The following is a 65,281-nucleotide window of genomic DNA, read 5'->3' as shown; positions in this document are numbered from 1 at the left end:
TCTTTCTTTTATTTTACTTATTATTTATTTAGTCTGTTCCCATGGCATGGTGGCATGCTGGAGTCCCCAGGCCAGGGATCAAACCCATGACACAGCAGTAGCAACTGCCAGATCCTTAACCTGCTGAGCCACCAGGGAACTCCCTTTTCTATTTCTTTAAGTCTCTATATGAGCTTATAGAAGTGTAGAGGTTCACTAAGCTTAATGTGATAATCACTTCATGATGTGTATAAATCAAATCATTATACTGTACACCTTAAACTTATACAGTGCTATTTGCCAATTATATCTCAACAAAACAGAGGAAAAAATATTTAAAAGTGAAATGCCAGGGAGTTCCTGTCGTGGCTCAGCGAATCCGACTAGGAACCATGAGGTTGTCGGCCTTGCTTAGTGGGTTAAGGATCTGGCGTTGCCGTGAGCTGTGGTGTACTTTGCAGACGCGGCTCAGATCCCTCGTTGCTGTGGCTCTGGCGTAGGCTGATGGCTACAGCTCTGATTCGAACCCTAGCCTGGGAACCTCCATATGCCGCGGGAGCAGCCCAAAAAATGGCAAAAAGACCAAAAAAAAAAAAAAAGAAAAGAAAAGAAATGCCAGGATATCTATTAAAAGACTTCAGTTTAAAACAGTGAAACATGTTGGCCTAGCAGTTAAGGACTTGGCATTGTCACTGCTCTGGCTCAGATGATGGCTGTGGCTCCTTGGGTTTGATCCCTGGCCCAGGAATTTCTGTCTGCCATGGGTGCAACAACAACAACAAAAAAAAAAAGTGAAACATATGACAAAATACTAAAATAATTATTAAATCTAGGTAATAGGTATATGGCATTTATTACACTATTCTCTCTATTCTGCACATTTATAATTTTCATATAAGTATAAAAAGTATTTTTAGTATCTAGCACTTGTGAGGGTTTGAAGAAACAGACCATCCCATACATATTGTCAGTTGGAGTATAAATTGGTATAACCTTCTTAGCAGGCAATTTAGAACATATAAATTTGATTTTTAAATATACACACCCTTTGACAGTAATTCTATTGTTAAGAAGCTATTAATGACTGAAGACACAAGTGTAAAGGAGATATTGTAAGGATGATTATAGCATTATTTATAATATAAATTTGAGATAATAGGGAAATGGTTAAATATATTTTGACAAATATTACATATTATTTATGTCAAAGAATACCATATTATTGTTAAAAAGAACAGTGTGGGTGCATATTTACTGGATTGGTTTGCTGAAGCTGCCATAAGAAAGTAACACAGATTGGATGGGAGGCTTAAACAACAGAGACCTATTTTCTCACAGTTCTGGAGGCTAGAAATCTGAAACCAAGTGTCAGCAGGGTTGGTTTCCTCTAAGGGCCCTCTCCTTGGCTTGTAAATGGCCGTCTTCTCCTGTACCTTCCCATGATCATCCCTCTGCACCATCTGTATCCACATTCCCTCTTCTTTCAAGGACACCAGGCACACTGGAGTAGGAGCCACTGTCATGGCTTTTTTTAAACTTAATTATTTCTTTAAAACCCTATCCAAATCTGGTCATATTCTTAGGTGCTGGAAACTAGAACTTCAACATAATGAAATTTTGAGGATACAACTCAGTCCATAACATTTACTGACATAGAAAGATGCTCATGTTTTGTTTTGTTTTGTTTTTTAAATCTATTTACCCTGTGTTTATAATTGTTTAGGTTGGGGAAAAAAAATCAAGGAGCAGACACATTCAGTATAATCTCCCTTTTTTTTTCAAAGTTAAAAAACAATAAAAACAAAACCTCTAATACATGTTTATATGCAGTTTGGGGTGTATTGAAAACATTCTGGAAGGATAGATACCCAGCTGTTAATAATGGTTCCCTGGGAATAAAACTAGAGTTAGGAATAGAAGGGACAGATTTCCACTCTTTGTAAAATTTTTTTTTAACAAATATGGGTTACATTTGTAATTGGAAATTTTTAGTTTAAAAAATACAGCTACAGGAGTTCTCTTGTGGCACAGTGGGTTAAGGACTCAGCATTGTCACTGTAGTGTCTTGGGTCACTGCTGTGGCCCTGGGTTGATCCCTGGACTGGGAATTCCACAAGCTGCAGGCGAGGCCAAAAAATAGTAATAATAATATAGCTACAGTATAGACTCCCCTCCCTCCAAAGGAAAATATATTCTTCATTGAAATAAAGTGTCCTTATTGAAATGGGGGTTAGGGGCTGGTATTTAATCTCAGGTAGATTAACAAAGACACGAAAATGAAAAGAAAACTAAAACTGAGGCAAACTACAAATAACATAAAAGAGAATGAAAAAGTATTGTTCTGATATTGACTTTGATAATTATGTAAATACAGGATTAAATCTGTCTTTGCAACACTTGAGGATTTCATTAAACTAGTAGAATCAAAAGTAGAGTTCACCTTTCATCCAAATTTGCAGCAAGTAATAGCAAAAACTATGCTGGTGAAAAGAAAAAAAGAAAAGAAAAGAAAGAAGGAAAAGAAATATTTCAAAATTAAATACATAAATAAAGAGAAAATTAAGAGATAAGAGTTATGGTCATCTACATAAAGAAGAGTTAAATTTATTGAGTCCTATGTGCCTGGTACTGAGCAAAGGGCTCTACGTTGTGCAGACCACAGAATCAGCCTGCAAATCCTTCTGGTGTTTGTGTTTGAAACAAGGCTGAGCCCTGAGAGAACCCTGTGCAGCTAGCAACAAAGACCTTGGTTAGAAACCTCAAGGAGGGGAGTTCCCATTGTGGCGCAACAGAAACAAATCTGACTGGGAACCATGAGGTTGCGGGTTTGATCCCTGGCCTCGCTCAGTAGGTTGGGGATCCAGCTTTGCCATGAGCTGTGGTGTAGGTCACAGACGCAGCTCAGACCTGGCATTGCTGTGGCTCTGGCGTATGCTAGCAGCTACAGCTCTGATTAGACCCCTAGCCTGGGAACCTCCATATGCCATAGGTGCGGCCCTAAAGGGACAGAAGGAAAAAAAAAAAGAAACCTCAAGGAAAGGAGACTTTCAGTCTCCTAGTCTGGCAAGACTCCCTAAGCTGTTGGTGAGATGGGGAGAGGTGGCAAGAATGAGCTCTTTGGTGCTTCTGGGCAAGACCACAAGCCCTGATAAGGAGCTCTAAACAAGACCAGGATGCAGCAGAAGGTGCATTTACCAGGGCCCAGCTGTGTACAATTTGTCCTAACTTCCCCTGATTCCTTGATCTCAAGAAGTGGGAAGGGAGAGACCCTGGATGACCAAGACGGTCTGTGTCTGCCAGCTCAGAAGAATGAGGAGCTTGAGGGCTTTTTAAGGTTAATTTCCCTAAGGTCACAAAACTAGAAAGTACCAAAACTAGAATTCGAATTTGGGTCTCCCTGGCATTGAAGCCCTTGATAGCAATTACTATATCCTGCCTGGGATAGGTTTTGCCATCTCCCTACCACCTGCACCCAATCCCTATTCCCAAATCTTGCTAATTTAAGCACATGCCCTATTCCAGAAAGCCACCATTGAGCATCCCCTGTCCCCAGGTTTAGTTGGCCCTCTTTGGGCCTCCCAAAATCTCCTGACCGCATCCCATCACAGACTGTACTGTATTTTAGTGATCTCTCTATGTGATTATTCTTCTTCACTAAACTGAACTTTTGAGAGCAGGAATTAAGTATCTCTAGTGCCTGACACATAGTAGGTGATTTGTTTCTACAACAGAAGAATATCACTTATATTCAATTGTCTCCTCACTAAACAATACATCTGGGAGTTACCTTTTGACTCAGCAGGTTAAGGATCTGGCACTGTCACTCCTGTGGCTCTGGTTACAGCTATGGCATGGGTTCATCCCTAGCATGGGAACTTCTGCATGCTTCAGGCCTACCAAAAAAAGAGAATACCTCTGGTTTTATGCACAACTAAATCACTGAAGCCTACCACAGTGCTTGACACAAATTAGGTTTTCAATAAATATTTTTGAATGAATGATGACTCTGAGTCACATTCCAAGAAAAAGCTTCTTCACATTCTTTTCCTTATAATGACTTAGTGTTTTAAATTATTTCTACCCTTTGACATTTTAAAATTTGTCATCACTTTACCATTTTCATCCTCACACTCACATGAAACACGATTTCCAATATTCAAAAGTGTGAGATTTTCATTGTGTTCTATTTATCCTCCTGTCACAAACTGTGAGCATTCCTATCAACCTCTTCCACTTTAGCAGAACGTCATTAATCAGGGGGAGGTACTTAGAGATGAAGGGAACAGTTAGCCTCCAATCGACAAGCTTGCTCTTCTCTGGGGTTATTGCAAAGTCACACGTTCCTGGGTGTGACCTTCTCAGGACATAATCTCCTCAAGGGGTGAATTGATTAGACTATGACTATGACCTATTAAATTAAAGGTGTGGCATAATGAAAGAGTTAAAATAGTATTTTCTATGCAAGGTTGTGATCTTTTTTAAAATATATGATATAGGCTCTCCTAAGAGAAACAGGAAAACACGTCCCAAATTACCTTCCTAGCAGTTAGCCTGGATTGACAGTCCCACTGAACAAAGGAAGGAACCAAACGCTCCTTGAGACCTATGTTTGCAGCCCGAGCCGGTTCCCCTCCTATGGGCGGGGCACCCGGAGCCTCCGGGACCCAGGGGGAGGGGGCGGGGTGGGGAGGGGGCGGATCCAGGTCTCAAGGGGCGGGGCCACGGCGGGCGAGAGGCAGGCTGGGAAGCGGCGCCATATTGGCGTCGGCCGCGCTGTATTGTCATAAATAGAGCCGGTTTTGTGGTGTCTTCACTACTCGGTTGGATGCCTCGGCCGTAGTAAGTGAGAGAGTAAGAGAGCGAGAAAGCGAGCTGCAAACGAGCGGAGGAAAGTGGACAGGAGGAGAAGGGAAGAGCAAGAACAGGACTCCAGAGCTAAAGGCACTCGCCGGTGAGGGGGACGCAGGAAGCGATGAAAGAGATGTCTGCGTAAGTGTTTGGGGGGCGGCGGTTGGGGGAGAGGCAGAACGGAGTGGGCAGGGATGGTCGGCCCGGGACCCAGCTTTCGTTTCCTGCCCCCGCGTTCTGGCCGGAGCACTGCAGGGTGGTCTCCTTCCCTGCACCCGGCCGGTCGACAAGGGCACCTCCCTACACACTGGGCGCTCACCTGGCACCCTTGCACAGACTCGGGGACTCCAGGAGACCCCCATCTGCGCCTGGCTGCCCCACCTCTGAGGACGCCCCCAAATGAGGTTGCGGCGGGAGAGAGGCTCGTGTGTCCGTAGGGAGAAATTGTCGGTCACAGTCCTGCCCCCAGCACTGTCTGAGCCGGTTTCTGCTCCAGTCTGCATTGGCGCAAATACCATCCCCCTACCTCCTCCTCCTCCCTCTTCATGACCTGCGGTCTCCAGGTCTTCAAGAGTGAATGACCTATCCCAGCCCATGGGTTTCTCTTTAATAAAGGTTGTGCTCTTTTCACCCTCCCCTGGCCTCCCCACCTATCCACCGTGCATCTGCGGGTCTCTTCCTTCTGCTCATACTTGGGTAAGTCAGAAACGGTGTCCTCCTGGCAGGATTTTAAGCTTTTGACATTTTGGTTTATTAGGAAATAATTTGAACATACAGAAAAATGCAAGGAATAGCATAAGCAGCATTTGTGTAGCCACCATCCATCTCTCCCCAAACATAACGTGCTCTGTGTGTGTGTGTGTGTGTGTGTGTGTGTGTGTACCACATCTTTATTTAAAAGAAACCAAGCATAATGAGTATATCTGAAGGATTCTCCTACCCCCTCCTCCTTTGGTCCCATTCACCCCCTCCCCCAGAGTTCCCCACAGTTTTGAATTTTATGCTCATTGCTGCATTTTTTTTTTTTTTTGCTATTGCTACATATGTATGTTCCAAATTGGCATTGTTTTACTTGTTTTTAAGCTTCATATAACTAGTATCACACTTGTCATTCTGCAGCTTCTATAGTGAAACATAGTATCTTTGAGATTTGTCCATGATAATGTTTTCAGCTCTAATTAATTCATATTAACTACTGTATTGTATTCCATTGTAGGGATACACCCTAATTTAGTCCTTTTCCTGTTGGTGATTGTCTTATTTCTAAGTTTTTAATGTTAACTGTGGTAGTGAACATTCTTGTACATGCCTTTTGGTACACTTGAACTAGAATTTCTCCAAGGTGTTTACCTATAAGTTAAAATGATGAGTTGAGGGAAATGTAGGCTTCTGTTGCTTGCTTTTGTTTTCCTGACTAGGTGAGGGATGTTCAGAACCATGGAATTGGAATTTTAGTGCTAGTAGGCCCCTTGATGATCAACTTTCTCAGCATAGAGATAAGAAAGTGGGACCCAAGATTCATAGTTGTATCCATCTAAATGAAAACAATTAACTAGAGTCACAGACTGTGGGGGCTGATTCAAGCAAAGGATGTTAATGTAGGCTTCTCAGGAACAAACATAGTTGTGATTTCTTTTTAAAAGCTAGAATATTTCACAAGGACCTTCTAAATGGGATGCTTTTGTTTCTTTCCTGAGAGGGGGAAAAACAAATGTTTTAGAGTTTTCTTTCAAGTGGCTGACTACTTTTCAGAGATTGAATGTAGATGGTGCTTAAGTCTGCAGGGTGTAGTGAAGGTGGCCCTGGCCCAGCTCCCATTCAGGCTCTTTGCATTTGAGCTGAGTGGTATTGGCACAGTTGTCCTGATGCCAACACAGGCTGCTTTTGGCTTGAAAGACATCCTAACCATGAGAGCTTGAGGCAGTATGAATAGCCCTTCATCAACATAAACACAAAATACTCTTTTTTCCTAAGGTGGGGGGGAAGCACAACTGTTTATGCTAAGTAAACTTTTAAGGTATTTAAATTAGTGGATTGAGAAATTTAATGTATCAATATACGATGCTTTAATTTTTTTCTGCTGTTTCATTTTTCTTCAACAGAAACACCGTGCTGGACAGCCAGCGTCAACAAAAGCATTATGGGATCACCTCTCCAATCAGCTTGGCATGTCCTAAAGAAATTGATCATATTTACACACAGAAATTAATTGATGCCATGAAACCATTTGGAGTGTTTGAAGATGAGGAAGAGTTGAACCACAGGTATGTCATTTAAAAATGTGAAATATTTTACATTAAATTATTTAATTGTTAATTCTATAAACATATATCAAGTACCAATACAAAGGGATACAAAAATGACAAAATGAGAGAAAAAAAGGTGGCCACTTCTGGAACTTATATTTTAGTTGGAAGTTAGAGGAGACTAACAATTAGCCAAATAAAATAAATGCTACATATAACAAGTGCTGCTGGGAAAAATGAAGCTGGGAGTCGAGGTTGTCAGGGAAGGCTTCTTTGGCATTTGAAGAAAATTTTGAAGGTGAGGAAAGAGCTCTATGAATTTGAGGAAAGAGTATTCTAGGCAGAATGCTTGAAGTGGGAGTGTAGCTGATACAGTTAAGAAATACATAGCAGAGTAGCCTGGGTGAGTGAAGCAGAGTGAATAAGAAGAGAAATGTGGGCTTAAAGAAAATGAGGTAGGAAGGAACTTGGAGGGAAAGGTCACTTAGGACCTTGAAAGCCATTATAAAGGTTTTAGCTTTTACTGAGATGGGAAGCAGTTAGTGTTTTGAACAGAAGATTGGCATGATTGACTCATGTTTAACACAGTCATTCTGGCTGTATTGTTGAGAATAGTATGAAGAGAGGTCAAAGCAGAAGCAGGGAAACTAGTTAGGAGGCTATTATAATAACCCAAGGAAGAAATGGTGGTGGCCAGAACTAGGGAGATTGGCAGTGAAGGTAATAAGAAGTAGTAGAATTCTGGACATTTTAATGGTAGGGTTGTTTAATGATTGTGGAATGTGAAGGGGGGAGTGGAACGGGTCAAGGATGATGCCAAGATTTTTGGTCTTAGCATCTAGAAGGATGAAATTCCATTACCTGGGGAAGGCTGAGGGAGAAGCAAGTTTGGACAAATCAGGAATTCAGTTTTTCATGTATTATCTTTAAGATACCTAAATTTTTTTTTTTTTTTTTTTTGGTAAACTGGATTTGGTTATGCTGTTAGTTGCAAGTTTGTTTTAATATCAAATTGCTTTTATTAAGTAAATTTTATAAACACTAGTCAATATATAATGTACTCATTTTTATTATCCAAACACAACTGTCGATGAAAGAATGCTAACCTCTATTATTACCACACTGAATTGATTTTATTCCATAGTAAGGCCAAGAAAGTTGACAGTTCAGTTGGCCTCTGCAGCCTTGTTGAAGGTAATTTTGATTTTTTTTTATTAGGCTTTTTGAATTTTGAAAATAGCTCAAAGAACAAAATACTATCATCACGTTTATCGTCTCTTTGGAACTCTTAGGAACCTAAGAATGCCAAAGAGATGTGCCATGTATCAACAGATGTGATAGCATTAGCACGTGTGTAATATGCTTTTACTCTAGCACCAACACAAAGGTACTGCCTATATGTTTAATTACTTTTTAAAATACTGTTTGTTTTTGGTGTTCTTTGTTTGTTTTAGTCTAAAGCATGTTATTTTTTATTATAGGCTGGTTGTTCTTGGTAAACTGAACAATTTAGTAAAAGAATGGATTTCTGAGGTCAGTGAGAGTAAGGTAAGGCTAAACTAAATTGAATTCATAGTTTCATTATGTCTTGGTCATTAGTCCTGGTAATAAGATACAGGATGAAGGAGTCGAGACTAATCAGAATACATTAAAACATGACTCTTTAATATACTTGGAAATGAAATGATCTAGATAGTTGAGGCCTAAATAAATGAAGATTTACTCCACAGATAGCCAGTGTCTGACTACATGTCCACATAAATGTCTTGCTTGACTCACAAATGTCTTGCTTGGTAGTGGACCAGAATTTAAATACCTGAGATTTTACTTAAAAAGCTAGATTGCAGACTTCTTGTGAAATACCTGGTCTGGCAGCACTGGGCCTTGTCTTTGTGCAAGGCAGGAAGAGGCTTGAATGGAATTGGGCTCCTCCCCTCTAGGGCCTCATGGTCCCCATCATTCCTTGCTCTCTTTGACACAGCAGCTGTCATTTATCAATCAGTGTCTTGTGTTTCTTACGTGTATACTTTCCTCACTTGCATACCTGCGTAGCCCCTGAGACATACGAGTTTGCATGCCCTAATTTGTAATTATTCAACTTTTCCCTCCTCTGGTAGCTTACCTATTTTTCTTCTAAAATCGACTTCATTTTTCTTATACTTTGAATATAATTTAATTTTCATTTGTCTGGGAATCATCACTATGAATAGTATTTTGTTAGCTGTAATAAAATGTCTTTTAGGACATGGTCAACTGAGTAATACTATTTGCCCCTTCGGTAAGTGGTTCAAACTGTGGTATTTAAAAATTTTTTTTAATAGTTTGCCATCTCTTCCTTAACAGCAATCAGCTGAAAGTTAATGTCTGTAAAATCGTTTTCTTCCCAGTAATATGCATCAGTTTAGAAATTAGATAAACACCTGTTAGAATTCTTTCTTTTACAGCTTTTATTAGTTCTTCTGTACCTATGATACATGTATACAGTTGGTTCTTTTAAACATTGGGCTCTAAATAAGGTTATGAGGGACAGTGCTAAGTCTGTAGTCATTGAGTTTAAATAAATGGTCTTTATGGGGTTTACTTTGGCTGCCAAGCGGCTGTCTGGATCATTTCTGAGCTCATAGCAGGGTTTCAATAGTGGAGGTTTTCAGTTAGGTTGAATTCTGAGCAGGTGAGATGCTAGTCATGCATAATTTAAAAAAAAAAAAAAGTTTGTACTTGTTTCTTTGCTACCAGATGTTTAACTCCTTAAGAAAAAGCCCTGTCTTATTCACCTGTACAACTGTAGAACAGAGCTCAGGCATTAAATAAATGTTGGGGAACCTGTTGTCCCTTTCTATAATCAGCTGGTAGTTGCTTTGAGTATGGAAACCAGATACACAACTTGGCTAGAATTATTCTAAAATCAGAGTAACAGGCTCTAAGACTTCTCACCACCTTTCTTTGTGAGGTTTTTGCTTGTATCCCTATTCTAGGATGCGTCAAGAGAAGTCAAGGTTTACTGTTCACAAAAGAGACTAGATTACTTTATTGAGAGATGCGCCTGATTTACTTTGTGGGTTTTTTTTTTTTGCAGCTAAAAGAACAATCCAGTAGAATCTATGTTAAAGGGGTGTTTTTTTGGGGGGTGTGGTTTTTGGAGTTAGGGGGGTTTTTGTTTATTTTAATTATTTAGATTGCTTTTTTCTTATTCACATTAGTGCTTTAATCTGCAGAAACAAGAAATTGGTTTCCATTTAATTTCTAGGCATAAAACCACTGTTAAAAATTGGAGACTTTACCACTGTTTGGCTTTTTTTATTTTAAGCAAAGGAAATAAAATAATTTTTAAATTGGTTTTAACAACTTCCTTCCTTTGCATACAAAGTGACTGGCCATTTTCTATATCATTATAATTTCCTTTCATTTATGCGTATTTTAGTTTGAAAAATGTCTGAAGGATTTGAGTTAGATCAGAGATCATTCATTTTAATATTCTACATGCAATTGGAAGATTTAAACTTTTTTTTTTTTTTTGCTTATACCTGGGGCATGCAGAAGTTCCTGGGACAAGGGTTTGAACCCGAACCACAGCACTGACAACACCAAATTATTAACCACTGACTGCCAGGGTATACCATGGAACATTTAAACTTTAGTCTAGAACTCCAAATCATTTTAGTTAAATGCTATAGTTTGTGGTGAAAATATTTTACTCTGTGTTTCGATTTATCACTTTCTCATAAATCATGCAGGAATCATGCTTTTCAAAGTAGGAAGGTAAACAAAAAGGAGTTTCTCTATTCTTTTGATTCATGTTAGTCATCAACAATTTTACTAACTTTTCTAGTTTTAAAATTATTTGTGGTATTCTTGAAACATTCGTATTTGTTAAACAGAGGAAGTAACAGAATATCCTGTTATGCAGATATTTTTATTCAAATTAATTTATTTAAATTAATTAGCAGATATTATGGGACTAACAATAGGGAAGAAAAAAGTCAATAAATGTAGCATAAAAGAGGTTAGAGATAATAGTAGAGGAGCAAAGAAGGATAAAAAGTTTGTTTTAAGGGGGCTGGATGATCAAAGGAGGCTTCATGAGGGAGTAGAAGTTGAAGTGAACTTTGAAAAATAGGTGGTATTGAGATACCCAGAGAGGATGGCAAGCATTTGAGGCGGGGAAAATGGCAAATGCAATGGAGAGGATACTGTTATGTCACATATTGGCAGTTGGAGCTTCAGAAGGGAAGATCAGGAGACAGGCAAGAAAGATCCATAAGTACATACTATGAGAATCCTTAGGATCTAAGGCTCAGTAGTCAGAGAAGAATGCACTTGCAAGTTTGGAGCAGAAGAGTTAGGCAATAGAGTAATTTAAGAATATCAGTGAGTGATAATAATTTTAAAAAATAAAAGAGGAAAAAAAGGAATATCAGCGAGTGAATTTGTACAAAGTAGAGTAAGAAAATAAAGACTGAGGGCAAGGGGGTAGCTTATGAAACTATTTAATAGCCCAGAATGGTGGCGGGTGGGAGAAAGTGACAATGTGAGGGATATAAACTAAGAATTGGTAAGCCAGAGAAAATAATGACTTACAGATATGGGCAGTAAGGAAAATGAGGAACAGAAATAGAGAAATACGGAGGGATAACTGGTTTATCATAGGGAGGATTTTTTTGCTAGGTTTCAGGGACGGATATTGATGTGGATCAGAAAGTCTGAGTGAAAATACCTGATGTGCAGTTAGAATTGGCTCTAGAGAGAGGTTAGAAGTAGCTTTGTAATTCTGGTAAATTAAAAAGATAAGATCACGTCAAGAATGACCCCACTTTCTTGTAAAAATATTATAGAGCTAGAATTGAGATAAGCATATCTGTCACAAAAACTGAAGGAGAGATGGTATTAGTCAAGGGTATGATAACTGTAGAGAGCTGAAAATACATTAACTTAATAAATAAACACACTACTATATATAAAATAGTTGACCAACGAGGACCTACTGTATAGCACAGGGAACTATACTCAATATTCTGTAATAATCTATAAGGAGAAAGAATCTGAATATACCGAGCTGTACATCTGAAACTAATATGACACTCTAAATCAACTATACTCCAAAACAGACAAACAGAAATTTTGGTAGTTAAGAGTTCCTTGGTGACTGTTAAGAGTGACGGCACCAAAGACAGGCAGTTGGAGGGGACAGGTAGGGTCAAGTGATAAATGTTTTGTTAAGATAGAGATGAATGCATGTATACTGGACACAAATTTGTTTTTCCTTTGGGAATACCTTCATTCAAGCTGCAATCAGAAAAGTTCTGAAGTACTTTCACAAATCTCTGCTCATCAGAGTTGACAAATGCAATATATATCAGTAGCATTTAGGCAATTTTTTTTTATTGAGGTATAGTTTATTTACAAGATTATAAGTTTCAAGTGTATAACATAGTAGTTCATAATTTTTTTTAGTAGTTCATAATTTTTAAAGGTTATATTCTACTTATAGTTATAAAATATTGGCTATATTTCTTATGCTGTACAGTATATCCTTGTAGCTTATTTATACATAGTAGTTTATATCTCGTAATCCTCTACCCCTTTTGTACCCCTCCCCTCTTCCATCTCCCCGTTAGTTTGTTCTCTCTCTGATTCTGTTTCTTTTTTGCTATATTCACCAGTTTTACTTTTTAGATTCCACATGCAAGTGATACCATACAGTATTTGTCTTTGTCCATCTTATTTCGCTAAGCCTATTACCCTTGAAGTCCATCCATGTTGTTGCAAATGGTAAAATTCCATTCTTTTTATTTTATATATATATAAAATAAAAGGTGTGTATGTGGTATACACACCACATCTTTATCCATTTATCTGTTGATGGACACTTAGGTGCTTCCATATCGTGGCTATTGTAAATATGCTGCTGTGAACATTAGGTGCATATATCTTCAAATTCATGTTTTTTTCCTCAGATATGTCCCTGGAAGTGGAATTGCTGGATCATTTGATAGTTATACTTTTAGTTTTTTTTAGCAATCTTCACACCGTTTTCTACAGTAGTTGTACCAATATATACATGCCCACCAATAGTGGACAAAGATTCCCTTTTCTCCACATCCTCGCCAACATTTGTTACAGCATTTAGGCAATTTTAATGCTAAATAATTTGAACAGTTAAATGCCTTTTTAAATTGGTTTATTTTATTTTAGAATCTCCCACCTTCTGTTGTGGCTACTGTTGGTGGAAAAATTTTCACTTTTGGCTCCTATAGGCTTGGAGTACACACCAAAGGTAACTTATTTTCTATGTTTTACCTGAGAAGAACTTTCAGTAACAAACTTATTTGCTATTCATAATTAGGAAATACAGAAGAGGAGTTCCTGTTGTGGGTCAGTGGTAGTGAACCCAACTAGTATCCACAAGGATACAGGTTTGATCCCTGGCCTCACTCAGTGAATTAAGGATCCAGCGTTGCTGTGACCTATACTGTGGTGTAGGTTGCAGACACATCTCAGATCCTGCGTGGCCGTGGCTGTGACATAGGCCAGTGGCTATGGCATAGGCCGGCAGCTGCAGCTCCAGTTCAGCCCCTAGCCTGGGAAGCTCCATATGCCATGGATGCAGCCCTAAAAGGCAAAAAAAGAAAGAAAAGAAAATAGAGAAGAAAAAATGGCTCAGTGGTTAATGAACCCGACTAGTATCCATGAGGACGTGGGTTCAATCCCTGGCCTTACTCAGTGGGTTAAGGATCTGGCGTTGCCATTAGTTGTGGTGTGGTGTACGTTGCAGATGTGGCTTGGATCTGAGGTGGCTGTAGCTCTAGTTTGACCCCAGCCTGGGAGCTTCCATATGCCCTGGATATGGCCCTAAAAAGCAAAAAAAAAAAGGAAAGAAAGAAAATAGAGAAGAAAAAATTCCTATTATCTCATTACTCAGAGCTATTCAGTATTAACGTTTTTCTATACTCAACATACTTTCTTCTATACATATGTTTGTGTATACAAAAAATATAGTATATACCTAATAAGCTCTTCTTGATAAGAAATACTTGGATTTGCAGGGGCTGACATAGATGCACTTTGTGTAGCTCCGAGACATGTGGAGAGATCTGATTTTTTTCAGTCTTTTTTTGAAAAATTGAAACATCAAGATGGCATTAGAAACTTAAGAGTAAGTATCCTCTGTATCTAATTCATTAATAACTGTAAAAGCTAGGACTTATGATGGTTGGCATATTTCTTAAGTTCCTGTATCTTATTAAAATAACAGATAATGATTAAAAACATGAGCTTTTTAATTATGCAGACCTGGGTTGAATCTAGCATCTACCACATATTAACTCAGGATTTCAGTCTCTGAGTCTGTTCCTTTAGCTATCAAATGGAGAGGTAGTGATAACTTTCTCATAAGGTTTTTTGGAGGATTGATGAGATAATTGATATACATCATTTACTATAATATCTGGTAAATGGTCGATGCCTATCAAATGGTGGCTGCTATTATGTATAAAGTTCAATTAGTAATTCTTTATATGTGTATATCTAGCCATTCATTCAGCAAATAAAATTTCAGCATCAGTGATTGATGAGATACTAGCCTTGGTCTCATAAATAAGTAGTGAATAAGATATAGTTTATGGAGGAAGGGATTGGGTGTACTAAACAAACAGGTAGTTTTAATGCAATCTCATATAAGGTGAAGTTCAGAGGATATGAATTATTTGGGTATCTAGAAATGGAGAAGGAGGTTAAGAATTTGTTAGGTTGAGGAATTAAGGAAGGCTCGGAGAAACATTACTAAATCCAGACTGTATTGGGGTTTTCTTGTTTGTTTTATTTTGTGGGGTTTTTTTGTTTTGTTTTTTTGATTACTCATGAGATCTGATATTTTAATTTCTAACACTAGGCCTCTCTGAAAATAATCAGTTTTCAGGAGTTGCTGTTGTGGCTCAGCAGGTTACGAACCCAACCATAATTTATGTGAGGATTTAGGTTTGATCCCAGGCCTCTTTCAGTGGGTTAAGAATCCAGCTTTGCCACAAGCTGTGGTGTAGGTGTAGGTCACAGATGCTCCTCAATCGGGTGTTGCCATGGCTGTGGCATAGGCAGGTAGCGGCAGCTCCAATTCGACCCGCAGCCTGGGAACTTGCATATGCCAGAGGTGTGGCTGTAAAAAGGAAAAAAATAAGAAAGAAAATAATCAGCTTTCAGTTTAAGCTTAACAAATAGCAAGTTCCCAGATGATAGCAGTTCTACCTGAATATTTTTAGGACGATAATAAGTTAGATAGCTACTGTCATGGATATTTTGTGTATCTTAAATAACGCAGTCGCAAAATAGAAGTACTCGCTTTCCTAGAATGAGAAACCAAGAAATTTTCACGTTTTCTATTGGGTTAAAATACAGATTGGGAGGAAAAACTATTCACATTATTGGCATTTGGGAAGTATAGAGAAAGGATTACACCCTATTTATTATAATTGTTTTCTTCTTTTGTAGGCTGTAGAAGATGCCTTTGTGCCTGTTATAAAATTTGAATTTGATGGAATTGAAGTAAGTCTTAAATATTTTTCTGACTTTTCAATTAAAGTATTTAACCCATATGGATTTTTTGTATTTTTTTGGTTCGTTTTTGTGTTTTTTAAAAATTAGGCTTACATAGGCATGTATTTTAAGGAATCAAATACTCTAGTCATGGTGAGTCCTTCCTCACCATGGAAAATGAACTAGCCTCCATCCATACCCCCAACATTTTTATATACATCCTTCTCATTCCCGTGATATCCTAAAATAATCATATTACAGTTTCAGTTGGAGCAGTATTCAGGGTTTATGTTATTGTGATCTCACAAATAATGTTCAGAATTGAGCACGGTATGTGCTGGGTTACTAGTCTTTGCTGTGTGGCTTTTGTTTTCTTGGGAGTTAAATGTTTTGTGTTTTATTTGCTTGATTTTTGTGCTTATGACTTAATTCAAACTCAGTCTCTCCTAGTTGTCTCAATCTCCATTAAATAGATTTAGATTTCTCGGGTATTCTGTCATTATCCTCTTGAAATACTGTCTCACTGATTCTTCTCATCTGTTCTAATCCACATTGATTATTCTCCAAGACTAATATACAGCTGTCATTCTGATAGTTTTCTTCACTCATCCTGGGATTTCCTTCTGCTTCTCTAGAGTTTTCTTCTTTCTTGGCTTATTCTCATTTTAGTGATGCTCATCTACCAGCTTCTTGAAAAAGAGCACATACTCTTGAGATCTTGCATGTTTAAAAACACCTTTATTCTGTTCTCACACCAAATTGATAGTTTGGGTGAGTATGGAGTTCTAGATGAGAAATTATGTTTCTCAGAATTTTGAAAGCCTTGTTTCATTGCCTTCTAGCCTCTGTACTCTGTTGAGGAGTGTGATGCCAGTTTGATTCATCATCTTTTGTATGTGACCTTGTCTTTGGCCACTTGTGTGATTTCCCCCCTGTCCCCCCCCACCCTGGCAAATCTTCATAGTTGTAAAATTCATGGTAGTATACTTTGTTGTGATATGTGTCTTTTCAACCAAATACGCCAAGACACTCAGTAGTTCTTTCAACTTGGAAACGCCTATCCTTCAGTTCTTGGAAATTGTATTAAATTCTATTGTGTTTCCTACCTTTGTTTTCTCACTGCTTTCTGGAACTTCCAACATTTGTATGTTGGAACCCCAGCACTGCCTCTCTTTTTTTTAACCTCTTCCCTCTCACTTATAACCACATTTTCATACATTGTTCTCCTTTTGGGGGTTTTCTTATCATCTTCTAAACTTTATCTTGTTTTCTATTTCTGCTGTCGTATTTTTAATTTCTCAGAATACTTTTTTATTCTCATAGTGTTCCTTTTTACTTATGAATTTATTTACAACCTGTCCTTACTTAGATCTGCTGAGTCTGTTACCATTTGCCCATTTGCTTTCCAGCTTTCATAATTTTTGCTGTCTCCTTTTATTCTCTGACTTAGTAGGTTATGCCTTTAAAAACAAAATTAAAAAAACAAAATTAAATTTTGCTGATGTTTCAGTGGGGTTTCAAGAGGGAATGAATGTAAACGTGTTGGATCTGCCATCTTTATCTAGAAATTCACGCACAAGGGTTTTGCTAAAATTAAAATGCTTTCCCTTAATTTAAAAATTACTCTCCTCAAACTTTGCAGTGATTTTCCAGTGTGACATTGCCTGCATAGGCCTTGGAAGTTTTATAGAACTTCCCAGACTAATAATTAGACCTTTATGTACATTTTTGAGGTGGGAAGAGGGGAGAATGGACTAGAAGGAGAAACAGTAATATTTTTCTCTTTTTTTTCTTCTTTCCAAAGATTGATCTAGTTTTTGCAAGACTGGCAATACAAACCATATCAGATAATTTAGATTTAAGAGATGACTCTCGACTGAGAAGCCTTGATATAAGGTGTATTCGCAGCCTAAATGGTAAGCTTCTTAAAAGAAATCTCAGATATCTGCTTGAAAACAAAAACAAATAGAGATCTTTTTGCATAACTATGAGTATATTTTTTAAGGATTAGACTCAGTTAAAAATGGCATACTTTTCTTTATACAAATAATCTGATCACATTTAAGCATCTCAAAAAACCACAAATTTATTTAAAATGTTTATGTTTATAGTAGTGTTTCTCAAACTTAGTGGTCTCAGAACGCCTTTACATGCTAGACATTTTTTGAGAAGCTCCAGGATTATCTGTTTATGTTATATTTATCTATGTTTATCATAATAGAAATATAAATTGAGGAATTGAAGCATTTATTAGTTCATTTTAAAACAATAATAAGCCCATTATAAGTGAATGTAAATACATTTTTCTATAAGAATGTAAATACATTTTTATGGCTTTTTTGTACTTTTTTAACTAATATTTGACTTAACACAGCAGAGAGATGTAAGTGACTATAAATACATTTTTATGTAAGAATGGCTTTTGCATTTTTGTAACTAATATTTGACTTAATAGAACACAGCTAGATTGTTAATCTGCTTTTACAGTCAATCTCTTGTTAAATTTTGTTTTGAAGCATAGGAAGAAAATCTGGCCTCTTAAAGATATGTAATTGGAAAAGGGAGGCATATTTTAATAGCTCCTTCAGATAATTGTGGATATTCATTGATACTCCACCAAAACAGGACCAGTGACATTTTTTTCTTTTCAAACAACTTTACTGAGGTATAATTATATAAGATCCATCCTTTTTATTATTTTTGTTTTTCTCATTTTTTAAAGTTTTATTGAAGTGTGATTGATTTACAATGTAAAATCCATCCTTTTAAGGTGTACAGTTCAGTAGTCTTAGTAGATTCAAAGAGTTGTGCGCCACAGTCCAGTTTTAGAACATTTTCATCATTCTCAAAAGATCCTTCATACCCATTTGCAGTCTTTCGTTTTCCAACCCCCAATCCCAGGCAACCACTAATCTACTTTCTATCTCTATAGATTTGCTTTCTCTGGGCATTGTATATAAATGGCATCATAGTGGGCTTTTGAGCCTGGCTTCTTTCATTTAGCATATTATTTTTGAGGTTTATCCATGTTTGTAGCATATATCTGTAGTTTTTTCCCTTTTGGTTAAATAAAAGTGATCTTTTAAAGTATTAACTAGGTTATCAAATCTAAAATCATATTTAACTTTTTTGTACTCTGTTACATTAAAAATCTGTTGATCTGTCTTTTTTTTTTTTTTTTTTCTGTCTTTTGTCCTTTTAAGGCCGCACCCATGGCATATGGAGGTTCCCAGGCTAGGGGGGGTCTATTTGGAGCTGTAGCTGCTGGACTACACCATAGCCATAGCAATGCCAGATCTGAGCCATGTCTACAACCTATACCACAGCTCTCGGCAACGCCAGATCCTTAACCCACTGAGCAAGGCCAGAGATCAAACCCGCAACCTCTTGGTTCCTAGTCGGATTCGTTTCCACTGTGCCATTGTGGGAACTCCAGACCTGTCTTGTTTTTGAATGAATCTTTTACCCATGCCTGACTTTATACTATCATGCTTTAGTCATTTGGAAAATACTTACTCACAAAGTTATTTAGATCTTTTCAATATTAACACATTTCATTATAAAATAACTTTTTTAAATCACATTCATTAATATCACCACCAATCTCATCAGAAGAGTCTTGATAAGAAGTACCTTTGTGGTGCAGCAGATTAAGGATTCAGCAGTGCCACACCTGTGGCACAGGTCACAACTGCGTCTCAGGTTCAGTCCCTAGTCTAGGAACTTCCATTTGCCACAGGTGCAGCCAAAAATAAATAGATGGATGGATAGATGAAAGGAAGAAAGAATAGATAGATGAATAAATAAGCCAATCAGTTTTTTATTTTTATTTTTTAAATTTTTTTATTTTTTGGTCTTTTTAGGGCCACATCTGTGGCATATGGAAGTTCCCAGGCTAGGGGTCAAATTAGAGCTGTAGCTGCCAGCCTACACCACAGCCACAGCAAAGCCAGATTGTAGCTGTGTTGCTACAAACTACACCACAGCTCACAGCAATAATGGATCCTTAACCCACTGAGGGAGGCCAGGGATCGAACCTACATCATCTGCATGGTTACTAGTCAGATTTGTTTCCTCTGAACCATGACAGTAAGTCCAAGCCAACCAAGTTTTTAAAAAGAAAAGTCTTAATAAACAAGGTCCTGGAGTTCCTGTCGTGGCACAGCGGAAATGAATCCAACTAGGAACCATTAGGTTGCGGGTTCAATCCCTGGCCTTACTCAGTGGGTTCAGGATCCGGCATTGCCGTGAGCTGTGGTATAGGTTGCGGACTCGGCTCGGATCCCGTGTTGCTGTGGCTCTGGCATAGGCTGGTGGCTACAGCTCCGATTCGACCTGTAGCCTGGGAACCTCCATATGCCTCGGGAGTGGCCCTAGAAAAGGCAAAAAGACAAAAAAAAAGAGAAAGAAAAAAAAGAAAAAAGAAAATGCTATTAAAAAAGAATGTGTTTTATATGTATGACTGAGCCACTTTTCTGTACAGCAGAAATTGGCACAACATTGTAAATCAACTATAATAAAAAATAAAATGAAAGAAAAAAGAAGAGTCTTTAAGTCTTGGGAAGCCAACAAGTTTACAGTAGCAGATGATAGTTGTCCAAAATTCTGATTTTTACTTGAAAGCTCAAATTTTATCATTGGTAACAAATTTGGTCATTTTTTTCCCCTAGAAGTGAGGGGCTCACTTTGTTCATTTTTTAGGAAATGTCTGCTAAATACCCAAGTATGAATAATTAGAGTTGCCTGTCAATCCTTCTTTCAAGTAAAACTGGTGTACCTTGGAAAAAGCAGATAGTTGAGCTTACCTTGAACACATTGAAACATCACAAATGTTCCTTTGCTGTTTTCTAACTGCAAACTTGTGGTAAAGATAATATTGCTTACTAATACAGTTTGTTGCCAGGCTTTGATTCACTGCTAAGCTACCACGGTTTTACCCACTACTGGTTTGGCATCATGAGTGCCAAGGTTAACACAGCGAAACAGGCAAAGCATTACTTTTTTTTTTTTGCATTACTATTATTATAGAATTACTATTGTTTTAGAAGTAGATTTCTGTAATCGATTTATAGAAATTTTAACTAATAGATTCAGTTAAACTATTTTTAACTAAATAGATTCCCAAAGTCCACTGATAGCACTTTGAGAACCACTGGTTTATAGTGTTTTATTTACCTTAATTGTGTTTTGCCGTACTTGCAGAGTACAACGGTAAATCACTGTTTGTGGATAAGGTTGGCACTAAAGCAATAACAGTTTTATAACTTGGAAGCATTTGATTTAACAGTAAAGCTAAAAGTGGAAAAAAGCTAAAAAGATATTCAGACTCATCTCTTATTTTAATATTGGCTGTATTACCCATGCATGTGCTGTTTATTCTTTATAAGCAAAGTAATTTCTCATATGCAAGTGCTAAATTTAAAGTACATAGAGAAATTAAACCTCACATTTTAATGTCTTTGGTCTTTTTAGCATTTAAGAGTTGATGTTAGAAGGATTTTTTTGCATGATGAATATGAATGCTTTGTTTTTCAGGGTGTAGAGTTACTGATGAAATTTTGCATTTAGTGCCAAATAAAGAAACTTTCAGACTCACCCTAAGAGCAGTCAAACTTTGGGCAAAACGTAAGTATCCCAAGTCTTTCAGTTTGCATTTGCATTATAAAACTATAATCTTCGGTTGCTAAGAGAGCACTTATGGAAACTCCTGGACCTGTTGATACTGTGGGGGATCGAGGTCCATTAAGTTTTAGAAAAGCTGTTTCTTTTTCAGGGGCAGTGCTTATGGTGCTCTGCTGTGTGACTCTCCCTTCTTTTCTCATGGATGAAAACTAAAAGCCCCTGGCTGAGCATCTTAGGTTTTAGCCAGAGAGTCAGAATGAGTTAGAACTTGAAGAGTAAAACCCTTGCTCCTCTTCGAGATCTCTATAGCAGGATTGTCTTACCTTTGTCTCCCTGTCACCAGCAAAGAGTCTGAATGTTCAAGAAATTTACTGAATGAAGAACCTAAAGTGATGGTTTTAACCTTTTTGTTTTTCATCTTATAACACTCTTCTAATAAAGCCTTGAACTGTACTAGTTTATAGGATGTGGTTCATAAAAGACCCAGTCCTGAGCTGGCACAGCACATTTTGTATTATTTGTAACACATTGAAGTGTTGCACTTTTGGTACTAGGTTTTACATAGTCTAAAAGAGTGCTTTCCAATAAAACTTTCTGTAGTGATGGAAGTATTTCATATCTGTGCTGTCCAACACAGCAACCATGTGGTTATTGAGCACTTAAAATGTGTACCTGAGGAACAGAATTTTTTAATTTTAATTACTTTAAATTTAAAATTAAATAATATCTAAGAAGTGAAAACATAGGTCCTCCCAAAAACTTGTACACAGTTGTTTATAGCATTATTAATAATGGTCAAAGAGTGGAAACAGCCACAAAATATGGCGTATTCATAACATGGAATATTATTTGGAAGTGAAAGGAATGAAGTATCAATATGTGTTGATAGCATATGTGAGTGTTGGAACTATTGTGTGAAGTAAAAGAAGCCAGTCTGCATATTGTATAATTCCATTTATTTGAAATGTTCAGAATAGGCAAATCTGTAGAGATAGAAAGTAGATTATTGATTGCCTAGGTCCAGAAGGACTGGTGGAAGATTGTAATTATGTGATGGTTTAAGTTTTCTTTTTGGGGTGATGAAAATGCTCAGAGTTGATTTCAGTAATGATTGTACAACTCTGAATAGACTAAAACTCATTGAATTTTATATTTTAAACAGCTGAATTTTATGGTATGTGAATGTTAGCTCAATAAAGCTGTTAGCAAAAAAATATATAGCCACATGTGACTTGTGGCTACCATATAGGACAGGACACATCCAAAAAGACCTTAAGTGGGAGTTCCCATTGTGGCTCAACAGTAAAGAATCCAACTAATATCCATGAGGATGAGGGTTTGACCCTTGACCTTGATTGGTGGGTTAAGGATCCTGTGTTGCCCTGAGCTGTGGTGTAGCTCCAATTCAACCCCTAGCCTGGGGATTTCCATATGCCACAGCTGTGGCCCTAAAAAAAAAAAAAAGACTGAAAAAATAATAGTAAGACCTTAAGCAAGTAGAATTTGTCCTTGCGCTCCATTGTATAATCAGGATAAAGTAATTTGCAGTAAAGGGATGTCATGAACAATTTGGTTTTCCTTACAGATTAAATTAAATACCATGTCTTGTCAATTCTTAGATGCATGTTTTTCGTATTTAACGTATCTGAAATGATATTTTGTATTTTTTTCTCTTGCTTTGTGGGATACAAAATAATTTGTGTAATAACTGAGGGCATCTTAGTTTTGATGAAATATGGTAATACTTTTTTATGGATTGTTCTAAGAAACAGTCATATAAGAAATGGCTGGAGTTCCCTTTGCGGCCCATGGATCCTGACTAGGATCCATGAGGATGCGGGTTTAATCCCTGGCCTTGCTCAGTGGGTTAAGGATCTGGCATTGCCATGAGCTGTGGTGTAGGTCGCAGACAACGGCTTGGATCCTACATTGCTTAGCTGTGGCATAGGCTGGCAGCTATAGCTCCAATTTGACCCCTAGTCTGGGAACTTCCATATGCCATGGATGCAGCCCTAAAAAGCAAAAAAAAAAAAAAGAAAAGAAATGAGTAATACCAGGAGTTCCCTGGTGGCTCAGTAGGTTAAGGATCTGACATTGTCACTCTTGTGGCACAAGTTCAGTCTCTGGCCTGGGAATTTCTGTATGCCACTCCTGAAGGAATAAAAGAGAAAAGAGAAAAATGAGTAACATTAATATTGTATTTTACGGAGACGTATACAAATTTTTGCATAATAATGAAGTTAGTCCCCAACTGTACACTTGATTTTAAAATGCCCAAAAATATGATTACGGTAGTCCCGTCTTACCTGCCATTATGGTTTCCACAGTTGTAAATACATGTAGTCATCTACAGTGTGAAAATATCATGTAGAAAATTCCAGAAACAAACAATTCATCAGCTTTAAATTGTGTGCTCTTCTGAGTAGTGTGATGAAATCTCTCATCATTCTGTCGAGGACAGTAATGGTATTGTAATATTTGTGTTCACATAATTCTTATTTATTTATGGGCCCAAAGTGCAAGCAAGAATAGTGATGCTAGCAATTCGGATTTACCAAAGAGAAGCCTGTGAAGTGTTTCCTATAACTGAAAAGATCAAAGTTCTCAGTGAGGAAAGGAAAAAATTTAAATGCTGAGGCTGCTAGGATCCCTATAAGAACAAATTTTCTATCATGAAATTGTGAAGAAGGAAAAATAAATTCATGCTTGTTTTGCTGTCCCACCTCACACTGTAGAAGTTACGGCGACAGCTAGTGATAAGTACTCAGTTAAGATGAAAGGGGAATTAAATTTGTATAATAAGATATTTTGAGACAGAGAGACCATATCCACATAACATTTATTTTAGTGTATCATAATTGTTCTAATTTTGTTATTGTTAATTTCTTACTGTGCCTAATTTGTAAATTTGTAAATTAAACTGTATAAATATATCAGTATATAAACATGGTACTGTGTTTTGGGCATCCACTGGAGGTCTTGGGACATATACCCCTATAAGATAAGGTGGGACTAGTATGCCGTTGAAATTTTGTTTCTTGCCTGCTTGTAGACCTCCCACATATCTTTCCTCCTCCCTTTGATTTCTCTCTCAACCATAGATAGTGAAAAGTGGGAAATCCAGTGTCATATCCATAGAGCCCAGTTAAGCAGTCAGAACTGAGGCAAACTGAGATGTCTGTTTTGGAGGGCAAAGTAAGGGGTAAGATGAGCAGCTTAGGGTTTACTAATCTTGATTTTAATGTTTCTATAAGGAAAAAAAAGTTCTAAGCAAATCTTGGGAGGGAAGTTAGACTCTTCCTTATACTTGAATATCATGGGTAGTAGGTCCTAACCATAATTAATAACTTAATTTTCTAGGACGTGGTATTTATTCCAACATGCTGGGATTCCTTGGTGGTGTCTCCTGGGCAATGCTGGTTGCAAGAACTTGCCAACTGTATCCAAATGCAGCAGCTTCTACTTTAGTTCATAAGTTCTTTTTAGTTTTTTCTAAGTGGTAAGTGTTCATATGCATATTTTCACTGCTTACTAACCTCAGCCTATATGTAAATTTGTTTGGAAATTTAAGAGCTATGCATAGGCTTCTTCTGTTGGCTTACATTTCTTTTTTTCTTTCCTTTTTTTGGGGGCGGGGTGTTCTTTTTAGGGCCGCACTAGCAGCATATGGAGCTTCCCAGGCTGGGGGTTGAGAATCAGAGCTAGCTGCTGGCCTGTGCCACAGCCACAGCAACGCCAGATCTGAGCTGTGTCTGCGACCTACACCACAGCTCACAGCAATGTCGGATCCTCAACCCACTGAGCGAGGACAAGGATTGAACCCAAGTCCTCATGGATACTAGTAAGATTCCTTTCCACTGAGCCAAGACAGGAACTCCTACATTTCTTTTTAAGTTAAATTTTCAAACATCAAATTGGAGGCAATGATGGGACATCAGATGATGCTTTCTTCTGGGGAGTACAATGTGGGCCTTTAGCTTGTGCGAAATGGTCTTTGCCATTTACTAGCTGTGTGTAAGGTAGATGGCAATCTCATATATAAAATAGAGATGATAATCATAGCTACTGTATGGACTTATTAGGAATATTTTCAGTAAACGTTAGCTGTTGGTGTTATTAAATTATCAGGGTTAAATCCATGAAAGCAAATGGAGGGGGAAAATTCAGGCTTAAATTAGTTCTAGCTAATGGGCACAGTAGTATTGGTCCTTTTAGAGAATACTACTTTAACATAAGCAGCTTTTTCTTCTATATATTTCCTTCCTTTATCTGCTTTTTTTTTTTTCCAATACCAAATGCCAAAAACATTTGCTATGTGAAAGTTGGAGCAGAGCTGACTCTTCATGATTGTAACATTTTATATAGTTCCTGAAATAAGGTCTTATGTGAGTTAATTTGCCTCTTTCACGTTAGGGAATGGCCAAATCCTGTGCTGCTGAAACAACCAGAAGAAAGCAATTTGAATTTGCCAGTTTGGGATCCTCGGGTATGTGACTTCTTATGACTTTTCATTAAAACTTTCAGGAAAATGATTCTATAAGATATAGTCTGGTTAAGAATAATTCCTCTTGTCCTTGCTCATCTTCCTTCTGTGTATCTATAGTCCTTTCTCTCTACTGTATATTTTGGTGCAGATGGTTTGTATCTCCAATACCGATCTAAATGTTATGTCATTAAAAATCGCCCATCTAAGACTTGATGAGTGGTGTATCAACCAGGATGTCATAATCCATTGTTAAAAACTGTCTTACCAGTTACTGATAATAGTTATAATACGTAAGTATATAAAAGATTTATTTTGCAGTGCAGTTTAAAGCAGATTCATGGTTCCAGGATAGCATAACTCTCACTCACCTTGCAGTTTTATTTGCTTTTAGAGTGAGTGCTTATTCCTCTAAGTAACCAAGGGGAAGTGATCTGTTGAGTATGTGCAGAAGGAGGATTGAGACCCACTGGACCAGATAATTCTTTTTTGCAGTTATAATACTATATTTCCTTGGTTCTAAAAGACAATGGTTTATAAGCTGCACCATCAATTTAACAGCTTTTCAGGGGAAAAATAGACTTCTGCAGAGTTTCCGTTAACTTTAACTATCAGACACATCTGACTTCAGACATAAATGTACTTGGGGAGGGGAAATGTACTTCTTAGAATTGAGGAAATGTAGTATTAAATTTATATTTCATATTCTTCAGACTTTTGGGGAAGTGAAGTGAGGACAACTGAAATAGGAGAATAGATCAATTATTCTGCTTCTAATTTCACAGGTAAATCCATCAGATAGGTATCATCTCATGCCCATAATCACCCCTGCCTACCCACAACAGAATTCTACGTATAATGTGTCCACATCAACTCGAACAGTAATGGTAGAAGAATTTAAACAAGGTAAACCTGTTAGCCCTATTGCCCTTTACATATTCCCACGAGTTTTTGCTTGACAATAATTTTATTCTCTATTGCAGTTATGCCTGTTATTTCTGAAGTTTCTTTCAAATGTGTATGGTTTTCAGTAATTGGTTTTCCAAGATATATGATAATATTAAGTCCAAAAATGGAACCACCTCAATCTGGATGAAATTGACTTTTGTATCCTAAGGGAGAATATAATTTACCCTTTTTTTTTCCTCGGGGACATGGTGGGGTTAGAGGTTTAGAGGGAAGGGTGATAAAGGAGCTGATAATACAAAGGTCAGTTTTCAAAATCAGTATCTGTCTCTCTCTCTCTTTAGGTCTCGCAGTCACAGATGAAATTCTTCAGGGGAAATCAGATTGGTCCAAACTACTTGAGCCACCAAATTTTTTTCAAAAATACAGGTATTTAAACTTTTGCATTGTGTGTGTTTAAGGAAGAAAGTTAAAAAACTTAGAAAATTAATCACACGATAGGTGACAGTTGTCACTTATATTAATTGCAGGGTCTAGAATTAATTTTGTGAAAATTAGAGCATGTTTCAGTTTTCATAAAAGTGTGCCATCATTAGCTCTTTTGTTCATTAGGAGGGAGAAAAAAAAGTAATGATGGAAAATCAGACCTTAACAGTGTTTTTGGGCTTTTTTTTTTTTGTTGCTATTGCTGAAAATTCTTCATAGACATTATATAGTATTGACTGCCAGTGCATCAACAGAAGAAAATCATCTAGAATGGTAAGACATTTCAAGTTCTTTACTACTCTGTGATAACATAGTTACATGGTGCTTTATCATTTATAAAACATTTTATTTTCAAAATATTAAATCTTATTGGTGACTGTTGTACCTGACCAGTATTTAAGAAATGCCATCAAATTAATGTTTCAGAAGTGACATGAGATAAAGATATATGTACAGATCTTTGCCTTTTGTCACTTCTCAGAGTCAGATTTAAGCAAAATTATAAGGCAGTTTGGTTCTGATGCCTAATCTGAGTTGTCCATTCTTTATGTTTTTGCCATCAAAACTAGAAAGACATTGTGTATATATGTATTTTTTAAGTATGTTGTTGGTTTACAATATCAATTTCAGGTGCACAGCATAGTACTCTTGTAGATTATACTCCATTAAAAGTTTCTACAAGATAATGTCAATAATTCGTTGTGCTATACAGCATGTCCATTTTGCTTATCTATTTTATACATAGTAGTTAAGTCTGTTAATCCCATAGTCCTAATTTGTCTCTCCTCTTTTCCCTCTCCCCTTTAGTAACCACTGGTTTTCTATATCTGAGTCTGTTTTGCATATACATTCATTTGTATTATTTTTTAGATTCACATATAAGTGATGTTATACAGTATTTGTCTTTCTTTGACTTACTTCACTAAGCATAACATTCTCTAGGTCCATCCACATTGCTGCAAATAGCAGAAATTTTTTTTGTGGCTAAGTAGTATTTCATTTTGTACACAGACCACATCTTTATTCATTTGCCTGTTGATGGACATTTGGATTGTTTCCATACCCTAGCTGCTGTAAACAGTGCTGCTGCGAACATGGGAGTCATGTGTCTTTGAACTAGTGTTTTTACTCTTACTGGTATATACCCAGGAGTGGAATTGCTGGATCAAGTGGTAGTTCTATTTTTAGTTTTTTGAAGAATCTCCATACTGTTTTCCATAGTGGCTGTGCCAATTATATTCCCACCAATGGTGTAGGATGGTTCCCTTTTCTCAACAATTTGTTATTTATATACCTTTTTTTTAATAGCCATTCTAATAGGTATGAGGTGACATCTTGTTGTTTTGATTTGCATTTCCCTGATGTTTAGTGACCTTGGCATCTTTTCATATGCCTGTTAGCAACGTGTATGTCTTCTTTTGAAAAATGTTTATTCAGGTCTGCCCATCTTTTGATTGGGTTTGTTTTTTTGTAATAGTTGTATGAGCATATATATATATATTTTTTTCTTGTCTTTTTAGGCCCGCACACCTGTCGCATACAGAAGTTCCCAGGCCAGGGGTCAAATTAGAGCTGCAGCTGCCAGCCTACACTACAGCCTCAGCAGCACCAGATCCGAGCTATGTCTGCAACCTACACCACAGCTCACGGCAATGACAGATCCTTAACCCACTGAGCAAGACCAGGCATCAAACCCACATCCTCATGAATACTAGTGGAGTTCGTTAGCACTGAGCCACCATGGGAACTACGCTTACATATATTCCTTTAGTTTAGGAGATAGTGGCATGAAATGTTGCAGAATTTTAAGCTTCTGCCAACAGATAGAAGATATTTTTGGTTAAGGAGCAGTGTGTTCTTTCCAGTGCATCTGAATTCATTCTCTCTGGCTTCAGTGTATTGTCATCCCTAGCTCCATCAGACAGAAACTTTTAGGCCAACAGAGATGTTTGTGGTTTCTGGAAAAGGAAGACACATCATTGTCCTTTTTTTGGCAGAGTTGGGAGAGTTGGGAGCGCCTGGCCTGTGGCATTCCCAAGCCAGTGAGTGAACCTGCGCCATAGCAGCAACTCAAGCTGCTGCAGTGACAGCACTGGATCCTTAACCCCCTGTGCCACAGTGGGAACTCCGTACTGTCCTATTTTTGCTTCAGGGGTTTAACATTTATTTCGCTAATAATTAAAGAGATCCTGAAAAGAATCTTTTCACTAAAACAGTATTTCTTTCGTCTAGATCAGGAGTTATAAAACTATGGTCTGGACCAAATACAGTCCTCTACTTGTTTTTACAAATCAAGTTTTATTAGAAAACAGCAACATTAATTCACTTATATATTATCTATGGCTGCTTTCCTGCTATATGGCACAGTTGAATAGTTGTGACAGAAATGCATGGCCCAGGAGCTCCTGTTGTGGCTCAGTGGTAGCAAACCCAATGATTATCCACGAGGATGCAGGTTCAATCCCTGGTCTCACTCAGTAGGTTAAGGATCTGGTGTTGCCAAGAGCTGTGGTGTAGGTCAAAGACACAGCTCAGATCTAGCGTGGATGTGGTGTCAGCCAGCAGCTATAGCTACCAATTCAACTCCTAGCCTGAGAACTTTCCTGTGCCACAGGTGTGGCCCTAAAAAGCAAAAAGCAAAAAAAAAAAGAAAGAAATGTAGGGCCCACATGAGCTACCTCTTAAGAATCCAGCATTGTCACTGCTATGGCTTGGGGCACTGCTGTGGCACAAGTTTGATCCCTGGCCCAGGAACTCCTGCATGCCGCAGGCAAGGCCAAAAAAAACCAAAATGTTTGGTCCGCAAAGTCTAAAATATTCACTCTGGCCCTTTGTAGAAAAGGTTTGCCAGAGTTCCCACCATGGCTCAGCAGAAATGAATCTGACTGGTATCCCTGATGACGCAGGTTTGATCCCTGGCCTTGCTCAGCAGGTTAAAGATCTGATGTTGCCGTGAGCTGTGGTGTAGGTCACAGATGCGGCTCAGATCCTATGTTGCTGTGGCTGTGGTGTAGGCCAACGGCCACAGCTCTGATTCAACCCCTAGCCTGGGAACTTCCATATGCTGTGAGTCCAGCCCTAAAAAGACAAAAAAAAATAAAAGGTTTGCCAAAATCTCATTTAAAATATCTTGGAGAAATAACTCAGTGTTTTGTATATCTGCATACACAATTATAATTGTGTTTGAAAATGTGAAAATGTGTTATAATTTTTCTTTTTAATTCATAAAATCATAAGATCATGATTCTTAAGGGAGATAGAAAATAAACTTGATGAAATTTTCTGTATTTTAGTAGTATCTGATCTGATTTTAGTGAGTTCTTTTTAAAATGTAATAGCTAGTGTCAGTTTTGTGAAGGTTAGAGAGAGCATGTTTATTTCATGCATCAAGTGCCAGTTTAAAAAGTTAGCCTTTTTGGAGTTCCCGTTGTGGCTCAGTGGTTAACAAACCCGACTAGTATCCATAAGGACGCCAGTTTGATCCTTGGCCTTGCTCAGTGGGTTAAGGATCTGGCATTGCCATGAGCCGTGGTGTAGGCTGCAGGCGCAGCTCAGATCTGGCGTTGCTGTGGCCTCGGCCAGCAGCTATAGCTCTGATTCTCAACCCCTAGCCTGGGAACCTCCATGTGCTGGCGAGTGAGGCCCTAAAAAGACAAAAGACAAAAAAAAAGTTAGCTTTTTTTGTTAACATTACTTAAGTAATATGTTAGCCTTAAGGTTTAGACATGAGATTTGAAAGTAGAAAAAGATTTAAAACCAGATTAACCAGCAGTTTTTGTTCCTGCTCCAGTCATGACTATTTTATGGTCTTAATAGGCAGGGATCAGAAATGCATTTAAATAAGTCAGTTCTTAAAAAAGAAAAGGGGAGAAATAGAGATTCACTAAGTAACTTCTCGTTTATTTGAATGGTATTTTGAACAGGGTCCTTAATATACTGAATTGGTTTTTTTTTAATGAACATATAAAGCATCATATAATGCGCTGTTTTTGTTTTCTTGGATGTAACTTCCAAATTTAATATGAAAAAATTTTGTCTGTTGTTTTATTTTAGGGTTGGATTAGTAGAATCTAAAATTCGTGTACTTGTTGGAAATTTGGAACGGAATGAATTTATTACCCTTGCCCATGTAAATCCCCAGTCATTCCCAGGAAATAAGGAACATCATAAAGAGTAATTACTTTTTAATACTGTATTTCTTAAATAATGTTATCTGACATAGGCATTATTAAAAATGAGTTGTGAGATGCTATTTACCAGGCCCTCCCGGAGGATGGTACATTGTATATTTGAGCATGAATGGTCATACATGAGAAATAAGTACATGCTATGTTGGTAGCCCACAGACCCCAGCAAAAACTCCATCATAGTATTTGGAGCATCTTTAAATATATATTTAGTAAATAATTTTCAAAGCATTTAATCCTCTTTTTATAATAACATAGGACAACTTAACAGTGTTCCTAGTGTTAGTTTTTTAAGAATTTGGCCAAACCATTGAAATTTGTATTTATGCTTCCATAGAGACCAAGTTTTAATTACCAAAAAGCATCTAATATTATAAAAATTAATAGAAATTCTTAAATTTTTATTTTACAGCAACAATTATGTATCAATGTGGTTCCTTGGAATAATTTTTCGGAGAGTAGAAAATGCAGAAAGTGTTAATATAGACCTGACATATGATATACAGTCATTTACTGATACAGGTAAGACTGTTTTCATAGAGCTGTGGTTCTGAACCTTGACTGTAATGTGGTATCATCTGCCTAGGATGTGGACAGCTATATTTTTTCTGGTTTCTCAGTTGGTTAAATGAATATGGTACATTTATATTATGAAAATTTATGCTGCTATATTTTTAAAAAGGCAAGTGAAACAATTTCCAAGACACATTAAGGCTGGAGGCAAGGTGGGGGGATTGCAGGCCAGTGTGTAGTGTGCATAGTGTGCCACCATTTATATAAGTAAGGAAAGGAAGAATACATGTATGTTTGTTTGCTTAAAAATACATAGACTATCTCTCTGGAAGGATATACAGTTTTTTTGAAAAAACTGGCACAACTGGTTGCTTTTAGGTCAAGGAACCAGGTGTGTCTAGTGGACTCAAATGAGAGTTCACTATACATTCTTGAACCCTTTGAGTTTTGTACCATGTGAATGTATTAACTGTTTTAAAACAAAAAGAAGACTAAAGAAACTCCACAGGTGATTCTTAGTGTGCACATCCAGGGTTTGTAATCACAGTCATAAAGATAACTTGCTTTTTATATTTTTACATGAAATATCAGTCAGTTCATACTTGCTGAATATGTTTCAGATTCAGGGAAAAGTCACATGTAGCTCCTTAAGAACACCTCTCTGGAATATCTTAGTATGTTTGTTATAAATTTGGAGCTGCCTTTGTACTATTAATATTATTGGTTAGCTCATCTGAGTTTTCTAAATTTTTCTTGAACTAGCACTTACATTTATCATGAAAATGCAGGGTCCCGTGCATCTCTTTAGAACTACTGAATCACACGTTCTGGGAGTGGAGCCAGGAGGCCGCACATTGAACAAGCACTCCTGGTGATTCTTTTATAAGCAGTCTGGAATGAAAACATAGATGTTTTTCCATTCTAATTTGGATTCATTTTTCCAAAAGGAGGGGACTGGGAAGCTCTGTTTATTATAGATTGATAAAACGTTCTTCTCCAGGTAGTGATACTGAGGCCCCAAGAGATTAAGTAGTTTACATTTCACAGTAGTTACTGTGTAACTGAAATCTATCCCTGTCTTCAGTAAGCTTATAGTCTAATTGGGTATTCACCGTTAATACATTAAATTTATGTGGTAGTTAATAAAACTGATTTTCTTATAAGAAGTGAAAAGCACTAGAATGGGAATCTCGGGCTGTGTATATTCCAGTTTTAGCAAGGCATTCAGGACTGTTGAGCCTCATTTCCCCCCCCTGTATAAGGGTGTACTTCTAGATGGCTTCTCATGGCTGACATTTTACACTTATTATAGTAAATTTTACATTTAGTGTAGTAAAAGAAGTTTTGTGGAGGAGGAGAGCTTGAATTACATCTTCAAGAGGTTTGGTCTAAGGGTTAGCTCAGACTTGGGCAAGTAATTATGACAAGAGATTGCCTTTGGGAAAAAGCAGAAAACACAATTTAGAAAAAAACCTTTTTTACTTTTCCATACATTTATTTTGGTAGTAAAATTTGATTATGGGAAAGACTTGAGTGTTGACATGAGAAAACTATTAGGTACTTGAATAGGATTGTGACATTGTGGAAATGTTTGGGGAGTATTTGTTCAGTAAGAGGAATGTGTGTTTGTGGAGTGATGGGGAAATAGTGAAGGTATGTATTTCAGAAAAAGAAAACAGAGCTCTTGGTTCAGAAAGAAGACACCATTTAACATACTGGCTTCGTTATAGTGTACAGACAAGCAAACAATATAAACATGCTAAAGGAGGGAATGAAAATTGAAGCAACTCATGTTAAAAAAAAACAGCTCCATCACTACCTTCCTGCAGAGATTCTTCAAAAGAAGAAAAAGGTGAGTTTGTACTCTTAACTGTCCAATCGGAGTGGGACCTCAGACAAATGATCCTAGATCAGCATTTTTGCAATGCCCAAACCCATTGAGAAGAAAGAAGGAAACATAGACTATTGAATCTAGGACTAAAGTCTTATCTTCATTACTTATAAAAGATAATTTGCTTTATATGTACTTAAGAATTGAAACCAGTTATTTTTCTTGTTTTCTTTTGAAATCTTAAAAGCTTTCCCCTCTTTCAGCAAAGTCTTTCTGATGTCACTCGAAGTTCAAGTGGACCTCAGTCTAAAAGATCATCTCTGGATAGCAATTGTTTGGATAGCTCCAGAGACACTGATAATGGAACACCTTTTAATTCCCCAGTGTCTGCAAACAAACCTTCCAAGCCTGATATTCCTCCTTTAGGAGAGACAGAAAGGTCTGTATTTCAAATTTTCCTTTTCAGTCTTCAGTTTATTTCCTTCAGTCTTCAGAAATCTATAAATGTTGCATGCCTTTGCCAAATACCTTTTATAAGTAAAAAGATTTTATTTTGTCAGTTACTAGTTTTGTATTTAGAATTACTTGACAATTTGTGGTAATCCTGTGGGATGTGGTGTATATTATAGGTTAATGACTATGTGGAATAGATAAGTAAACAGAAACAAACAGGCTTTCTCTTTATTTAATTTTCACTGGGTCCTCTTCTCTCCCCCCCACCCCACAACGCTTTTCTCTTCCAACAATGAAATGACAGTAGTACTTGAACAAAGTAATCATAGATGTTAAAATAAGTGTTTTAAATACTATTTAAATAATCTAATGATGATAATTTAACACTTTTAACAGGAATAATACTGAGCCCACTGCTGTAATTGTGGAAAAGCCACTGAGTGTCCCACCAGCTCAAGGCCTGTCTATTCCTGTCATTGGTGCAAGTAAGTGTGTACACTTTTCTTGGTAATGATTCTAATATATATGTATTTAATCACTAAAATCTTTCTTTTTTCCTTTTCAGAAGTTGACTCTGCAGTGAAAGCTGTATCACCCCCAGCTGTGTGTACCATTCCTACTGTAGTAGGACGGAATGTCATTCCTAGAATCACAACACCCCACAGCCCTGCCCAGGGGCAGCCACATCTAAATGGAATGTCAAATATGACTAAGAATGTTACACCCAAGAGATCCCATTCCCCATCCTTAGATGGGTCTTCTAAGAGGTTGAAAGACATAGAAAAGGTAAAATTACAACTTTAGTGGTGATTCGGTAGGTTATTTTTTTCAAACTAAATTTAAAATAGAGCTAAAGAAACTCATAGTTCTTCATAGGTATCTTAGTGTTTAGGATTTGGTTCTTTAAAAAGAATATTTGCCCCCCCCCAAAAAATAAAAAAATTTTAAAAAACGAATATTTACCCAAACCCTAATGGGATCATACTGATGTTCACCCTAACTTCAAATTACTGATGTGTTGTGTCTGAAAATTTAAACAATTGGTCTCTTTCTCCTTGACTTACATAAAAGTCATTATTGGTAACTAATTACATTTATTGTGTTTTATAATGTTGATTTCTACCTCCAGTAGGTGGTGGGAAAACTTATTTGTTATCATCTGGATTGATTAAACAAAAAGGTCAAACTGTAGAAATTAAGAGTGGCAGTTGGATTCAATCTAATTTAAATTCTCTTCCCTCAACAAACCATGTTTGTAATAGTTTTGATGTTAGCCTAGTCACTAATTAGTTTCTCAATTTATATAGGTTTATGTTTTTATAGTTAATAATAGCAACTCATTTTAATGTTTATATTTTAGTTTATTCGACTTGAATCAACATTTAAGGAATCACGTGCTGCTGAAGAGAGAAAAAGAAAATCAGTGGTAAGTATATATATATTTTTTTTTTTTAAATTTATTTATTTATTTTGTCTTTTTGCCATTTCTTGGGCCGCTCCGGCAGCATATGGAGGTTCCCAGGCTAGGGGTCCAATCGGAGCTATAGCTGCCAGCCTACGCCAGAGCCACAGCAACGCAGGATCCAAGCCGTGTCTGCAACCTACACCACAGCTCACAGCAACGCCGGATCCTTAACCCACTGAGCAAGGCCAGGGATCGAACCGGCAGCCTCATGGTTCCTAGTCAGATTCATTAACCACTGCGCCACGACGGGAACTCCAGTGGTAAGTATATTAATAGTGTGCTTCAAAACATTTACTTTTGAAGAGCTGTGCATCAGGAAAAGTACTATATTCAAAAGTAGATCAGGAGTTCCCGTTGTGGCACAGCGGGAACGAATCCGACTAGTATCCATGAGGATGTGGGTTCAGTCTCTGCCCTTGCTCAGTGGGTTAAGGATCCTGTGTTGCTGTGAGCTGTGGTCATAGACAACAGCACAGATCTTGCATTGCTGTGGCTGTGGCGTAGGCCAGCAGCTGTGGCTGCAATTTGACCCCTAGTCTGGGAATTTCCATATGCTGTGAGTGCAGTCTTAAAAAAGCAAAAAAAAAGTAGATCAGATTATATCTGTCAGCTTTTGGCTATGTTTTATTTCATGTAGAAATAAGTATTTGCATATGGGAAAGAAAGTTTTCACTTTATGTAATTCTGTTTTTAGGATGCCATTGGAGGAGAATGTATGCCCATTCCAACTATTGATACATCACGCAAAAAGGTAATAGTCTTATTTGTAAGTAAAAATACGTAGGTAAAATTTATAGGTAATCTGTGGGTACAAAAAGCTTATTAAGAAGAGTCTAGTACTGAGTAAAGGAAAAGAGTAATAAGATTTCGTCCCTGTCCTCAAAGACCCAGCAGTACAGTTGAAAGTTGGAAATGGAACCAAAGTGTATGATCCTAAATATATGTAACTCAAAAGTCTAGAAAAGAGAGTTGTTTAAGACTTCACAATTTATTCAAGTTATGTTCAACCTTTGTTTTTATTTATTTTTAAAGAATTAGTTCAGTGCTCAGCACAGTAATTTCTTACCAACACTTGATAGTCTATATTTTGTTGTATGCCACTGATTACTGACAAAATTTAGGTTTGATAGTTGGGGGACTATATTTACTAATATTTTGGAGGAACCAAATGTACTGGTATATAGGGTAAGTACCTTTAAAACACGAGTGAAAGAGCCCCTGCATCTCAATTTTAAAATCTATTTTCAAAGGATTATAATTTAAACTAATAATATTGCAGATGCTCAAAAAAATCAGCCTTGAGTAAATTGGAAAGAGCCCTTCCCTGAGAGGTTATACAGTGAAGAAAGTGGCTTATTTTCACACCTGCCCCCATTAAAGAATAAAGTGTTTCTCATCACAGTCAACTGTCACCCTGGCAGCTTTCCCAGGATGTGTTGGCCATCATAAAACAAAATAGAAAAATATTCTCCTACTTTCTATTAGTTGTAGAATTCTTTTAACACAAGAGTTATAAAAAGTAGGGGTATAAAATTATGTATGATAATGGAAGAAAAAATTTTGAGATGGATACTAAAGTTTGAAAGTATAAAATAACATGTCTGGGTTTTGCTTTTAAAATTTTGAACTATAGGAGAACCATTGTGGCGCAGTGGAAACGAATCCGACTAGGAACCACGAGGCCAAGGGTTCAACCCCTTACCTTGCTCAGTGGGTTAAGGTTCCGGCATTGCCATGAGCTGTGGTGTAGGTCACAGACGCGCTCAGATCTGATGTTGCTGTGGCTCTGCAGCAGCAGCTCCGATTAGACCCCTAGCCTGGGAAGCTCCATATGCTGTGGTGTGGGTGTGGCCCTAAAAAGACAAAATGCAAAAAAAAAAAAAGAAAGAAAAAAAGAAAAATTTGAAGTATAAAGGGTAAGGGGCATATACCAAACAAATATGGCAAAATCTTAATTATGTCTGAGTCTTGGTTGTGGCATTCTTTTTTTTTTTTTTTAATAATGATTTTTTTTTTTCCCCCCACTATAGCTGGTTTACAGTGTTCTGTCAATTTTCTACTCTACAGCAAGGTGACCCAGTCACACACATAGACATGTATACATTCTTTTTTCTCACATTATCATGTTCCATAATAAGTGACTAGACATAGTTCCCAGTGCTATACAGCAGGATCTCACTGCTTATCCATTCCAAAGGCAATAGTTTGCATCTATTAACCCCAAATTCCCAGGCCATCCTACGCCTGCCCCCCTTGGCAACCACAAGTCGGTTAAAAGCTTGTTTGGGTCCTTGATTGGGCCCCGTTGGTTTATTTTTGCCTTTATTTCTGTTGCCTTGGGGGATTGACCTGAGAGCATTAAGTCTTCATTGTCCTTCCTATTCTCCACTTTAATGTATTCTGAAATCTTTTATGTTTTTTTTTTAATGGATGTGGATATGATATAATTTGTTTAGCCAAGTTAACATGAGAGGAGAATTAATTATTGAGTCTTGACAAGAAGCTATCACACAACTCCTAAAATCTGCATTTTGGGTTTTCTGTCTTTCTCAATTTCTTAGACTTTGTCTTCTTTATATCTTTAGTGTCTTCAAAAGCCCTCATATAGATATCCCTGAATTTTACCATCACTGGGTTACCTACCCTGACTAGAGAGTCAGTATTTCTGAAAATTTAATTATCTCACAAGTTGAGTTATTCTCCATGAATGTATTAGTCACTAATTGAGGGGTGTAACTGCATATCAGTTTTTCTTTTGTATCACACATTCATTTTTCACCTTGTGCCCCAAGAGTCACTTATTGCATGACCATGCTCTTCCTGTTTCTCTTTACCATTACCTGACTTCGGGGAAGATTATGTTCTTTATGCATAATCTCAATCTAAAGTGGCAATTGATTTAACAAAGTCTGCTTCCTATGCAGATAGTCCTCCCACTTCCACCATTCCCTATCCCTCTGCTTTTTACCTCTGTTTTAAAAAAAAAAAAAAAAAATCCTCAAAACAAGACGTACAAACATTGGGAGAAATTATTCACATACATGAGTGTTCAGGAGATTAAGGGGTTTGGAGAAAATCTCAAAGTTTTGTGACTTACTCACTCATTGGAACTTTATAATATATGTTTTTCTTTCTTTTTTATTTCTTTCTAACAGAGACTGCCCAGTAAAGAACTACCAGATTCATCATCTCCAGTTCCAGCAAATAACATCCGTGTCATCAAAAATTCCATTCGACTGACCCTAAATCGGTAAAAGCAGTGCCTCCTTACTTAAGTGAATATGCAATCATTTAGTGACGTAGATGCAGTCACTCTTTTCAAGATAGAAGTGGCTGTAATACATAAGGTAAAAGTTACAGTCATCAACCTAATGACCTTGAAGTGGTTTTTTGAACTCTCATACTTTGACCTGCAGATGCTGTAGCATTCTCTCATTGATTGCTACATACACTTCTGTGAGGATCCCCTGCTGTTAAATTGTCATCTACAGTATTACGGCTTTGCTTTGGAGGTTTTACTGCCTTAACTTTCGATGCTTGTTTCTCTGTTATGGGAACCAGTTCTTGGCTCTTTGAACACTGATAAAACAAGTCCTAAACTCTTTTTTTTTTTTTTTTTTTAAGTCTTATGTTGTAATCATTGTATAGAACTGAAAAAGTTGAAAACAAACAAAAAAAAGTCTTGTAATTTTCCAAATGTTAACACATTTACTTTAGCATTGAAGCCACTTTGTGAAACCTGAGATAAATGAATGTGAGGTATCATTTCTGCTTTCCTCATTTGTGTAGATGTACTTACTGTCTGTTCTTTTCATTTAAATTATTTTCCCCAGATTGGCACATGGAATATTTAAATTTTTATTTTTTTGTGCCTTTCTGTCCAAATGTTGCATAGTTACCAGGAAGGATTAGTCCAGTGATTACATAAGAGTTGGGCACCATAAATTCTCTATATTTTGCCTCCTATGGAGGCCTTTGAAATGCATCTTTATTAAGAATCAAAATATAACCACGATACTGAAAGTCAGTATATGAATGGTGAAATTGTCACATATCCTATCTCATGCCATTCTTGTTAGTTGACTGGTATTTTTTACCAAGAAGCAATTCATTCCAGCATCAACAATAGGATACCTTTAAGTCTGGCAAACGTGTATTTTTGAGGTGTATGATTAACTTGGCATGATAATTCCTGACCATCACTACCCACAACTTCTGTTTCTTCATGGACTAGGCATGCAGAAATAAGCAGTGGATTCTATTGAAACCTAAAGGCATTTTTGAATGACACTGTTACCAACCATTAATTGGCTCAGGACCTTTGTAATTTTTATTTAAATATATGAGTTATCTTTTTTACACTGCTTTTTTCAATGCATTTCTTAATATTTTTTAAGTTTCATGAACGCATGTTCCACTTATTAAATTCCATAACCATGTAATTCTTGTAATATGTTGATTCAGTGTTTTGTAAATGAAGTCGTATGTATTTTCAGAGTATTTTTGTATGTACTGTAAGATAACCATCTTTTCAAAGAGAAAACTTTAAAACCTTTACTGTCTCTCTTTAGTCTAATTTTTTAAATATGGATTATGCTTGAATTATTCTTAAAATGAAAATGTATAGATTGCACAACCAGGAATGCTGGTATATATTACCTTCTGCTTTTTTTTTTTGTCTTTTTGTCTTTTGTAGGGCCGCACCCGCAGCATATGGAGGTTCCCAGGCTAGGGGTCTAATTGGAGCTGTAGCCGCCGACCTACACCACAGCAACTCGGGATCTGAGCCACATCTTCGACCTACACCACAGCTCACGGCAAGGCCGGATCCTTAACCTGCTGAGCGGGGCCAGGGATCGCACCCACAACCTCATGGTTCCTAGTCAGATTCGTTAACCACTGAGCCACGACAGGAACTCCCTTCTTCAGCTTTCACTCATCATTTAGTAGGTCCAGTAGGAGGAAGAACACAGAATGGTACATTTGAAAACTGCAGGGAAAATCCTTGGTTGTATAGTTCGTAGGACCCATAGAATGCCATTTAGCCAGTGGAATGATAGTCCGTTTCCTCTTTCAAGACCTTTACCATTGAGTAGAAATACCTGAATTCTAGTAGTCGGAGAACAGTGTGCTGCTTACCCCACTCCTGTTCCTGACACCTACATCTCTGAAATGGAAATTCTAGTGTTTAACTTTTACAAAGAAAAACTTCTTAGAAGTAGAGACAAACAAGGAGAAAACAGTGGTTCCATTATTCACTTTTTATATAGCCAAAGACAACAGTGAAATCCCGTAACCAAGTTGTAGCTTCCTTGGCAATGCTGTTCTCTTAGCTCACCCTTTTCCTTTATTCACATGTTTTGAGATCTGTTCCTTAAATACAGTATCTCAGCAAAAGTGAATTATTATGAAAGGACTGAATAACTGTCACCTGACTTCAAACTTTGAAAAGTCCTTTAGTAAGGGATTTGATTATATTAAATGTTATCTCCCATTGCCAGATTTTAAAATCTTTAAGACTTCCCACATGTATATCCATGTTTACCCTAATATGTAAACTAGTGGAGTTTCTCTTTAATAAGAAAGCAACAGGCCTAACCTTTATACTATAATCATTTCTCTTGTTTTAAGGGTCCATTTGACATCGGGTTAAGACATAGCCAGTAATTCAACATTTGACTCCTCAAAGGTAGCATTCTTCAACCTGTTTGGCAACTGGGGAGTTGATGAGGTGCTTTTGAGATGGTGGGTTTGGTTAGATCTGAAGTGTTTTCTACCCTGAACAGTGGGTAGAATATTCAGTATAGTTGACCCTTGAACAACACAGATTTGAACTACACGAGTCCTCTTATATGTGGATTTTTTTCAGTAAATACAGTACTTGTCTTCTCATTTCATAGCTCTTTAGCTAAGTGTGGGGGGAGTTTGTGTTTGATTAGAGCACAGTAAGTAGATTCAAAATAACTAGAGTTTGAGTCCTGATTCTGTCCAAACTGTTTCAGCTTCCTGCCCTTGGGTGAGTCCTGTATCAGTTCCTTTGTTTTGAGGCACAGATAGCAGTACAAGTGTTTTTGGGTTTTTTTTTTCTCTCTTTTTCTTGGGGGGGGGGGGAGGTTCTTTTTAGGGCCATACCTACAGCATATGGAGGTTCCCAGGCTAGGGGTCGAATCAGAGCTGCAGCTGATGGCCTATGCCACAGCCACAGCAATGCAGAATCCAAGCCGTGTCTGTCACATCTTGGACCTCACCACAGTTCATAGCAACGCCGGATCCTTAACCCACTGAGCGAGGCCGGGGCTCAAACCATCATCCACATGGATACTAGCCAGGTTTATTAACTGCTGAGCCACAGTGGTAACTCCCAGCAGTACAAGTGTTTTCAACTGTAAGGGGCTGCAGGTGCATATGGTTAGCACCCCAAACTCCTGCACTGTTTAGGGGTCCACTGTACATTTGTTACTGTAGTAGGAGACCTCCGTTGTACTGGTTCTAAGTAAGGAAGAGGGGAAGGAATGGTCTGAGAATCTATGCTGGGTTCAGAGACACTAAATTGATGTGTTTGATTTCAAGTGTGGAAACCATACCTAGAAATTATATATTTCAAATAACCTGTTCTTCAGTATGTAGACACATGTTCATTTTCACAAGGGTATTAAACGTTAATCTGCTCATTTTTCAGTTTCAAAGAAACAATTATCTGCTAGTTTAAACCTTAGGGATTTAACTAATTTGAGAGACAGGATAACATGGCTTAAAACCTGATAAAATTGGGGAAAGAAAATTTTACAAGACTATGCTTTGGTTGGTGTTCACAGTAAGAGTCTTTGTCTTAAGGCAGCAGTTTAGTAACATCATTAAAATGCTTAGTATACTATGTAGTCACAATGAAGTGAAGATGGGCAATGTTTAAACGGGCTAAACTTATTTTCCACTGTGTTCCCACAGCTTTGAAATAGGAATTCCTAACTTGTGGGTCATGGACCATAAGGAAAGTTTTTGTTCATATGCATTTTTCTGGAGGGAAGTTCATATTTTCATCACCTTCTCAAAGTGGTTCGTGACCCTAAAAAAAAAAAGTTAGGAACCACAGCTTTACAGGATTGAATAATTCCAAACTCTTGGAATTTTTTTATAAGATTTTTCTGTGCTATAATTCTAAAAATGTACTGTGTCTAGTAACTAGTAAAGTGGGCTGATGAAGGACTATGGAACACTGAATTTCTCTCCAAGTTTCTTTATATATCGCAGATAAAACATCAGTATTTAGAAAAAGGCTTATGATTGGTTTTTAAAAAGTCATGTTAACTTAAGATTCATTAACAGGGTCAGTAAGTTCGGCAAATTTCAACCTTAGAATGAGCAGAATAGAAAAACTTAAAATGATCATTAGAAATGATTTTAAAAAATGGAATTAAGCATTAAAAGATTCTAATCCTTTGACTTGGGTAGCATTAAAGTTCGTATTCCTCCATGTTTGTGGTTCAGACCGGAACAGACCAATAAAGAGAACTTTAGTGTTTAAAAAAAATTTATTTTAATAAATTACCTATTTAAATAAATATTAAATTTCCAAAGCTTAGAATTTAGGTCATGATGATAGTGATGAAGATAGTGCAAGTGATGGAAAAAAAACTGGTCTCAGTAATGGTAACTATATCCTTAGGATTTTTTTTTTTAAATGTATAAGGTCAGATCTTTCCCAAATTTCCTACTTTTTCTGAAATAATTTTTTATTTAAAGTTAAACTTAAAAGATCATCTTCAAGCCTACTATAATTTTTAATCTATTGCTGCATATTTAGCAAAGACCCATGTCATTACCTTAAAAAGTACTTAGGATATCTTTGAGGTAAATGGTGCTACATCACTTCACAGTATTAATGTAAAATGACTGCAGCTACTTTTCCTTTCTAGATAGCTGTTATGTATAGTTCATATTAATTTCTCCCGCCTTTTATTTGGATTGTCTTATTTCCTAGTTGTATACACAAGCCTCATTATCTGTCTGGAATAAGTAATCAAATAAACTTGCTTTGATAAATAGTTGTTGATGGTTGATATTATTTGGGAGTAACTTTAAAAGTATCAGATGTCTTAATTTTTCAAACTAACAGCCATTTGGGTCATTTGCCACTCAGACTCTGGCAAATAATGGTATCCACTACCTGCTTAATACGAAAGCAAAGCTTGTATTCAGTTTGCCTTACACAGAATATATTATTAAACATTAGCAAGCAGTAGCATCTGCCTCAGTGGATAAGATTTGATCACCTTTATGTGATCAACATCAGGTGACCAGGGAGAAAATACTTGCAAATCATGCAACTGACAAAGGATCAATCTCCGCAATATACGAACAGCTCATGAAGCTCTATATCAGTAAAACAGTCCAATCAAAAAGGGGGCAGCAAATCTAAACACATTTCTACAAAGATAGCAATTACAGGAAAAGATGCTCAATATCACTGATTATTAGAGAAATGCATATCAAAACTACAATTAGGAATTACTTCACACCAGTCAGAATGGCCACCATCAAAAACTCTATAAACAATAAATGCTAGAGTGGGTACAGAGAAAAGGGGACCCTCCTACACTGCTGGGAATGTAAATTGGTGCAGCCACTATGGAGCAGAACACGGGGGTTCCTTAAAATCTAAAAATAGAACTACCCTATGATCCAGCAATCCCACTCCTGGGCATATATCCAGAGAAAACTGCAATTTGAAGATACATGCCCCGCCCCCCAATGTTCACAGCAGCACTATTTACAATCGCTAAGACTTGGAAGCAACCTAAATGTCCAACAGAAATGTATAAAGAAGACGTGGTGTATATATACATATACAATGGAATATCACTCAGCCATAAAAAAGAATGAAATACGCCATATGCAGCAACACAGAATGACCTAGAGATTATCGTACTGAGATAGACGGAGAAATAAGATACCACGTGGAATCTAAAATATGACACAAATGAACATATCTACAAGCAGAAACAGACTCAATACAGAGAACAAACGTCACCAGAGGGGGAACATCAGGGGGGATGATAAATTAGGAGTTTGGGATTAACATACATACAATACTGTATGTAAAATAGATGGTCAATAAAGACCTACTGTATAGCACAGAGAACTCAATATTCTGTAATAACCTACATGGGAAAAGAATCTGAAAGAGAATGGATATATGTCTATGCATAACTGAATCACTTTGCTGTGCACCTGATACTAACACATTATAAATCAGCTATGCTCCAATAGAGTAAAATATTTTTAAAAACATCAGGTGACCAGAATTCTCTACCCATGGCTGCACAGAGGTGCATTTAACAGATCAGTGGTACTATCCACAGAAGTACAAGCTACAAAGATGGTCACATTCTTGTTAATGAACAGTGACTTGTTTTTAGCCAATGCGCATATATTGAATTTAGTACTGAATTCACAAGAACTTGTGTCTACATCAAGATTATTAGCAAGCCACTCATGGCACCAGTGGAAACGTGCTTGACATTGATTAAGCTAATTAGTAAAGCCTGCTGTGTTGACTGAGCTATGGCTGCCCTAAGGGCTTCTAGTAGTCACTTGTGAAGTACACTGATTCGAGTGCCAGCTGACCATCGCTGGAGAGCACATCTCTGATAAGGGCAACTCCCTGCTCCTAGGACATAACTTTAACACAATTATCACACTATGCTGAGATGTGTTAAGAGTAAATTAACATTATAACAGGTTCTTTGTGGATCTGAATGCATTAAGATATTAAGAGCAAGATAGAATTTGTTGTTTTTAAAGCTCATGTTCTAAAAACTATCTTTCAAACCATATGATCCAGCCAAAGTTTAACATAATAATCCTTTAAAAAGATGCGCTTCTAAACCCTTCCTTGCCAATCTCTGACTATTGACATTTTGAGCCTAATGGTAAAGTATTCCATGATAACCCGGCCAGAGACAGTCATGCTACCTTCCTAACATGTTACTTGTACTTTTCAACATTTCAATTATTCTAAATTGCATAACGTTCAGTTTATCTGCTTGCTTTCCCCTGTGAGACTGTAAATTGAGAGTAGGAAACTTTAGCCAACATTTTATTTTATTTTATTTTTTTTTTGGACATACCCATGGCATGGAAAGTTCCCAAGCCAGGGATTGAACCACACTTAGCACAAATTGTAAATAGCTATACTTTAATTTAAAAAAAAAAAGAGATTATGATAAACTAGCATATCGTGGAAATGCAAAGTAACTGCAAAGCAACTGATAACAGCATCTTCTGTACTCCCTCTGTCTAAAACCATTCTTGTGCTGCCTACCAGTTACTTAAAGTTGGCATTCATTTCACCTTATATTGAACTAACTATAAACAATAGCATTTTCAAAACTGAAAGAAAAAGTATCTTTATATTATCCTCTTCTGGGCACCCAGAAAATACTGAAGAGGAAAATGCATGAGTCCTATTTGGTTGGTTTTGATTTTTTTGTTTTCTTTTAAATTTAAAGATGACTACAAGAGAGGCCTAATGAAGGAGCTCAGACACAGAAGCTAACAAAACTTAGTGAAAATCATGAAGGCATGTTTTTCAACATTTTCGTTTTTTTTTTCAATGTGAAGATCATTAAGATATGTTTTTCAAATTTTCTCAACTGTTATGCTTAGTTAAAACATTTTATATTGTGAGCCAGCACGTGTATACATACATACATGAATGTGTGTATAGTTTATATATGTATATACACGCATATATAGTTAAAACAAGTTTCACAAAATGCTCTCCTTACTATGTGTGCTGCAGATTGATATTTTAAGTGCAAGCCATGATTTCATTGAGGTGATTTCACAGCCTCTCTCCTGAGCTGTGACCTAACAAGTTGAATTACATTGCATTAGAAGTTCTCTTCCCAAAAGTTCATTTCAAACTTGGATCATCTTTCCTTTTTTTTTTGACTATTGTCTTTTTAGGGCTGCACCCTCGGCATATGGAGGTTCCCGGGCTAGGGGTCTAATCAGAGCTGTGGCTGCCGGCTTACGCCACAGCCACAGCAATGCCAGATCCAAGCCGCATCTGCAACCTATACCACAGCTCACAGCAATGCCGGATCCTTAACCCACTGAGCAAGGCCAGGAATTGAACCCACAACCTCATGGTTCCTAGTCGGATCGTTTTCGTTGCGCCACGACAGGAACTCCTGGATCATCTTTCATCAGTCTATCTGCTCTAGAATGCAGACTGTTAGGGCAGATAGTACTGGAAAGGACAGTAGGGTGAAGCGTGTGGAGAAGCAGATACAATCTTTACCCCAAAGCTTAACATCTTTGCATCAGTTGCTAATTTATCAAACCAGCAAAGGGCAAGAATTGGAACATTTGGTTGGTATTTTAGTGTTGGTCATTTGACCTCAGCTGGGCAAGGGTTGTCAGCAGTCCCTGGAGGGTGGACTGGGGATAGAGTGAGGAATGACAGCATATCTTACAAACCAAGAGTCGCTCAAGTGAAATGTATAAATGACTCCTTTAGAAAATTCCGTTGTGTACAACTCTCCTATTCCAACATGGTCTGGGAAGTCAAGAATACCAGAGAATTGGAGTCCAATTGTAAAGATATACTATTACCTGCGGAATTCTAGACCATAATTATAAGTGTTTAACATTTTCGAAGCATTTAGGATGTGCCTTTTAAAACATGATGGCACTTCATCTCTATAGATTAACAACGAGGTAGCACTGTTGTCCTTATTTTACAAATGAGGAAATTGAGGCTTAGAGAGATGATGTGACCAGCTGCAAATTGTGTAACTATTTATTGGCCAACTCAGGAAGTCTAGTGCTCAACCGTATCTCCCATGTAAGAAAGTGGTGGTGTGGCTCAGGTTCCTGCCACCCAGCATTCTGCTGTGGAGTCTGGAACTTTTGAGGTAAGCCAGGCCAGCAGCTGCACGGTCATTTGTGCCAGGCTGCAGGGGGCACTGTGGCCTTCTGCAGGGAGCCCTCGGCTAAGAGTTAGGAAAGCCCAGCTCTGCCTGTCATCCCTGTGCCTTTGACAGATACTCTCTCCTCCTACCCCCACCCACCCCCCGACCACCCCCGTCATGCTATGCTTTGTTTTCTCCAGCCTGAAACACTTGCCCTTCAAACCTCACAGGGAAGCTGTGAAAACATTCCAAAAGAAAGGCAGTTTCTACAAATAGAGTGGACAGAGTGTTAATCTCCCAGGTTAATAGCTGCATCGCATTCGTACCATGCCATCCATCCAAGAGCAGGAAGAAAAGAGATCCAGGAGAAATATCATCAAGAAAAGAAAAATGAAGTTTCACTTGATAATGCTTAATGACAATGAGAGGATAGTAACACTCCTGTCAGAGTTTGAGAACAAACAATTTTTTTTTCTTTTTTTGGCCACCCCTTGCCATATGGAGTTCCCAAGTCAGGGATCAGATCTGCACTGTGGTCACAACGCAAGCTGCAGCTATGGTAACCCTACAGCCGGATCCTTAACCCACTGTGCTGGGCCAGGGACCTAACCCACATCCAACTGGTCCCAAGACACCACGGATTACATTGCACCGCAGCGGGAACTCCAACCGAATAATTTTTAATGGCCTATTAATTTCAGGGAAATCAAAAACCTATATAAAAATATATCTACAGTATGGCTCAACTATAAATATTCTTATAGCTATGATATTGTAAGCAGAGAATATTGAACTAGCCCCAAATAGTAACTATTCCACCTTCTTACACCCTATCCCTGGTGAAGAGGCAGGGATAGGGTGTAAGAAGGTGGAACCCTCACCTTCAGTGGTAATGAGAAGAAAATACCTAAAACCAAAGTCTAGAATAGTGTAGGCGTGTTATTTTAAAATAACAGGAGAAAAATAAAGAGTAAGGAGAAATAAACAATAGAAAAGTTTTAAAGACTTGAAAATAAATGCCTCTAGGGAGCAGAAATCAGGACTGAGGAAGAGAGGAGATGACTTTTGTTTGTTTTGGAGACTTGTAGGATTTTTGCCTTTTAAATTAGAGTATCCAGTATCTGACCAGTATAAGGTCAGAGAATGCTGCAGACTTTGGAACAGAGAGATCTCAGCTCCATCTCTTACTACGTGCGGCACCTTGGGTTCCAGGTTACTAACGTGAAAAGTGAGGCTACCAAAACCGATTTTCACCAGAGAACAGAGAGCAGTCGTTAAGAGGCTCTGCAGCCGACTGCCTCAGCTCAGATTCCAGCACCGACTGACAGAAGCTGGGGAAACTACTTAATTTCCCTTGTGCTTCAGTTTTCTCTTCTGAAAGTGGTGGTTATAATAACCTCAAAGAGTTCTTAAATGGATTAAAAGAGACAACCCAGAGCTTCTGGCACATAGTAAAGTTCAGGGAAGAACTCTGAGGTGTTAGAGGGTGACGCAAAACAGCGCATCAGGCACTATGCCCGGCGCTTGACCCTGAATGGGCACCCACTTCTCCTAAATACACATCTGAAGAGTCAGGGAAGAGGCCAGTGTCTGTCTCCCCAGCCGGACTGAAATACGAGAGCTCTACTTCCCCTGCAGTGATGTGATCCTTGCCCTGGCCTTCTCCAAATATACTCCCTGGAAGTTTTATTTGGAGAAAGTATACGAGACTCACGTGATTCTCAGAGTCTCACTGCCTTGTTCTTCAGTCTGCTGAAAGGTTACGACAGGTTAGACTGAGATGAGAACGCCTATCCAGGCCAGCTCTGCCAGCCAGGACTCACAGAGCACCAGGCAGGGCAGGTGTACCACCAACGTGCAGTAGATGCTCTCCGGCTTAAACAAGCATCTTCTGATTTCAGGTGAGACTATATACCCTGAAACTGGCCACGTGGGGAGAGAAATCTACAGGAATGATCGAAAGCCACACCCATAAGCGGCGTACCTATACCTCATTACCCTCACCTCTCCTGGGAGAGAAACAAGACTGTCTAACCTAGATCCCAGGTCACTTCCTGCCAGGGCTTCACAGCAATTCAAAGAACTTCTCAGTGCAGGTTCTTTCCAAATAGATTGGTTTCTTGAAACTCACAAGAAGTCAAACACCAGAAAAGAGGGGATTTTTGAGAGCCACCCACTAGGATGGCAACGGGTACTGGGTAGTTTCAAATATTAAGAAAAGAAGAAAAAAAAAACAGCGTCAATTAGGCAGTATCTAATCTCCCTGAGTACAGGAAGTGAAGGCGATTGAGTCTGATTTGCAGGAGGCCCTGAGGATGTACAAAGCAGCCACTCCTCCAGCAAGGCCCACTCACCGCCTGCAGACATGCCTGCTTTTCCTGCCTCCAGCTGAGCACACCGGAGGGAAAGCACCATTAAATTCCCTGTGAGCTCGGAGCCTATTAGCTGCACCAAGGTCACCAGGTGAAGGGGATGGGGAAGGAGGGCAGAAAAGAGAGGTCAGTTTGAGAGGCTAAGTTGATGGGGCCAGTGGGAGACAATAACATGAAGCCATTCATTCTATAAATGCCTGTGGAGCCCCCAACATTCACTAGACATTGAGTTAGGGGACCAGGACACAAACAAGAATGAAACTTGTATCTGCACTGAAGGAACCATCAATCTAGACAGTAGTTGTCTGACATCTTGGTTCTGCCTTGGTCAGGGATTGGTGTTAGAGAAGAAGAACCTCAGGAGTGAATGAATGTTGTAGAACAATTAGTTTTCTAGGCAGACAAACAGTTATGGGAGGTGCAAGGGTGAAGAGCAATGCAGAAGAAACCACATGTGCAAAGGATGGAGGTTCTGGAAGTTAAGATGCTGTAGTGAAAGGAATATTTGGGAGAAAAGGCATAAAAAGAGGCTAGAGGAGTTCCCATCGTGGCTCAGTGGTTAGCAAACCCGACTAGCATCCATGAGGATGCGGGTTCAATCCCTGGCCTTGCTCAGTGGGTTAAGGATCCAGCGTGGCCATGAGCTGTGGTGTAGATCACAGACACGGCTCAGATCCGAGTTGCTGTGGCTGTGGTGTAGGCTGGACGCTACAGCTCAACTGGACCCCTAGCTTTGGAATCTCCATATGCCATGGGTACAGCCCTAAAAAGACAAAAAGACCAAAACAAAACAAAAAAAATTTAAAAAATTAAAAATAAAAAGAGGCTAGAAAGGTAGGCAAAATCCCACCACCTACAGAGAATTCTATAGGAGGTGAGAATTCTACCACTGAACCACCAATGCCTAGAATCCCACTACTCGTGGATGGGAGATGGAGAAAGGCAGGGAGACAGTGAGGTTCCTGCTATGGTCTAGCTAAGACATGGGGAGAGAGGAAACCAAGGCAGCAGAGAGGAGACATGTTTCATGAGGTTGCTGAGGCAGAATGGATGGGATTTGCTTACAAACTGGATTGGGGAAAGATTAAAGGATAGTTCCCACTTCCTTGGGCCAGAGGACATTGTCCTACCATCAATCAATTCTGAGAATACAGGGGAAGTATTGGGGTGAGAGGGCCATGAACTCAGATCTGGCAGTGTTAAATTTGAACCACCTCAAGTTCATCCCCACAGAGATGTGCAGGAGACAGTGGGACACATCCCATTAGGCACACTTTTAGATATTGCACTTTTTACAAAGTGAAGCTTTGTGGCAACCCTGCATTGAGTGAGTCGATAGGCTCCATTTTTCCAACAGCATCTGCTCATTCCCTATCACTGTGTCACATTTTGTTAATTCTCACAATATTTCAAACCATCCACCAGCAAAAAAAATTACAACTCTGAACTGGAAGCTCAGATGATGGTTAGCATTTTTTAGCAATAAAATTTTTAAATCAAGTTATATAGTTTTTCAGACATAATGCTATTGCACACTTAATAGACTATAGTATAGTATTAAATAACTTCTATATGCACTGGGAAATTTTTTTAAAAAAGTGACTCTCTTTATTGTGGTGTTCTGGGACTGAAGCCACAATATCTCTGAGGTGTGCCTGGTCTGGAGCCCAGGAGAGAGGTCTGGCTGGACGGTTAGATTTCACAGCTTGGCAGGGTTGGCTTTACAGACACTTGACAGTGGGGAACTAGCCTCATGAGAGGGATTCTCCTACTAGAGACACAGAGGGGACAGCCCATCTGATTGGTCAGTGTGGGGAAGGGACTAGGCATGCGCAACCAGGCCCCTGGGCCTCACTCCATCTAGATCTAACCCGCGCCACCCCACCCCCATTCCCCCGCCTCAATGCACAAAGCAGGTCCCCTGGGACTGCAGTGAGGTGGTCTGGAGAGTTAGCCACTTGAAGCAGACCCAAAGCCATGGTCTCCAGTCAGTGTTATCAGTAGTAAAGCGAGTAGTAATCTCCATCTGTCTCCCACAAACTCATGAGGGAGAAGGTGCTATTTACTGACACCACTGCCAAACTCCCAACACTACCAGTGTATGTTAGTGTATGTTTCATTTGCTGTACTTTTTTTCTCCTCTGCATTCCAAGCAGGTGGTCAGGCCTGTAGTGGTTCCTTTCCTGAGATGTTTTTGCAGGGTGAGAAGGCAAACATCGGCAGTGTGCATGGTGTTCCTGGGGCTGGGGCTTTGAGAGCTGCAAGAGCAAAGAGAGGCTGAGAAGAGGGGAAAGATCAGCAGGTCCCTGAGGGCTGGGATCTGGATGCCACTCTGTGTCACTTCACACAGGGGGAGGTGAAAAGTCTTCAGTAAGGGGCAGTCGATGGGAGTAACTGGGGAAGCTGGACCCCAGCCCAGAAGCACTCACTTTACCAAGGATTCCTTTGCTCCAAGCAGCAAGGCCATTAAGGGGCCCTGAAGGAATCATGGGGCCAGACCAGGGAACATCTCAGCAGTTATCAGCCAGAACCAAAGACCAATGGCTTTGCCTACAGGGGCCTTCCAGGAGGTGCTGACCTTGGCACAGCCCTGGGTGGAAGAGGGGACATTTATTGAGATCAATTTCCTACCAGCACAGTAGGATATGGATACACTGTCAGACTGAGCTGATTGAAACAAAGTCGAAAAAATGTGTAATTTCCTTCACCTCAGTTGGAAGACTAAGATTCCCACCTCTGACAACAGTTACCAGGACACAGAGGTGCTGGGAGTCTTAAGTGGAGATTCAGAGGGACTCAAGGAGTATGGACAAAGCCAGGACAGCCTAGATTTAGGGGTAAGCAAAGAAAGAAGAGGCTGAAAAAGGTGAAATCAATAAGGCAAGAGGTGCTGAAGAGGAGAGTTAATAGGACTAAATACTGCACAAATCAACCAAGACAAGGACTGAAATGTAGCCAAGTGACCTGGCATTTAGGATGACCTTAGCAGAGCAGTGCTGTGGAGGTGGAAGTGAATGCAACGAATAAAGGTCACATTCTCAAGAAGAGCAAGCAGGGAAAGGAGAGAGGAATCAGGGGTCATAGATCAAGGTGGAGGGAAGGTCTATTTCTAGCTTGGGAGGTTTCTGAAGGTGCCTTAAGTTTGAGGAGAAGGAGCCAATGGAACAATGGTAGTACTGGACAGAGTGAGATGCAGAGGACGGGAACATGTGCACACACTGAGGAACTAGCCCAGGCAGGAGTAGGAATATGGAGAGGAGGGCAGAGGTAGTAGCAGACAGCTGCTTAGATGCCCCCCAGAGGTCTCCGCTCCCAGAAGTCATGCCGCTGTGTAATCCCCTCCACTTAAGTGGGAGCCGGACTTATTGACTCACTTCTAACCAAGAATGCAGGAGAAGGGATATATGCCACTGATGATATTAGGTTATAAAAAGACTGTGGCTTCCATCTTGAGCTCTTATATCACCACCCCCTTAGGGGAAATCAGCTCCATGTGTAAGGCAACCCTATGCAAGGCCCACATCAGTGACCCTAGAAGAGAATCCTTTGGCCCCAGCCAATAGCTTGATTGCAAGGTCTTATGAGAGACACTGAAGGAGAGGCATCCAACTAAACCACAGCTGGAGTTCACAAACTGTAAGATAATAAATGTTTGTTATTTTAGGCCACTAGGCTTTGAATGTAGCAATAAATAACTCTCAAGAAGTAGATATGTTTTCATGCAGGGAAGGCAAATTTGAGGAGCATGTGCCTGAAACCCTTCCATTTTTTATGCTGAGAGCAAGTTGAAAAGAACAAAAGTTTGGCATGGCCACAGTGGAAGATGATAAACTTAGCTAGCTAAGGGTGCATGAAAGAATAGACTAGTACCATTAAAGGCCCAACTGAAGTTTGTAATAAAAATTTAAAAAAAAAAAAGTTGAAGCCTCTCCAGTATGCAGTTAAGGAATTGTCCAGTCACCTTGACACCCTGAAATAGAAGAGAAAGAGGTTGTTGAAATGAGCAGAATTAGGAGTTTATAAAATGATGACGTATAAAGCCAAAGAAGCAGATCAGTTGAAGATGCTAGCAAGTGATGGGCTATGGTAATGGAGCTAGAGCGAGGAACAAGAGGTGGTTAGAAGGTCATGACTGGATGTGTGGAAAATGGTAGGCAGCCTCAATGAAGCTGATAAGCTGATTGATGGATTTAAGAGCGAGAGGAACCAAAAGGCCCCAGGCCTGTGTTCAGAGGGAAGCCATTCTCAGTAACCAGATGACTCAGCATGTGCCCATGGGTGATGGTTTTTTACACGGAGTGTCTTCTGCCAACTCCTCCAGTCTGACTCAAGCCAGCCTGAGCTGCCTGTATCTCATCACCACAAACTCATAGCTTCAGCCAGAGAGAACTCCTGTGGTTCTGTTCTTGTCGAGTCTTCCTGGTTACCCTCCCTTCCACCCCCATTTTTTCCCACACATTCCTTTCCAACTCTCAAGCTCCAGCTCATGCTCTGCATCCTTAGGGAGGTCCTCACAAATGCCTCCTCCTGTTTGAATTAATGCCTCCCACCTCCAGTCCAGTGCTGCACCTGTCATGGCCTTGAAGGTTGCCACACATTATCATTAGGCTGATGGTGTTCTCTGTTTTCTCCACTGGAACACTGGAAGGTACATCCTTAGATCCTTTTTTTCTTTTTTTTTTTTTTTTAAGGGCCACACCTATGACATATGGAGGTTCCCAGGCTAGAGGTCCACTCAGAGCTGTTGCTGCTGGCCTGCACCACAGCCACAGAAATGCAGGATCCGAGCCGAGTCTGTGACCTACACCACAGCTCATGGCAAGGCCGGATCCTTAACCCACTGAGCGAGGCCAGGGATCAAATCCACGTCCTCATGGATGCTAATCGGGTTCATTAACCACTGAGCCACGTCAGGAACTTTACGTCCTTAGATCTTTAGGTAGCTGATGTTCCCAGGAGAGTGGCTGATTTGCAGTCAGTGCTCCATATTCAACTGGATAAAGCAGTTAAATAATATAGCTGAAGACGCTGAGCAGTCAGTCAGTCTGCCAGAGGAACTCAGAGCTACTGTCCACGGCAAGGGAGATCATCCAGGTTTGGCAAACTAAGGCTCAGAGGTCCAGACTTGGCCAAGACTTGTGCCTTTACTCCTTCCTAGTGTCTCATCCAGTCTAGAGACTAAAATCCATCAACATGCTGATAATTCCCAGGATTCCTCTCCAGCCCAGAGCGCTCTGTGAAGTCTACGCACAACTCCCATGGCCCTGCGGCATCTCTCACAGGCCTCTCACAGTCACATCATCACAAACTCCTGATTCCTCCCCCAGATGTGCTGCTCCCACAGTTCTCTTCATCCTAGTAAATGGCAATTCCAATCTACTAGTCAGAACTCTTCTCTTTCCCACACCCTCCCCCAGTGGTCCTACCACACTTCATTCCTGTCAGCTCCACCATCCAAGAGCCTCTAAATTCAACCACCTACTCCCCTGTTTCCCGAACCCTTGACCAGCGCCTGTCATCTGGATTACTGCAAGCCCCAGATGGCCTTGCCTGATGGGTCTCCTGTCAGTCACCACTCTGATTTTAAAAACCGCTTTTACAGATGCAACTTACAAACCACAGGGCTTGCCTGCTGCCTACAATGTACAACCCGGGTGGCTTTCAGCACATTCCCAGACTCAGTGGTGCCATCATCTCAGGGAATGTGAGAACACTTCCAACATTTCAAAAAGAAACTCTGTATCCCCTAGCCACCTGCCTCCCCCAACCTCCCCATGTCTCCCAGCCTAAGAAAACTGCCTTCTGTTTCCCTGGATTAGTCTGTTGTGGATACTGCCTAGAAACAAACCTCTTTGAGGTTCTCGCTTCCTCCTGAACCCCCCTTCTCTATGCCTCCTCCCTCTTCCTCCCCTACCCACACGCTGGCCTCCTGGTACTCCCAGAACACTCCCTTATCAGGTCCCCTCCACCTGGACCCACACTCCCCAGATCTCTGCATGGCCACACGCCATGTCTGCTGTCTGCTTGGATGTTACCTTCTCAGCCCAGGAAGGCCTCCCTGACCTCCGCAGAAAATGGCATTCCCATCATTCCCTGACCTGTACACCCTACTTCCTTGCTCCACATCACTAATCATTCTATATACCACTTATGCAATATAGAAATCTAATCTATAATTTATATATTATGTACATATATGTATATATACAGAATATATGATATTAAGTGGACGTGTGTGTGTCCACTTAATATCATTTTTTTCTTTTTATAATGGCCTCCTGCCACCCATGGAACAGAAGCTCCAGAGGGAAGGGTGTTATCACTTTTGTACCTTCAGTGACTTGAACAGCACCTGAAATTACTCTATAAATATTACCAAATGAACAGCAGAAATAGAACTAGAACGTGAGTCTGTCAGACTCCCAAACCTGTACCGTTAGTCACAGGACTCTGCAGATCTTAGAAAATGGGGCGTATGTGAACAGTGGCAAAAGGCAGAAAGGTCTAATGTCCACGCTCAGCGCGGTGGAGGCTGAGGTACATGGTTACCCAGGTCTGCCCTCAGCGCGGGGTGTTCATTACCCCAGCTCACAACCACATCCTCAGGACCTGCTCTGCCCCTTTTCAGAGCAGCCTGTATCCAACGATCAATGTGGACTGTAAGCCTGCCCGGGCTCTAATCGTCAAAGGCCATCCCGGCTCCCAACCTCCTTGGGAATCGGCTGAAGGCTTTGTTGTGACAGCATGGACGTTCACCTTTTTCTTCTGTCCATCCTGCTTCCCTTCCTCCCCCAACAGGAACTGACCTTGAGATCATTCCCCTATAAGCATGGGCTTATAAGTATGGGCAAATCTCTGTGGCAGAGCCTGCTTCCTGGGGAGCCCGACCTGTGGTGTTCAGAATAAATCATCCAATGACCTTCCAGAAAGGTCAAAGGAGCTTTAGGAAATGGGGCGCAGGACAAATAAGCTGGACCTTTGAAAGCTACGCCCCAAACCAGAAGAAGCGACCCTACATGTGTCTGCACAAGCTAGGCTCATCACATCCCTTTAACGAAATAACCTGGAAAGGAAAAGAATGTTGTGTGCATGACCCAGGACCACCACCATGGCTCTGAAGCACGCCTCATGTGAAAGCAGCTCCATTTCTTGGCCACACCGAGCTTAGCTTGGGTCCCTGTCTGTGCTGTGACCTCACCCTGCTGAGCCAAATGTACAGTAACTCATGAGTCATTGGGCTCAATCAAAATTTCCTCTTCGCTGCATACCCCGCCCCCACCCAAGGACAGTGGTTATCTCCACCTTCCCCTTCTGAAGCTCGGCTGCTGAGTGGGAGAGAAGAGGGGAGGGGAAAACGGGTCAGTCAAGAAATGACAACCCCAAGGGGGCAGCAATATCCCTGCCTGAAGTCCAGAGAAGAAGAGGCAAAAATTATTTAAATGTACTTGCCTTCAGGTGAATAAAAGTAAGAAAGTAGTCCCCTTTCTAGTGTGGGAGCAGCTTGAGGGCGGGCATCAGTTATCATAAGCAATAGTATAGGCCATTCATAAGACCATGAGTTATAAAGCTCTGTTTGGGGCACGTCCCATATATTCACTAGTTTCATCCTCATAACAACACTATGAGGTAGGGACCAATATCATCACCCCCATTTTACAGAGGAGGAGACTGAGGCACAGAAAGCTTAAGAAGAGCCTACTAAGGTTGCCCAGATTACAGATGTGTACCTATCACACTGCCAGTGTGTGTAATTCAGGGCCAGAGTCAGTGCCAGGCTTTGGTGGGGTACATCGCCCCAGGGGCCCTTCTCACAGCTAATCACATAAGCCTCAGGGGCCAGTAGGGGTGAATGGCCCCCCAGAAACCCAGGTTGAAGAGAACAGGGGTTAAGGAGAACTGCAGGGCTTCTCTCCAAGCCCCGTTCTTCCTGTCTGGTGTCAGGGCAGTGTGCGTCTCCCCATGGTTTGATTCATGGTGTCTGCTTTCTCTTTGATGCATTCATTCTTTCCAGATTTTTGACTATCTTTCCATTTGCTCACAAGGGAAGGCCTTCTGGGGCGGAAACATCACGCATGACTTAAAGGAGAACAATGGGTGCTGAAGGGCCGAGGAAGCCTGAGTGTGGTGGCTGTATTGTGGTTCCACAGCTTCCTCCAGGCAAGATCTGACATTCATCTGACATTCATCACTTCCTCCTCAACAAAAGGTGCTAATAAAAGAAACTTTTCCTCTCATGGGCCGGTTAGCCACTGTGTTGATTAGAGCAAGATCTTAATGGATTGTGAGAGTTCCCGCTGTGGCTCAGCAGAAATGAACCGACCAGTATCCAGGAAGATGCGGATTCTATCCCTGGCCTCGCTCGGTGGGTTAAGGATCCAGCATTGCTGGGAGCTGTGGTGTAGGTCGCAGACACGGCTTGGATCTGGCATTGTTGTGGCTGTGGCGTCAGCTGGCAGCTGTAGCTCCAATTAGACCCCTAGCCTGGAAACATCCATTAGCCGGACCTGTGGCCCTAAAAAACTAAAAACAAAACTTTAGAGATTGTGATTATTTACTTGTCCTTTCAGAGTATTCTTTTCCTTGAACCTACAAGCGCCATCCCTTCCCAACATACACAGAGAAGCTTAGCTGTATTTTCCTTGGGTACCTCTGGGTAGTGTTGTTTATTCCCAAGTTACCCTCCAGGACCACAAAGAGTGAGGATCTTCCTAGGTTTCAGATTTTGGAGATGTGAGAATGTCTAGGTCTAGCTAAATCAGTGTTCCCCAAGCTGTTTTCATTATCACCCCCTAAGGAGACTTGTCAAATATTTTTTTTTCCTAATGGTCCTTCTCCTCATGACATTACTGAATATCAGCGTATCTCAGGGTCATGAACCACTGTAATTTCTAAGATTTTTTTCCCCACATCTTTGCCCCTCCTGCTTCTCTCCACCTAAGAGACACCTTGGGGGCAATCTCCCCTGTTAAGACTGCATGAGCTAGAATCAGCAACTGAGTTCTCAGCCCTGGCACGTTCTTCCTTTTGGGTAGTGATTGCTGACATCCTGCACTAGCACTGCATTTCGTGCTCCTATTTGTAAATAAATTCCCATCTACCTTCTGTAGTCAAAACTTAAGCCTAGGAGTTCCTGTCATGGCTCAGTGGTTAACGAATCTGACTAGGAACCATGAGGTTGCAGGTTCGATCCCTGGCCTTGCTCTGTGGGTTAAGGATCCATCAGTACCAAGAACTAAACAGACAGTTCTCCAAAGAAGACATACAGATGGCCAAAAAAACACATGAAAATATGTTTAACATCACTCATTATTAGAGAAATGCAAATCAAAACCACGATGAGGTACCACCTTACACCAGCCAGAATGGCCATCATCCAAAAGTCTACACACAATAAGTGCTGGAGAGGGTGTGGAGAAAAAGGAACCCTAGTACACTGTTGATGGGACTGTCAAATGGTGAAACCACTGTGGAAAACAGTATGGAGATTCCCCAGAAAACTAAACATAGAACTACCATTTGACCCAGCAATCCTACTCCTGGGCATCTATCCAGAGAAAATGACTCGCAAAGACACATGTACTCCAACGTTCACTGCAGCACTATTTGCAATAGCCAAGACATGGAAACAACCTAAACAGAGGAGTGGATCAAGAAGATGTGGTACCTATACACAATGGAATATTACTCAGCCATTAAAAGGAACAAAATACCAGCATTTTTAGCAACATGGATGGATCTAGAAATTATCATGCTAAGTGAAGTCAGCCATACAATGAGACACCAACATCAAATGCTTTCACTGACATGTAGAATCTGAAAAAAGGACAGACTGAACTTCTTTGCAGAACAAAAGCTGACTCACAGACATTGAAAAACTTGTCTCTGGAGGAGAGAGTTTGGGGGGTGGGGGGATGTGCTTAGGTTGTGGGATAGAAATCCTGTGATATTGGATTGTGATGATCATTATACAACTACAGATGTGATAAATTCATTTGAGTAATAAAATAAATAAAATAAATAAATAAATAATAATTAAAAAAAAAAGATCCATCGGTGCTGTGAGCTGTGGTGTAAGTCACAGACGCAGCTTGGATCCCGCATTGCTGTGCCTGTGGCGTAGGCCAGTGGACCTTAAGCCTAAAGCAGTTTCACTACTAGGTAAAGGACCCAAGAGAAATGAAAGTATAGTAAAAGTATATAGCAGAGAGCATAGTATAAGAAAGTTATGTAGTGTGTATGTGTGTGTGTGTATATATATGAGAAAGTATACCACATAGTATAAGAAAGTTCATAGCAGCTTTAATAATATTAGCAAAAACTGGAAACCATCTAAGCTATCTTCAATAAGAGAACAGACAGGTAAGTTAGGACACAGTCACACAATGGACTATTACCAGCAATAAAAAGGAACAAACCATTGCTACACATAACATGGATAAACTGCAAAAACAATGTGAGTGAAAGAAAGACACAAAAGAGCATATACTGTATGATTCCATATCTATGAGGTTCAAGAACAGGCAAAAGTTGTCCAGGGTGATATTCAGAATAGAAGTTACCTCTGGGTTATGTAGTAGTGATTTCCTTAATATTATCTGTTATTTTTGTTAAAGTTGAAAGCCCACAGCTTTAGCCACCTTTCAAACACTATTAAGATTAATTTTCTTTTTTAAAAAAAAGTTACCTCTGGGAAGACTTAGAAATTTTCTCCTCTACTTTGATCTGACTGATTATTACATAGGAGTACTCAGGTTAAAATGTGTGTTCATACATAAAAATTCTAGCTATACACTTAAGACATGTGTACTTATCTTTGTAAATTATACCTTAAAATTTTAAACAGGTCCTTGAAAGCTCAAAAAAAAAAAAAATTTTTAACCAGAGGTGCCTGGTTAATATGCAGGTTCCAGGTCCCCATTCAGAGACCTACTCTATGGGGAAGGGCTGAGTAACTGAACCTTATCTGACCCCGTAGGTAATTCTGATGCAGGTTGTCCTGGGTCTACACTTTAAGACATAGGAATTTCAGGAGAAGTTTTTTACCAACTCCAGCAGCTCCTTGGTACAAGTTCCCATTCCTTAAACCTAAAGAACTCAGAATGAATGGAACAAATGTGGCAACATGTTCCCTGAAGAACTGTGAAAAACACAACAGAAATAAACCTCTATGCCCTGTAAGCTTAAACTGAATCAATGTGCAAGCAAACTGGCCTCTAGGAGTGAAGGCTGTGATATTGGAGGCAAGGAAAAAAAGGGACCCTGAGGAGTTCCTGTTGTGGCTTAGCAGAAATGAATCTGACTAGCATCCATGAGAGTGTAGGTTCAATCCTTGGCCTCGCTCAGTGGGTTAAGGATCCAGCGTTGCCGTGAGCTGTGGTGTAGGTTGCAGATGTGGCTGGGATCCTGCGTTGCTGTGGTTATGCCATAGGCCGGCAGCTACAGCTCCAATTCTACCTCTAGCTTGGGAAACTCAGGTGAACCTCAGGTGAGGCCCTAAAAAATAAAAAATACCAAAAAAAAAAGAAAAAACAAAAAGAAGGGACCCCAAGACCAAACAGTTTTTAGTGGCTGCAGGTAAGTACTCTGATTGCAAACTGCATCCTACCCTAAATCACTGTGTGCAAAAGGCAGAGAGTCATATTGGTACCTGAGTCTGAGCTCCTTCTGTTGAGCTGTGTGACTTTGGGTAATTTACTCAACAGCTCTGATCTTCAGTTCCTTCTTACAAAATAGAAATGATAGCATTTACTTCATGGGGTTGTAAGGATTAAAAGAGAGAATGTAAGAATAATGCACCATATGTAGGAGAGGAAAAAAATATTTTTCCCTCTACCCTCTTAGGTGTTCTCCCTGGGCCATGTAAATAAGACTGACAAAAGACAGATTAACAAGAGAGAAGCAAACAGAAGTTTGTTAATAGCTGTATCCCACATCCACATGGGAGCGACCAGTGATGGGTAACTCCAAGGGGTGATTAGAACTTGGGCTTGTGTGGCATCTCACCAAAAGAACAACATACTTTGAGAAGTGACAAGAAAAGGAAAAGGATTTGGAATTTCCAGGACAACAAAATGTAGGAAGGCAAGTATATGGGAGAACTAATGAAAGATAAGGTCTTGTTGGTAAAGTTTGTTATATAGATTCCTCTGGTGACGTCTCTGAGCTAAGGATATAGAAGTATTTCCGGTGATTAATTTCTGTCCTTTCTGACAGGGAGAAGGGGACACCTTCACAAACTTCTGTCCTGCTTTTAGGCAAATAGGGAGAAGGCAGAGAGCTTTTCTCATATCTGCTTCTTCTCAACTGCCTGCAGTTCAAAATAATCCTTCTGTCCAAGTGGCACATTTGGGTGAGGCACACTCTACTACCATTCACACGCCTGACAAGCAGAACGGTGGCTTTCTCCATCTTTCCTGAGATTTAAGTTGTTTGCACAGCTTCAGCCCCTCATTCACACACTAGACCTTTACTGAGCACGTATGTTGTGCCTAACACTGTGCCAGGGGCCAGGGCTGGAGGGATGGATGAGATGTAGACACTCACAGCAGATGGGCTGGGTAGAAGGACTTGAGAGGACAGGTACTAGGGATCCCCTGCACAGTGCAGGCCTCTCCCAAGTCTCCGAGAATGAGGGAAGGCTTACCCAGAGCTCTCCCAAGTGGACTTTAGCAGGACAGATGGACGTTACCAGCAAGGCAAGCATCAGGACAGAGGGCTGCAGTGAGGAGAGGATCTAGCTGTATAAATCGTCTGGGTTCTCTTTCATGGGGTGCATTGGTTTGAAAGCCAACATTTAGGGAGATCTTGCCTGTGTGCCCAGCACTGGGCTGGAGGCCATGAGGACGACTAAGTCAGTCCACGCTCTCAGGAGACTCACTATCGAATCAAGCCCTCCCCGCACCACTACAGCCGTAGAAAGTGGGGTGGGGGTTGAATGACATATAAATGGTATTTGATCTAGATTGGGAACCCACTGTTAGTACAAAGGGGAGGAATGCGGTCTTGGGTGTCCTTACTATCTGCCCCTCTGTGCCCCACCCCACCGCCCCGGACCTGGTAACAGACTCTGATCAGCCCAGTCCAACCACTTCTATCACCCTCAGGTTGCAGCACTTTGAGGTTCTGCATTTTGAAAGTCAATTGCCAGGAAACATTCGTGAGTAGCAGAAATCACACTCTATCTCTGGTGGGTCGGCAATATTTTTTTTTCCAGCCATCACGGGCAGAGTCCAGAGACTACCATGTCACTCTGCCATAAGCCCAACCTTTTCAAGAAAACTTATGCTGCTCTGTGAAATTGGGTAACTTCTCAAGGGCTGTGGGAAGTGGTTCGTGCTTAATGGCATACGGCTAAATGTTTAATATTGGCTCCACAAGAAAAAAAAGCACTGATTTGTTCGCAAGTGTCTCTGGTTTAATACTCCCACCATGACCAATTTCAAGTTACCAGTGACACAGTGACATGGGTCACTGAGCGTGGCATTGGGAAGAGAGGTGTCTGGCAAATGAAAGGAGTCTGCTCCAGGACACCACTGAGTCCTGCTCCCCGCAGCCCTGGAAAGATGACCTGCCAAGAATGACCTGCAAATGTTACCTCAGTGATGAATAACAAGCATATTCTTTTTTTTTTCTTTTTTGTCTTTTTGTCTCTTTAGGGCTGCACTTGCAACATACAGAGGTTCTCAGGCTAGGGGTCAAATTGGAGCTACCGCTGCCAGCCTGCACCACAGCTCATGGTAATGCCGGATACTTAACCCACTAAGCGAGTCCCAGGATTGAATCCACGTCCACATGTTGTTAACTAGTCGGGTTCATTAACCACTGAGCCATGACGGGAACTCTTAATAAGGATATTCTTAAAACTCAAAACGCATTGTCTGAAACACCTTTGGGCATTAGAGTAAGCTGCTCTTGGAGCTGGACCCAGGGCTCTCTGTCCTTCTCTGGATCAGGTCTCATCCTTTCCTGCCCAGTCACCTCCTACCCATCCGTCCCTCCATTCTCAGCCTGAGTGGCATCCTTGGATGTCTTCCCAACGCTCCAGCCACCACCTAGGTCAAGTGCTCCTATCACGAGCTGTCAAAGCCCCACATACCTCTCCTTCCAGGGCTCATTTTAGTTTAATGTTAAATGTTGTCAGTGTGATTATTTGATTTGTATCTCTGTATCTCTCTCTCTCTCTCTCTCTCTCTCTCTCTCTCTCTTTCTCTCTCTCTCTCTCTCTTTCTCTCTTTCTCTCCAGTCCCAAAGGGCAGAGCCTGATCACCCTTTGTCCCTTCCCCTAGCACAAGATAGGAGCTCAGAATATATTTATGGGACAATAAGTACATGATGTGAAGAAGAAACTAAATCAGAAGCGCACCACCAAACGGCAGAGCCAGAGGTCCCTTTCGGGATCAGCCTCTCTCCTTCACCTTCACCTTCAGTCAGTGCAGGGTTTTCTTCTGGCTTCAATGTCAACTTAGCCACAGGGTCACCATCCAGTAAGGAAAAAAATTTCCTGATGAGGAGGCCCTTTAGCCATGGGCCATCACCAGGCTTACATGACTCATGTACAAATTAGAAAAAGATCTGGAGTTCCTATCATGGCTCAGTGGTTAACAAATCTGACTAGGAACCATGAGGTTGCAGGTTCAATCCCTGGCCTCGCTCGGTGGGTTAAGGATCCAGTGTTGCCATGAGCTGTGGTGTAGGTTGCAGATGTGGCTCGGATCCCGCATTGCTGTGGCTGTAGCATAGACTGGCAGCTGTAGCTCCAATTAGACCCCTAGTCTGGGAACCTCCATATGCCATGGGTATAGCCCTAAAAAGACAAAAGACAAAAAAAAAATTAGACAAAGATCTCCCCTCCAGCCAGATGCAGCCCCAAGGACTCTTGGATTTGTTACAGCAAGCTCTTCACTGAGGAAAAATTTATTTCTTCACAAAGCTTGGTGGGCAGCACTGCAACTAAATTCCAGCCCCTAGTACAGCACCTTTGTGTGGGATACAAACTGCAGAAGGATTTACAGCAACCCTGCAGGCTCGGCCTCCCCATAAGCCAACCTAGCCAAGATCTAGGAGCAGAAAGTTCCAGGCAGAAGGAGCAGCAGTGCCAAGTCCCAGAGGCAGGACTGAGCTCAGGCATTGAGAAACAGGAGGAAGTCAGAGAGAGCAGCAGTGGCCAGAAGGGGAAGGGCTTGGAGTTAAGTGAACACTTACATTTGATGTTTTTGTTGAATTGAAGTCATTTAATTGGCTAAACCAAGAATGTTTATTTTCATTGTCTTGATCTAGGCTGTGAACCCACTGCTGGTACAAAGAGGAGGGATGCAATCCTAGGTGCCCTTACCATCTGCCCCCACCCCCCAAGACCTAAGCAATGTACCAAGGTGGTCCCCTTATTATATAAAAGAGTTTGGGGACCAGGTCCCCCTCCCAGGCATGCAAGACCTGAGCCAAATTAC

The 65,281-nt window shown here is 39.7% G+C and overlaps 1 protein-coding gene across 2 annotated transcripts; it reads left to right on the top strand.

The window, feature by feature from the left end:
* Window positions 1–4,717: 4,717 nt before the first annotated feature.
* Window positions 4,718–40,102, top strand: PAPOLG (poly(A) polymerase gamma). Of its 2 annotated transcripts, XM_047782017.1 has the most exons (22): window positions 4,718–4,968; window positions 6,930–7,091; window positions 8,555–8,621; window positions 13,266–13,347; window positions 14,117–14,226; window positions 15,555–15,608; window positions 17,404–17,515; window positions 21,135–21,224; window positions 24,582–24,720; window positions 25,635–25,707; window positions 26,490–26,610; window positions 26,955–27,039; window positions 27,316–27,369; window positions 31,150–31,269; window positions 31,696–31,805; window positions 33,527–33,648; window positions 33,891–34,066; window positions 34,477–34,565; window positions 34,646–34,866; window positions 35,441–35,506; window positions 36,240–36,296; window positions 38,701–40,102. In XM_047782017.1, exons 1-22 carry the CDS (start codon window positions 4,952–4,954, stop codon window positions 38,797–38,799), a joined length of 2,226 nt encoding a protein of 741 aa, XP_047637973.1. In that variant the 5' UTR covers window positions 4,718–4,951; the 3' UTR covers window positions 38,800–40,102. The 2 variants fall into 2 exon arrangements, with proteins under 2 accessions (XP_047637973.1, XP_047637975.1); XM_047782019.1 differs by lacking the exon at window positions 27,316–27,369.
* Window positions 40,103–65,281: the final 25,179 nt, after the last annotated feature.

The sequence above is a fragment of the Phacochoerus africanus genome, chromosome 5 (genome assembly GCF_016906955.1).
Source record: "Phacochoerus africanus isolate WHEZ1 chromosome 5, ROS_Pafr_v1, whole genome shotgun sequence".
In the NCBI taxonomy this organism is placed as follows: Eukaryota; Metazoa; Chordata; class Mammalia; order Artiodactyla; family Suidae; genus Phacochoerus; species Phacochoerus africanus.
This window is presented reverse-complemented; position numbering and strand designations above follow the sequence as displayed.

What these genes read in the sequence shown, in the direction of transcription:
- PAPOLG (XM_047782017.1), top strand. An exon ending in GTGTATTCGCAGCCTAAATG is followed by an intron (nt 17,516 to 21,134) that starts GTAAGCTTCTTA and finishes TTTGTTTTTCAG; the next exon opens with GGTGTAGAGTTACTGATGAA. An exon ending in AGAGAAAAAGAAAATCAGTG is followed by an intron (nt 35,507 to 36,239) that starts GTAAGTATATAT and finishes TTCTGTTTTTAG; the next exon opens with GATGCCATTGGAGGAGAATG.